This window comes from Haliotis rubra, unplaced genomic scaffold (genome assembly GCF_003918875.1).
Source record: "Haliotis rubra isolate DU_JTF1 unplaced genomic scaffold, ASM391887v1 Scf1677, whole genome shotgun sequence".
Classification (NCBI taxonomy): Eukaryota; Metazoa; Mollusca; class Gastropoda; order Lepetellida; family Haliotidae; genus Haliotis; species Haliotis rubra.
Window position 1 is genome coordinate 12,816 of NW_025765644.1, and position 72,089 is coordinate 84,904.

At 42.8% G+C, this 72,089-nt stretch overlaps 2 protein-coding genes across 3 annotated transcripts in view; both read left to right on the forward strand.

The window, feature by feature from the left end:
• Window positions 1-14,800: 14,800 nt before the first annotated feature.
• LOC124272236 lies at window positions 14,801-26,854 on the forward strand. The gene is made up of 5 exons (XM_046707390.1): window positions 14,801-14,939; window positions 19,471-19,647; window positions 24,585-24,791; window positions 25,310-25,462; window positions 26,209-26,854. Exons 1-5 carry the CDS (start codon window positions 14,801-14,803, stop codon window positions 26,307-26,309), a joined length of 777 nt encoding a protein of 258 aa, XP_046563346.1. The 3' UTR covers window positions 26,310-26,854.
• Window positions 26,855-51,369: 24,515 nt separating this feature from the next.
• The window catches only part of LOC124272237, a 26,830-nt gene continuing 6,110 nt past the window's right edge, over window positions 51,370-72,089 (forward strand). For both annotated transcript variants that reach the window (XM_046707391.1, XM_046707392.1), the window contains exons 1-5: window positions 51,370-51,524; window positions 63,926-64,116; window positions 69,890-69,998; window positions 71,189-71,305; window positions 71,868-72,043. In XM_046707391.1, the coding sequence (XP_046563347.1) occupies window positions 51,488-51,524; window positions 63,926-64,116; window positions 69,890-69,998; window positions 71,189-71,305; window positions 71,868-72,043 (630 nt within the window). In that variant the 5' untranslated portion in view covers window positions 51,370-51,487. The remainder of the gene's footprint in view (window positions 51,525-63,925; window positions 64,117-69,889; window positions 69,999-71,188; window positions 71,306-71,867; window positions 72,044-72,089) is intronic.

Genomic DNA, 72,089 nt, shown 5'->3' on the forward strand with positions numbered 1-72,089 from the left:
TTTGGTGGTGTTTGTGAGGGATTGTTTATCTGGAAAAGTAATTTTGAACCCCCGGCCACAATTGTTAATGTATTTGTATTGAATATGTTGTTGTTGGAGGCATAGAGCGAATTTGTTGATGGAGTAAGTGTGGTTGAGGGGTGTGTGCGAGTTGATGGCGAAAGCTAAGAGAATGTGTTTGGTAGGTTGGGGTTGGGGGTGTTTCTTAAGCGCATTGTTTTTTATTAGATTGGGTGTTTTCGTTTGGTGAGACATGAGGTCTTTTGGCTGTTTTGGAGGGTTTAGTTTGAGTGATTGGAGATTGAGGGGGTTGGGGGGGTTAGGAGGGATTGGTTGTGGTTTGGAGGTCAGGTAGGATAGTTTCTAGGTCGATTCGAAATTTATTGGTATTGGGTAAACTGGGTGGGGGATGTAAGTGGCGGGAAGTCTTTGGTAGTGGTTGAGAAAAGGGATGAGTTGGGGTAGGGGAGGCATGATGCGTGGGGACGGGGCGGGGAGGGATGGGTAGAGTTGGTTTGTGGGCTGGGGTAGGTGGTTTGGGTATGTAAACAATATATAAGGGCAATGATAGAAACAAATTGCAAATGAACATATATACAAGTGAAAGGTGAACAAAATGAACTGGGGAAAATTGTCTTTTGATTATTTGAATGTCTATATACAGCTAGTCTATTTACACAAGCCACAATGGGAAAATGGCGCACACTTGCGATTTGATTGTCCCAGCTTGGGTGGCCGCGGCCAGCGGCCGGTGGGGTAGGGAATCCCGGTCGCTGTGCTGATAAGGGTGTCTGGAGTTGAGAGGAGGAGGGTAGATTTGTTGTAGGCTTGATAGTGATGCTCGTATCTGACTGCTGGGTATATATAGCCCGGGCGATTGAAAAGTGTTTGTATTAAGCTCTGCATTGAGGTCACAGAGTCAATCATTCATGGATGAAGGCCGGTTGGTAGCTTAAACCTGACACGACTCACTCATCTCATTCACTTATGCGATTAAACAACCGATCAACGATTGGCGCTTTCAGTCGTAATTCCCGCCACTTGGTTGGCTTCCATGTCACACTCAGAACCTCTCGGCTTAGGCATTACAATCAAAACATCAGAGAAAAGCTTGTGTGCCCCACCCAAACAAGTGCCTCTGCAAACATGACACCAATCAAGGCTCATTTGAAGACAATGTTGTGAGTAAGAACTCACCATGAAGCTACTCTAGGAATGTAATTGTGTTTATCTTGTGTGAAGGTAACCTTTAGTAAACAAACAATAAGAATTAAATACCACAAAACCGTGTTCTCGTTTCTCTCCACATGGAAATAAAGACAATACCAAGGCTAAACGCACAATGAAAACGTTTTATTCATCCTTCCAGACAACATCAAACTACATGTAAGTGCAAACATAGCAAAATTGAGTTCGCCATCACACCAGGTGGAATTAAAGACAATACCACGGCTAAGCCGCAGCAATGATAACGCTTTTATTCATCCTTCCAGACAACATCAAACTAAGTGCAAACATAGCAAAATTGAGTTCGCCATCACACCAGGTGGAATTAAAGACAAATATCCGGCTAGTTCAGACATTGAAAGCATGTGCCCCTCACCTCAAACAATACTATCAATGCTTCCGGCCGACCAACTCAATTCATAGAACTTGATCCAAATGTAGAAAATCACTTGAGCCAAGGATTATATTTCAGTTTCACATGCCCGACTTTACCTCGAGGTTTTTCCCCCTTTATTTTACTGGTATTATTAGTTCTTTGTTTCGTCGTTGATATTGTTTATTTTACGTTTTAACCTTCTTTGTATTAATACTTTTAAGTTTATGTTATTGCGGTTTGGGTTAGTGATTTAGCTTAAAGAGAAGGTCAGAGGGCTTTAGTTTGAATTTATGTTTTTCGGTTTGGGGTGAGCGCTTTAGATTAGAGAGAGAAGGACTTTTCACCTTTGGCCTTTCTTTCATGCTATTTTTATGTTATATCGGTTTGTGGTTAGTGTTAGTTTAGAGAGAGACGGTGTTAACTTGTACTTTTATTTTTGCATTCCCCATTTGTATGATCTAACATGATCATGCATGAAGCATTTGTGCATCACAGTCATATACCCACATGGATAACCATAGCTCACGATTCAATAACCAAACAATTGCATAATGGACAGATAATTCAAACATGTCAGCACAAATAAATAATATGTAAACATAAAACCTGGAAGGATACAACTTTGATTTCAAAGTCCGATTGCTAATGAAGGCGGTTGAGTCTACATAGGAAGGTCAGTCGTGGTAGATCAGATCTCTGTGATTTCTTCAGGTACTGTTGCTAATGGCAGTGGAGCTGCTACACGTGATGAACAACACATACTACACTTTACATCAACATACATAACAAACGCCAGAAAACGCCAACGTCCGCCTGGCATGTCATGCCCTCGCTTACTCCATCTCTGAGCCACTGTCGGGACTCGAACTGGTTGGCCTTTGCCCGCTTCAGCTACCGCTTCGCCACCATCTCTCTCTCTCTAAGGGTCAGCCCCTCAACTCCTATGCAACACCAGTATTTTGTCCTGCTTCGAAAGCAGAAAATAACCACCGCTTGGCGCTTTGCTTACTGCCTGTCGCCTCTGAGCCACTGCCGAAGTCTCAAACTGGTTTGGGTGCGCCAGCTACCGTTTTCCACCCTCGCCCTCTCCTCTAAGGGTCGCCCTTTTCGCCTTGCTTCCAGCAGAAAATCAACACCGCTTATGCTTTGCTTACTGCCAAGTCGCTTCTGATCCACTGCCGGGAGACTCGAACTGGTTTGCCTGTGCCAGCCACCGTTTCACCATCATCTCTCCTCTAAAGGTCGCCCTTCGCACTCCTATGCCACAACAGCATTTTCGTCCTGCTTCAAGCAGAAAATCAACACTGTTTGGCGCTTTTACTATTGCTAAGTCGCCTCTGGGCCACTGCCGAGACTCGAACTGGTTTGCCTGCGCCAGCCACCGTTTTACGCCACCATCTTCTCTTTTTCACCCTATGCAACACCAACATTTGAGCTTGCTTCCAGCAAATTCGCCTCTGAGCCACCTGACAAGACTCAATGTGTTTCAGTTCTGCTACACCATGGCCGCATCGAGCATCTTCGGGAGAACTAATGATGAATAGCATGAGCAACGTCGCCGTTACACAAGCTCAGCACCAAGGCAACCCAAAGCTTGATCATGGTGGAGGTCGGAATTATCCCGCTATGCACTACCTCGCTCTCCCATCCTTCCGACCTCCGTGGGCAGACGTGGAGGGCAGCGCCGCATTTTTTTCACATCGCCGTGGCCGTCGATCGTTCTTGCCCGGGGAACAAAGGACCGTATCACTGTGATAACCCATATTCTTGTACGTTGTTGATCAGTTGAATTTTCAAGGGACCGTCTAATTATGCTACAAATATTCTTTTACCATTTTGTTGCCCTGAATATACGTCTTTGAGTACGTTTGCAATGAAAATACAAACGCAAACGTGTGTGATATTCAGGCATCCAGTACAAGACTTCAGAATTAACGAAAACAACATAACACGTCCTGAAATAAACCATCAGCTGACCCCACCGCTTTGCTTCGAATGGTCCTAATTCATTATTGCAATATACATAATCATGGTCATCCCTTCTGCATCATTTTATCACAGAACAAATATTTCTGGAGATAATACTACAACATGTGTCTATAGCATCGTTTAAATGAAAAGATATAGTGTGTATGCACCAGCGTTAACGTTACCGGTGAAGGTGAAGGTTATACTGGTTAACTGTCTCTAAGTGTAACAGTAACACGTACAGCTTGCTCTGCGCATACTACATGCGCTGTCGGTTTAAGGGTTGGACCGTCCGGATCAGCGCACCTGGCGTATTAGTGAAGAGAAGATAATTTGAAAAGATCGCCCAATGCGTAGACCCATGCTCATGTTGTTGATTTGATCACTGGGTTGTCTGGTCCAGACACGATTATTTACAGACCGCCATCATGTAGCTGGGCTATTGCTGAGTGACGCGTGAAACAACAAACAAAACTGGTACATGGGATGGGCTTCTTTCCTGTGGTACCACCTACTCTTTGTAGTTTGTTGATGTACTAGTACAGGTGCTAAGCCAGGAAAAATAATTTTCTGCATTAAAGGTCTGACTACACAGTTTGATCCAGGAGAGCTTACTGAACATTTCTAGGTACTATGTAATCCTAAATTATAGGGCAGGTAAAAAGTTAGAGGCATTTTAATGGAAGGTACCCATTGTAAAGATTATGTTCGTTTTATAGATACATCTGCACAGTGAGATAGATACAACATCTGTAATAAATGTTACATGTGTCACAGCATTATGAAACAAAGCACAGAATTACTCTCGTGACCAAGAAAGATTTCTAGTTGTAGAATATTACTATATAAGACAAAGGCAGTCATGACGGCCATTTTTCAAATTGGCCGACATTTGGCAAATTAACCATTCCGAAAAGGGCTTGGTACATACTAATTATGACCTATGATTGCTTTATATATGTGTAATTCACACACACCAGAGCAGACTTAGTGTATTTGAGTGTTTAAATAATTCCTTGATGTAAATCCAGTCAAGACGTAATATCTGTTTTCATAAGAGACATTTTACATAACGGTCGCCAACCGTAACATCGCCATAGGCCGCCTTGGAAGCTAGGGCGTCGTAGTCTGCACCAGTTGCCTGACATTTCAACGTTCATCAGAGCCCCATATATCGCCTTTGGGATTGTTTCCTGCAGACAAATTCCGCCCAAGATCGCCTGAGAAGCGGCCGTCCAAGAATTCACCACCCTAGCTGTGTGCTAAAACTGTATGTACCTATTTACCTAAGTAAATTTTCAGATTCTTCTTGCAATGCCAAAGTGGGGTTGTTTAGTTTACACATTCAAACAAATCAAATTTCAACGTTGGAGATCATACATAATAGACGTCATATTTGTACATGACATGATTAAATATCAAGGCAAAAAACACAGAAATGGGATCAATTTGGATCATTCATAATACCATCCAGGCTTCAGAAAACCTGAAAAAGCCCACACTGATTTGATACTTTATTACTATCAGACAAGAACTGCCGGGGATATTTCCAAATAACGGCATCTGATGGGCATCCACCCTTCCTAATGTCGCACTGTTTAGGTTGTGAACAAATCAACGAATGACATTAACCTCAAAGAATAATAACAATGCTTATAACCCACGAGGCAAACATATCGGGGGTAATTTGTATTCATACGACATGCACCGGGTAAAATATCGTTTTGTCATGGCGACATGACATCATGAACAATGTTATGACATCACGCTGCTTCTAAGAAACCTCCTTCTACATACAGCGATGACGGGGAGCCTGTCTTTGTTGGAAAGTAGATTATGTCATATTTTCCTCAATTAAAGACTTCAGTAATAAATGGAAAAATATATTCGTGCCCATATCATACTATGTTAACGGCCTAAATATCGGTATATCCCTTGGTCTGGTTCAGAAAATACTAAAATGTAGGCGGTTGTGTCGTAAATATAAAAGTCGGCTATATTCAAACCATGAGAAATGTCGTCAAATAATGTCTTATAAAAGTTACCAACGTCCCAATAGTTTCCATGGAAACGAACATCACATTTAATTTAGAAATTTATGATAAAAATGCACAACTTCACTGCTTGTCTGATAAATGACAAAGTCCATTTAATCATATTAAAAGGTTTGCAGGCTTGAACGACGAAGCTCGTTTAAAATCCATCGCCAGCTTCTTTTTTAGTGCCTGATAAAAGGTTTGAAAATGTGGGTCATAAATACATGATAGTTTTATTGTTCTATGTTAGATAAACCCGTTAGAAACAAACACATAACACACACACGCACGCGCGCACACACACACCGCCACCACACCACACCACACTTACTAAAGCCCGCTCCCTACAATTACATGGGAAAATACATGTAATGGACAATGAACAGAGGCAAGACATATTACACATTAAATACTTATTAAGTTACTACGTACAATGAATTTATGGACTTGACTAAAATATTTTCATTTATAGTTTGTGACAGACTAAGGCTGCCGTACAGATTGGTGTTAATATCTAAGATAACTTTCAGGATTTCAAAGCTTTGTATCAAATCAAACTGTAGCTGACATACTTTGGACATTTTGAAAAGGAATGATTGGTATCTTCCACCAGAGCATCCTCGATAATCTCCAGGGTATACGTTACGATCACTCTCCGCTATACCCTGGATGTATCCACGGCTTGGCCCGATTATTTTATTACCTCCCTTTGCTAACTTTTATCCAATCAGGTGTCTACGCTGGGAAGTTGAGCAAACAACCACAACTCACTTTCGCTTCTTAAATTATCTAACCGTTTAAAGTTGGCAACACAAATTGATACAGAGAGGGTACTCTGAAAGATGTGGAAGGAGTTCTTTTATATATTTTTGAAAGTTTCCTGATCTGTCAATTTGTCTGTTTTATTTCTCAAAATCTGAGTGGTACTGCGAACAAACCTTCGCAGCTGCGACCGCTATCTTTGTTGACACTGGCAAGCTCGGATGTAACGGCGGCTTAGCTGATTGGCTACTGTGAAAATGCGGAGCCAGCAAGGGAGGTAATATAATTATCGGGCCAAGCCGTGGATGCATCCAGGGTATAGTGGAGTGTGATCGTAACGTATTCCCTGGAGATTATCGAGGATGCCACCAGAGCACCACAAAGGGAAAGCTTTACTTTCGGATAAATTGACACGAAACAGATCAGCATTTAAAGAACTACATGAGTGTCTTAACTTAATGTGTAAGATGTTAACCACCCTTTCACACGGAAATAGGAAATATTTCGGATTTTTTTCCATATAATATAAATATTTGAATGATTGAAATGAATTGGTACATTTTATTGTGTTAGGAGAGATTATTCCATAAAAATAAAGCTCAATCATAGAAAACTGATTCTTGAAGAACTGTGGTTCGAAACTTAACTTCAATATGCTTCTGAGCTTATGATGAATCTTGGGGACTTTAGTCAACCAGCAGAGGCATCGACCTAGTTCAGTTACATATAAAACGTCGGTGAAAAAGAAAAACCTAGTCGTACCTATCCCAAGAAATCGATTCAGTTTGGTGTTAAGGTAAAAACATTGTATGTACAAAATCAAAATATTCCATTGAAATAATTCTTAGTTATACATACCGATGATGAAAATCGCGGTGAAGATTGAGAAAGCGCTCATCCTGCAGCTCTTCTTCAACAGCTTGAGTGGCCTGTTGCTGAGTCGCTAACACAAGCCGACTTTATACTAACGCGTTGTCGTTCCAACTAAACAGTTTATTTCTGAGAATTGTTACGTTTCTACAAATAAAGGTTTCCGAGAAAATGAATAAAGTAAAACCGATATATATCAACAGTTTGAGTTATGTGTTGCTTTGTTGCAAAACACAAAGAAACTTTATATTATTGCGATGTCGTCCCAACTAATCAGGTAATTTTCAGAGAAAATGAGTGCTTTAAATGTCCCGAGACAGGTAGATATTATGTTTGAGCAGGCTACATTAATACTGTGCACAGGTGATCACAGAGGTTCAGGGTGTTGTATTCAGGGCGAATCGACCCGTGAAGATCCGAGTTGAAATCAAGTATTCATCGTGACCCCAAGAAGCAGTCTTTATATCTATTGCATAGTGTTAAATCTGTCATCGTTTTGTGGTTTCCGAGAAAAGACGATCAATATATTTCTCAGTTTAAGTCTCTCATCGTTTTGTGGTTTCGAGAAAAAGACGATCAATATATTTCTCAGTTTAAGTCTGTCATCGTTTTGTGGTTTCAGTATATTTCTCCGTTTCACTCAAAAATTGATGTCTAAAACAAACATCGAATCGACTGATTCATCTCAGGTAAATGGGTAACAATGTTAAGGTATTGATGGAGGGAGGTCTTCAGTAACCTTTGCTTGTCGTAGGAGGCGACTAACGGGATCGGGTGGTCAGACTCGCTGACTTGTTTGACACATGTCATCGTACCTCAATTGCGTAGATTGATGCTCATGCTGTTGATCACTGGATTGTCTGGTCCAGATTCGATTATTTACAGACCGCAGCCATATATCTGGAATATTGCCGAGTGCGGCGTTAAACAAAAACCAGAACAACATAAATATCCTACTGAGCTTATGGTGAATCTTGGGGACTTTAGTCAACCAGCACAAACATCGACCCAGCTCAGTTAGATATAAAATGTCAGTGAAAAAGAATGCCTAGTCTTGACTTTCCCATGAAATAGATTCCATCTGGTGTTAAGGTCAAAACAGTTGTGAAAATCAAAATATCCCATAAAATTGTAATTCATGGTTATACATACCGATCATGTACACTACAGTGAAGAATGAAAGAGCGCTCAATAGCTTTAACACCAGACACCAGAAATGGGCTTCACACATTGTACCCATGTTCTTATGTTTTCGGCGTGAAGAGCGAAGGCTTTAACCACTAGCCTACTCCATCATCCATGATGTGAGTTTAGACATTCCGTGCGATAACAAATGTATATACAAGAGTACTGCTTAACCTTACGCTGCACGTCAACTGATATCGACATTGCATGTGAACACATATCTGACTGTATCCCACAATCGCATATTGCATCTATAAAGCAATAGCTTCAAAGATGTAGAACTACACATTGCTGAAATCATTGCTTACCAACATGAAAGCGCAGAGAGGTTTTTGCTATGGTGTGCGTGTTTAGGCTCTGTTGAATCTGATGAACTGCAACAGGGTATAATAAATGAAGACTAAGGCTACAACTGGTATAGCACCTTATCATGAATAGTTACAATCCATGCGGTTTTGTATCGCTTTGAAGCTGCGAGTATATTAAGTTCTTAACACACCGGCTCCAAATATTGATATTTCATCCTTGCTACGGGACAATCATGAAGGTGACAGCAGTTGTCCTTGTGGTACTCCAGTTGAGCGCAACTTCAGGTAACGTATTTCTCCAACTTAAAGCGTTCGTTCGTCTCGCTGAAGACCCGGGTTGATTCCCCACATGGGCACATTATGTGTGAAGCCCATTTCTGGTGTCCCCCGCCGTGATGTTGCTGGAATATTGCTTACAGTGACGTAAAACCATACATTGGTCACCTTTGATCAAGTACGATGTATACCTGTACTTTTATCTACACAATAGTGAGTGAGTCTATTTTTACGTCGCTTTTAGCAATATTCCAGCAATATCACGGCGGGGGACGCCAGAAATTGACTTAATAAAAGTGGGGAAACGAACTCGGGTCTTTGGCATGATGATCGAACGTTTTAACCACTAGGCTACCCCACCGCCCCCTATCAAGAATCGTTGTAGCCTCGTTTTAAATTAAATGGATTAAAGGTGAAGTCGACGAACTTACAATCAACTAAATCACAAACACCACTGTTTTTATCAAGTATTTCATGAATACTTCGATTACACAGAGACCATCCTCCATTTCACATAGGCACATATATTCTCTACAAATATATCTTTATCAGAAACAGGTACAGCGAGTCTTTAAGATGACTTTCGTGTATCCTCCCGAATCATTTTGTCACTTCGATTTAAAATTGTACCATTTTCGATTGTCCTTTGACTCGGAGGAAAGAGGCTTCCTATGTAAAGAAAGATCATTTTTGTAACCAAACATATTTTTCCAACACGATATGAAGGAATCGTCGAATGATATTCCAGCTATATGGCGATGGTCTGTAAATAATCGAGTCTGGACCAGACAATCCAGTGATAAACAGCATGAGCATCGATCTGCGCAATTAGGAGCCGATGACATGTGCCAAACAAGCCAGCGAGACTGACCACCTGATCCCGTTAGTCGCCTCTTACGACAAACATGGGTTACTGAAGGTTCATTCTAACCCGGACCTTCACGGGTAAAATTCTAGGAGTGCAAGACAGTAGTATCACGAAGTTTGCTTATATGTGTATCGCACTGATCCTGAGACGTCCATTAAACGTAAGCATTTCGCAGGAATACTGTCATGATTGTGGGGTGGTGCATATTCCTCGTCAGCCATGTTCGATCGATTCTCATAATATCGTCTCGTGTATATTGTCAACAGTACAAGTTTTTGCAATACACCTTTTCATCACCTACAACACCGTGAAATTCCATTTACGTCGAGCCTCGTGAATGTTTTGGTAAACAAACGAGTTGCTAAGAGATAGAATGGCTTGGGATACCAATGCACTGAATATGTAGGAACCGTCTCACTGTGATAATCCATATTCTTGTCCCTTGGTTATGCACTGAAAATGTATGAACCGTCTCACTGTCATAACCCATATTCTTGTACCGTGTTGATGCTGTGAATGTGTAGGGACCGTCTCACTGTGATAACCCATATTCTTGTACCGTGTTGATGTAGGGACCGTCTGAATGTGTAGAGACCGTCTCACTGTGATAACCCATATTCTTGTACCGTGTTGATGCTGTGAATGTGTAGGGACCGTCTCACTGTGATAACCCATATTCTTGTACCGTGTTGATGCTGTGAATGTGTAGGGACCGTCTCACTGTCATCACCCATATTCTTGTACCGTGTTGATGCTGTGAATGTGTAGGGACCGTCTCACTGTGATAACCCATATTCTTGTACCGTGTTGATGCTGTGAATGTGTAGGGACCGTCTCACTGTCATCACCCATATTCTTGTACCGTGTTGATGCTGTGAATGTGTAGGGACCGTCTCACTGTGATAACCCATATTCTTGTACCGTGTTGATGCTGTGAATGTGTAGGGACCGTCTCACTGTACCGTGTTGATCACCCATATTCTTGTACCGTGTTGATGCTGTGAATGTGTAGGGACCGTCTCACTGTGATAACCCATATTCTTGTATCTTGTCGATGCTGTGAATGTGTAGGGACCGTCTCACTGTGTCACCCATATTCTTGTATCTTGTCGATGCTGTGAATGTGTAGGGACCGTCTCACTGTGATAACCCATATTCTTGTACCGTGTTGATGCTGTGAATGTGTAGGGACCGTCTCACTGTGTCACCCATATTCTTGTACCGTGTTGATGCTGTGAATGTGTAGGGACCGTCTCACTGTGTCACCCATATTCTTGTACCGTGTTGATGCTGTGAATGTGTAGGGACCGTCTCACTGTGATCACCCATATTCTTGTACCGTGTTGATGCTGTGAATGTGTAGGGACCGTCTCACTGTGATAACCCATATTCTTGTACCGTGTTGATGCTGTGAATGTGTAGGGACCGTCTCACTGTGATAACCCATATTCTTGTATCTTGTTGATGCTGTGAATGTGTAGGGACCGTCTCACTGTGATAACCCATATTCTTGTACCGTGTTGATGCTGTGAATGTGTAGGGACCGTCTCACTGTGATCACCCATATTCTTGTACCGTGTTGATGCTGTGAATGTGTAGGGACCGTCTCACTGTGATAACCCATATCTTGTACCTTGTTGATACAAGGAATAAGTGGGCCCTCTTTTAAGGGGCCAGCAACGGTGGAGTGCTGTTTATTAAACATGTTGCACATCGGCGTGAAGCTGGTTCCCAGGGCTAACTTGTGATATCATCAGAAATGACCTGTCTTTAACAGGTTCGATGCCGGGGTGCTTTTAAGCCCGATTTGACCCGATTTACGGCAGTATTTCACGCTGCGGGTGTTTGTTATGTTTCGTACATCGACCACAGGGTTTGGTTGTTGCTATGGATCGAAAGCCCCCTGTCTTGGTTTTCACGTCATGTGCAACACGTGCTGGTGTCGTCACGTTTTCCAGCCCTTAAAGCCCCCCGAAGCTAAGCCGCATGCATGTGACGGGAGCCAAAACAGCTCAGATTTCATATCACAAGGGGTTTGATCTCTGCATTCCGCTTGCCCTAATTGTCTCACACCCGGAGAAAGAAACATATGCACGCATATCATATATGAAAATGTTGCCACGGGCATGAAGCACCTGAGATTGTCACGGGGTCGACGTGGGGCACCTGGTTCGACATCCACGTCCATTTTTGGCCATCTGTTATAGACATGTCTTTTTACCAAGAAAAGAGCCTTGTTCGGCGAGCATCATTTAAATGTCGCGTGGACGTTGAATATACACAACCCATTGACATGTTGGACATCCACGTGAAGCTGGTTCCCAGGGCTGGTTCCCAGGGGGCTAACTGGTGGTACCATCAGAAATCCTCATGTGCTGGTTGTGGTCCCAAAAGGTGGCATCCAGACGGCGTCACAACATCCTCTTCAAGCGACGGTTCGCCTCCTCCATCTTCGCTTGTAGGCAGAGACCGTCATGTTCCTTGGTTTTACACTCGGGAACAGACTTCCTATCACTGCTCTGGAGCCCGGCCGTTTCCACCGAAGGTAGTCCAGAAGATCCAGCAAGTCCTCAACCAGGTTCTGAGGATCAGTTGACGCCGACACGTCGTTCTCTCCCACTTGAAAGAAAACAATGCCCTGAAAACCTGCATCAAGGGCATCCACATCTGCTTTCATCCGAGCGACAGTCGCCCCTCCGATCCCACGCACGGAAGTGATGATGCCACGTGGTGGGGGACAGACTTGATCAAGTCGCCACACGAACCTATGTCCCAGGATGGCACAGTGGACTGGCTTTGAAACAGGACCTTTAAAAGGTGTGTAGGCCATGGCTTGAATGAAGTTTTCAACAATGATGTCTGACAATGAGTTGTGTCAAACAATGTTAGCACAAGTGCAGTGACGCTCGTATCTGACTGCTGGGTATATATAGCCCGGGTGATTGAAAAGTGTTTGTATTAAGCTCTGCATTGAGGTCACAGAGTCAATCATTCAAACCTTAAGCTTAAACCTGTCACGACTCACTCATCTCATTCACTTATGCGATTAAACAACCGATCAACGATTGGCGCTTTCAGTCGTAATTCCCGCCACTTGGTCGGCTTCCATGTCTCGCTCAGAACCTCTCGGCTTAAGCATTATAATCAAAACATCAGAGCAAAGTTTGTGTGCCCCACCCAAACAAGTGCCTCTGCAAACATGACACCAATCAAGGCTCATTTGAAGACAATGTTGTGAGTAAGAACTCACCATGAAGCTACTTTAGGAATGTAACTGTGTTTATCTTGTGTGAAGGTAACCTTTAGTAACAAACAATAAGAATTAAATATCACAAAAACCGACCGACTCAATTCATAGAACTTGATCCAAGTGTAGAAAATCACTTGAGCCAAGGATTATATTTCAGTTTCACATGCCCGACTTTACCTCGAGGTTTTTCCCCCTTTATTTTACTGGTATTATTAGTTCTTTGTTTCGTGTTGATATTGTTTATTTTACGTTTTAACCTTCTTTGTATTAATCCTTTTTAAGTTTATGTTATTGCGGTTTGGGTTAGTGATTTAGCTTAAAGAGAAGGCCGTAGGCTTTTAGTTTGAATTTATGTTTTTTCGGTTTTGGGTGAGCGTTTTAGATTAGAGAGAGAAGGACTTATTGCCTTTTCACGCTAATTTTATGTTATATCGGTTTGTGGTTAGTGTTAGTTTAGAGAGAGACGGTGTTAACTTGTACTTTTATTTTTGCATTCTCCATTTGTATGACGAACATGATCATGACGAAGCATTTGTGCATCACAGTCATATACCCACATGGATAACCATAGCTCACGAATTCAATACCCAAACAATTGCATAATGGACAGATAATTCAAACATGTCAGCAATAATAAATAATACGAAACATAAAACCTGGAAGGATACAACTTTGATTTCAAAGTCCGATTGCTGTGAAGGCGCAGTTGAGTCTACGTAGGAAGGTCGTCGTGGTGGATCAGATCTCTGTGATTTCTTCAGGTACTGTTGCTAATGGCAGTGGAGCTGCTACACGTGATGAACAACACATACTACACTTTACATCAACATGCATAACAAACGTCAGAAAACGTCATTGTCCGTCTGGCATGTCATGCCCTCGCGTTTACCCATCTCTGAGCCTCTGCCGAGACTCGAACTGGTTTTTACTGCGCCAGCTACCGTTTCGCCGCCATCCTCTCTCTCTCTCTAAGGGTCGCCCCTCAACTCCTATGCAACACCAGTATTTTGTCCTGCTTCGAGCAGAAAATAACCACCGTTTGCGCTTGCTTACTGCCAAGTCGCCTCTGAGCCACTGCCAAGACTCAAACTGGTTTGGGTGCGCCAGCTACCGTTTCCCCACCCTCGCCTCTCCTCTAAGGGTCGCCCCTTTTCGTCCTGCTTCCAGCAGAAAATCAAGACCGTTTGTGCTTGCTTACTGCCAAGTCGCCTCTGATCCACTGCCGAGACTCGAACTGGTTTGCCTGTGCCAGCTACCGTTTCGCCGCCATCGCCTCTCCTCTAAGGGTCGCCCCTTCACTCCTATGCCACAACAGCATTTCGTCCTGCTTCAAGCAGAAAATCAACACTGTTTGCGCTTGCTACTGCCAGAGTCGCCTCTGAGCCACTGCCGAGACTCGAACTGGTTTGCCTGCGCCAGCCACCGAACTTTTGCCGCCACCATCGTCTCTTTCACCCCTATGCAACACCAACATTTGAGCTTGCTTCCAGAAAATTCGCCTCTGAGCCACCTGTCAAGACTCAATGTGTTTCAGTTCTGCTACACCATGGCCGCATCGAGCATCTTCGGGAGAACCAATGATGAATAGCATGAGCAACGTCGCGCGCCGTTACACAAGCTCAGCACCAAGGCAACCCAAAGCTTGATCATGGTGGAGGTCGGAATTATCCCGCTATGCACTACCTCGGCTCTCCCATCTTTCCGACCTCCGTGGGCAGACGTGGAGGGCAGCGTCGCAATTTTCACATCGCCGTGCCCGTCGCATCGTCTTGCCCGGGGAACAAAGGAACAAAGGACCGTATCACTGTGCTCAGTGGGCTAGCACTATAACCCATATTCTTGTACGTTGTTGATCATTTTCAAGGGACCGTCTAATTATGCTACAAATATTCTTTTACCATTTTGTTGCCCTGAATATACGTCTTTGAGTACGTTTGCAATGAAAATACACGTCAGACGCAAACGTGTGATATTCAGACATCCGGTACAAGACTTCAGAATTAACGAAAACAACATAACACGTCCTGAAATAAACCATCAGCTGAAGCCACCGCTTTGCTTCGAATGGTCCTAATTCATTATTGCAATATACATAATCATGGTCACCGCCTCCGTGGTATAGTGGTTAGAGCGTCCGCCCGGAGAGCGGAAGATCGCGGGTTCGATCCCCGACGCGTCATACCAAAAGACGTTAAAATATGGTACTTGTTGGTCCCTGCCTGGTGCTCGGCATTAATGGGTACAACAAGGACTGGTCGGCACGGAGTCAGTATAGTGTGTCTGAGTGGGGTCTTCATGCTTCACTGCTATTTTATCCCAAATCATAGGGTAGGTAAAAAGTTAGAGGCATTTTAATGGAAGGTACCCATTGTAAAGATGATGTTCGTTTTATAGATACATCTGCACAGTGAGATAGATACAACATCTGTAATAAATGTTACATGTGTCACAGCATTATGAAACAAAGCACAGAATTACTCTCGTGACCAAGAAAGATTTCTAGTTGTAGAATATTACTATATAAGACAAAAGGCAGCCATGATGGCCATTTTTCAAATTGGCCGACATTTGGCAAATTAACCATTCCGAAAAGGGCTTGGTACATACTAATTATGACCTATGATTGCTTTTATATGTGTAATTCACACACACACCAGAGCAGACTTAGTGTATTTGAGTGTTTAAATAATTCCTTGATGTAAATCCAGTCAAGACGTAATATCTGTTTTTCATAAGAGACATTTTACATAATGGTCGCCAACCGTAACATCGCCATAGGCCGCCTTGAAGCTAGGGCGTCGCAGTCTGCAGTTGCCTGACATTTCAACGTTCATCAGAGCCCCATATATCGCCTTTGGGATTGTTTCCTGCAGACAAATTCCGCCCAAGATCGCCCGAGAAGCGGCCGTCCAAGAATTACCACCCTAGCCCAGCACCTCTATATCCGGGTAGCTCACTTGCGTCATTATCCCGCCACAGCCATTGAGACTGCACAACGCATCCTTGGTTTGAGAAGAATTTTCGGACCAAATTGTCAGAAATCGATTGCGTGAAGTGGAGATTCGACCAAGAAGGCCTGTCGTTCCTGTTTTGAGCGACTTGAATCGCCTACGGTGGTGTCGTAGAGTCCTGAACTGTAACCTTAGAAACTGGAGGCGATTCTGGTTCACTGATGAACTACGATTTCTTGTTCACCGGCGAGACAGCGCATTTACAGTCGGAGAATGAACGTTTCGACCTTAATTGCATCCGACAGATCGACAAATTCGGTGGAGAAAGTGTCATGGTGTGGGGTCGGATATCCAGCACACAAAGATCTGATTTATTGGTGGTTCAGGGGAATTTGACCGGGACAGATCGGGACATCAACGAAGTCCTCACACGTCACATGCTTTCGATTATGGACCGACAGAGGGAGCTGTTCCAGCATGACAACGCCCCTTCATATACAGCACGCGTCACGGTCCGCTACCTTGCCAATTCTAACGTCAGTGTCTTGCCATGGTCTTCCCGATCATCAGATCTAAACCCGATAGTACACCAATGGGATGAACTCGATCAACGCTTACGTCAACGTCAAAAACGCCTCAGGCACTTCCACAACTGGCCATTGCATTGACGGAAGAGTGTGGAAGTGTGGAGTTGTCCAATCTGTGCCGAGACGGTGCACCTTATTAAACACCTTATTATATACTGAACATCATTGAAAACGCACCACTTATAAAATTTCAGATTATCAAAAGCACGTGTAAGGAATTGATATTTTTGAGTGGATAATAACAGATGGACGACTGACAAAAACAAGAACACAGAAAAGACGCTCAATCATTTAAATGTTCCAGTCAGAAAGGATCAAACACACGTGGGGTCAAATCGAAAAGTCAATATCGCGTGTGACCGCCTTTTGCATTGAGACATGCAGTTCAACGTCTCCTCATTGTGTCAATAAGCGTCCGAATAGAGTTCTTGAGGATGGCATTCCAACTTCTGCAGTAGTGCAGCCTCAAGTTCCCGGATGTTTCGCATCTGTTGTCGCCGCGAAAGAAATGACCAATTTCGTCCCACAAGTGCTCCATGGGGGATACATCTGGCGACTGTGCTGGCCAATGAATAACCTGGATGTGTTGCTGGGCCAGATACTGCATGGAAAGTCTTGTTGAAAAGTATGGACATCTTGGTGGTGATTGAACACAGATACGATGTGATTCTGAAGAATCTGCTCACGGTAATAAAGGGCATTAACTCTTCCTTGACAGACATGAAGGCAGTCCTGTGATTGTAATTTATTCCGCCCCAGACCATGACACTCCCACCACCCGAAGGTCTGTCTGAACCAAACACTCATCAGCATAACGTTCACCACGTCTACGCCAAACACGTAATCGGCTGTCAGCATTACGTAGATGAAGACGTGACTCGCCAGTGACTACCACACCATGCCATTGTTGTAACCTTTACTGAAAATGCCTACTAGCCCACTGTATACGCTCATTACGGTGTCTGTCAGTCAGAGTTGGTCCAACGTAAGGACGTCGAGCATGGAGCCCTGTAGCGTGTAGACGGCGTCGCATGGAGTCAGCGCTGATGACCCCCACGTCAACCTTGAACTAGTGCAGCAGTCCGGACAGGTGGCAGTGTTCATTCGCTGATATGGACAAGGTCAATATGGCAATCCTGATGGAGCGTCGTAACACGATGTTGCCAAGGTCATTGAAGGTCGCGGGTGCTTCGTGTCTACTGATGTCGTCTGTGAAGCCTAACGATGGTGGAGTGGCCAAGTCCAAGTTGTGGTGACAACCTGAATCATTCCTAGTACACGTTCTCTTTCGCGAGGTGTCAACCTCGGCATCTCTGTCCTCGTTCCACAATCGTTAGTGAAGCAATGACAATCGGTTCTCATACACCTGCTTTTAATGTCACAGTCAGTAAGATTTCAGAATGGCTTTTTCATGGCGTGGCTGCATATTGATACATTTTGGAATTAAGAGTCATACTGTGGACAGGAATTTGTTTCTAAAGCATTTTTTCAACTGGACATGCCCTTCGACTTCATGTTAGTTATATTCATTGATCATTGTCATGCTGAAATCCATCTTGATGAAAATATGGACAATTTTAGACTGGTGCGTTTTCAATGATGTTCAGTATAGATACACATGCATGTATCATTTACGAAGACGAAACTATCATTTACGAAGACGAAACTATCATTTAGGAAGACGAACTTAGCATCTACGAAGACGAAACTATCATTTACGAAGACGAAACTATCATTTACGAAGACGAAACTATCATTTAGGAAGACGAACTTAGCATCTACGAAGACGAAACTATCATTTACGAAGACGAAACTATCATTTACGAAGACGAACTTAGCATCTACGAAGACGAAACTATGATATAAGAAGACGAAACTATCATTTACGAAGACGAAACTATCATTTACGAAGACGTAACTATCATTTAGGAATACGAACTTAACATCTACGCAGACGAAACTATGATATACGAAGACGAAACTATCATTTACGAAGACGAAACTATCATTTACGAAGACGAACTTAGCATCTACGAAGACGAAACTATCATTTACGAAGACGAAACTATCATTTGAAGACGAAACTATCATTTACGAAGACGAACTTAGCATCTACGAAGACGAAACTATCATTAAGGAATACGAACTTAGCATCTACGAAGACGAAACTATGATATACGAAGACGAAACTATCATTTACGAAGACGAAACTATCATTTACGAAGACGAAACTATCATTTAGGAAGACGAACTTAGCATCTACGAAGACGAAACTATCATTTACGAAGACGAAACTATCATTTACGAAGACGAACTTAGCATCTACGAAGACGAAACTATGATATACGAAGACGAAACTATCATTTACGAAGACGAAACTATCATTTACGAAGAGGAAACTATCATTTAGGAAGACGAACTTAGCATCTACGAAGACGAAACTATCATTTAGGAATACGAACTTAGCATCTACGAAGACGAAACTATGATATACGAAGACAAAACTATCATTTACGAAAACGAAACTATCATTTACGAAGACGAACCTATCATTTACGAAGACGATGCCATCATCTAAGGAGACGAACCTATCATTTACGAAGACAATGCTATCATCTAAGGAGACGAAAGTACCATCTACGCAAACGAAGGCATCATCGATGTCAGACTTCCATAGAGATCGACACTGGATATTTTTATTGTCCAGTGATATGGATTTGATAAAATTTTATTGATAATATTTGCTGGACCTGATTCGACTGAGAATAGTATACTGTATATCTATTGCTTATGTTTTGTCTTTCAGTCCCAGCGGCCTGTCAGGTTGTGGAGCTGGAAGGCAAAGACTACTACGTCAGCACCAGTAAACTCAACTGGAAAGATGCAAGTGATTCCTGTCGAGCAATGGGGGCCAAGTTAGCAGAACCGAAAACCGAGAAAGAGAATAACCTGATCCAAGGATATTTGGTAGTACATGCAGACTGTAAGTTTTATATATATAAATAGTTCATAATTTGGTCATCGAGCGAGGGAATGAGAAAAATTTTACATCCCTTTTGGCCCTGCCATAGTAATATCAAGTCAGAGGACCCCCAAATCCTTTTAACGCATTTTAACGACGAGTGGAATGGAATTCGGATTTTCAGCATGACGAGCGAACGCTTTCCCCACCAGGCTACCAACCAGGCTACCCACATCCCCGAAAGACATCGGACAATACTCAATGGCTGGAAGGATATGATTTATGTGTTTAAAAGAAAACGAAAGCTTAAAATAGTACAAAATTCTTAGCCTCGTTTTGTTACCAACGGGGCATGGAATGAGCGCTTTGGTTACTTTTAAATCGAGGATACTAGACTACTTTCCGTGTAATACCATCATTTATTAAACGAGTTAATGATCTGGTATAAACGAACGAAAGTTAAATAAAAATTGTATTTCATGGAAGCGAGTTTAATATTCTGTTTTAATGATAACTCTCCAACATAAATTGATAGAAACTGCATGCAGTGTGATGACTCTCAGCTTTCCGCGAGCAGTGGGTGCAATTTACGCTGGTCCTGTTGTCCCTGGCTAGTAAAAATTCATCATGACTACTAAATGATAAGTTTCCACTGGTCCTGGTAGCCAGTGAATTTTGTATTGATAGTTAAGTGAATATACGATTGTTATTTTGGACCAGGGAAGTACAGACAGGACCACTAATTATTGTCCACTCACAGGTCATGTGGTCTAGTGCGAAATTTTGAAAGGTTCCTTTCCCTGCCGCGAGTAAAGCCATGTCTAATACCGTTAGAAATATATTGCCGTACAAATATTACACAGCAGTATCTTCCACGGGCAAGTAATAAAATATATTACACAAACGTTCAGATCACAGGACTGACTGGGAGAATGACTAGGAGTCAATATCAGTGGTCACAGGAAAAGGTCTCAAATGCTTGTTGAAAGGAACCTCCTTAAATCTGAAGTATAAAGACCAGGGTCCCGAACCACAAAGCGTTCGTAGCGTCCTATCGTAACTATATAGTTTATCAATTAATTACGAATAACGCGATGATACGAACGCTTTGTGGATCGGGCCCTGGCCGACTTTTGTATCATTTTGTTGGGCAATAGATTTGCTTACTACATACCTGTACTGCAAAACAAAAACCACACAGCCACCCAGCACTCCCTCCTTCCATCAATCCCTCCATCCAATAGTTCTGCCTTTATCCACCTCATCAAATAATCCCTCCTCCCTCCACTCATCCATCCATTAATCCCTCCCTTTACCTCTCCCTGTCCATCCATCCATTCAATAATCCCTCCCTTTACCTCTCCCTCCATCCATTCATCCATTAATTCTCCCTTTACCTCTCCCTCCCTCCATTCATCCATTAATCCCCCCTTTACCTCACCTCCATCCATCCATTAATCCCTCCCTTTACCTCACCTCCATCCATCCATTCATTAATCCCTACCTTCACCTCACCTCCATCCATCCATCCATCCATTAATTCCTCCCTTTTTACCTCCATTAATTCCTCCCTCCATCCATCCATTCATTAATCCTCCCCTTTCCCTCCCCTCCCTCCCTCCATCCATTAATCACTCCCCCTTCCTCCACCTCCATCTATCCATTCATTAATCCTCCCCTTTACCTCTCCCTCCCTCCATTCATCCATTAATCCCTCCCTTTACCTCACCTCCCTCCATCCATCCATTAATCCCCCCTTTACCTCACCTCCATCCATCCATCCATTAATCCCCCTTTACCTCCACCACCACCCTCCATCCATCCATTAATCCCTCCCTTTACCTCTACCTCCCTCCATTCATCCATTAGTTCCTCCCTTAACCTCACCTCCCTCCATGCATCCATTAATTCCCCCTTTACCTCACCTCCCTCCATCCATTCATTAATCCCTCCCTTTACCTCACCTCCCTCCATCCATCCATCCATTAATCCCTCCCTTTACCTCACCTCCATCCATCCATCCATCCATTAATCCCTCCCTTTACCTCTACCTCCCTCCATTCATCCATTAATCCCTTCCCTTTACCTCACCTCCATCCATCCATCCATCCATTAATCCCTCCCTTTACCCCATCCATCCATCCATCCCTCCTTCCATCCTCCCCTCCATCCATCCATCCATCCACTCCATCCATTCCTCCATCCATCCATCCATCCATTCCATCCATCCATCCCTCCATTCCATCCATTCCATCCATCCATTCCATCCATCCATCCCTTCCATCCATCCCTCCATTCCATCCATCCATCCATTCCATCCATTCCATCCATCCATCCATCCTCCATCCATCCATTCCATCCATCCATCCATCCCATCCATCCATCCTTCCATCCATCCATTCCCATCCATTCCATCCATCCATCCATTCCATCCATCCATCCATCCATCCATCCATCCATCCATCCTCCATCCATCCATCCTCCTCCATCCATCATCATTCCATTCCATCCACCTCCATCCATCCATCCATTCCATTCCTTCTCCATCCATCCATCCATCCATCCATCCCTTCCTCCATTCCATTCCTCCATCCATCCATCCTTCCTTCCATTCCATCCATCCATCCATCCATCCACTCCATCCATTCCATCCATCCATCCATCCATTCCATCCTCCCTCCATCCATCCATCCATCCATCCATTCCATCCATCCATTCCATCCTTCCATCCATCCATCCATCCATTCCATCCATTCCTTCCATCCATCCATCCATCCTCCCACCTCCATCCATCCATCCATCCATCCATCCCTCCATCCATTCCTCCCTCCATCCATCCATTCCATCCATCCATTCCATCCATTCCTCCATCCATTCCATCCATCCATCCATCCATCCATTCCTCCTTCCATCCGTCCATCCATCCTTCCATCCATCCATCTCCATCCCTCATTCCATCCATCCATCCATCCCTCCATCCATTCCATCATTCCATCCATCCATCCATCCATCCATCCTTCCCTCCTCCATCCATCCATCCATCCATCCATCCATCCATCCATCCATCATCCATCCATCCCTCCATTCCATTCCATCCATCCTCCATTCACTCCTCCTCCATCCATCCATCCATCCATCCATTCCATTCCATCCATCCATCCATCCTCCTTCCATCCATCCATTCCATCCATCCATCCATCCATCCATCCATCATCCATCCATCCATCCATCCATCCATCCATCCATCCATCCATCCGTCCATCCATCCATCCATCCATCCATCCATCCATCTCCTCCTTCCATCCCTCCATCCATCCATCCATCCATCCATCCATTCCTGTCCATCCATCCATCCATCCATCCATTCCTTCCATCCATCCATCCATTTCTTCCTTCCATCCATCCATTCCATCCATCCATCCTCCATCCATCCATTCCATCCATCCATCCATTCCTCCATCCTCTCCATTCCATCCATCCATCCATCCATCCATCCATTCCATTCCTCCATCCATCCATCCATCCATCCATCCTTCCTCCATTCCTCCTCCATCCATTTCCATTCCATTCCATCCATCCTTCCTCCGTCCATCCATCCATTCCATCCATTCCTCCATTCCATCCATCCATTCTCCTCCATCCATTCTTCCTCCATCCATCCATCCATCCATCCATCCATCCATTCCTCCATCCTCCATCCATCCATCCATCCATCCATCCATCCATCCTCCATTCCTCCATCCATCCATCCCTCCTCCATCCATCCCTCCATTCCATCCATCCTCCATTCCTCCATCCATCCATCCTCCATTCCATTCCTCCATCCATCCATCCATCCCTCCATCCATCCATTTCCCTCCTCATCCTCCATCCATCCATTCCATCCATCCCTCCATCCATCCTCCATCCATCCATCCATCCCTCCTCCTTCCCCTCCATCTCCATCCATTCCTTCCATCCATCCATCCATCCATCCATTCCACCTCCATCCATCCATCCATCCATTCCATCCATCCATCCCTCCATCCTCCATCCCTCCATCCATCCATCCATTCCATCCATCCATCCTCCTCCTCCATCCATCCATCCTCCCTCCTTCCCCTCCCTCCATCCATCCATCCATCCATCCATTCCTTCCTCCATCCATCCATCCATCCATTCCATTACCTCCTCCCTCCATCCATCCATTTCATCCATCCATCCACCTCCTCCATCCTCCATCCTCCATCCACTCCCTCCCTCCCTCCATCCATCCATCATCCTCCTCCCTCCATCCATCCATCCATCCATTTCCATCCTCCATCCATTCCATCCTCCATCCATTCATCCTTCCCTCCATCCCTCCATCCATTCCTTCCATCCATCCTCCATCCATTCCCTCCTTTCCCTCCATCCTCCATCCATTCCATCCCTCCTCCTACCTCACCTCCCTCCTCCATCCATCCATCCATCCCTCCTCCTTTTCCCTCCTTTCCCCTCCATCCATCCATTAATCCCTCCTCCACCGCACCTCCATCCATCCATCCATTAATCCCTCCCTTTACCTCACCTCCCTCCATCCATCCATTAATCCCTCCCTTTACCTCACCTCCATCCATCCATCCATTAATCCCTCCTTTACCTCCACCTCCCTCCATTCTATCCATTACCTCCCTCCTCCATCCATTAATCCCTCCCTTTACCTCACCTCCATCCATCCATCCATTAATCCCTCCCTTTACCTCACCTCCTTCCATCCATCCATTAATCCCTCCCATTACCCTCCCTGTGTCCATCTATTAATTCCCCCTTTACCCGTCCCTCCGTCCATCCATGCATCCATTAATCCCTCCCTTCCATCTCCCTCCATTTATCCATTCATTCAACCCTCCCTTTACAACGTTTAATGGATGCCTTCCTCCATCCACCCTTCCAACCATCCATCCTAAGATCCAATCATTCATTCATCTGCTTTACAGGTGAGTCTTACTACTTCGGTCTCTCGAGTTCGGATGGACAGACGTTCCTATTCCAGGACGATCCATTAACGTACTATGGAGGTTGGGGGTCGGGGCAGCCGAGACAACTCAATTCCGCTGTAGCGTATGCCAAGTACCAGTGCAGCACGTACACGTGGAGCGTCAATGACGGAACCGCAAGAATTCGTTATATCTGTGAAATGCTGGGTAAGTGAGTGAGCGAGTGAGTGAGTATGGTTTTACGCCGCTTATAGCACTATTCCAGCAATATTACGGCGGAGGCGCCAGAAATGGGCTTCACACATTGTACCCATGTGGGGAGTCGAACCCGGGTCTTCGGCGTGACGAACGGACGCTTTAACCAATGTGCTACCCACCGGCCAGTCTCTGTATGAATATAGCCCACCGCCCGGAAATGCTGTGCAAGATTAACATTGACTGACTACGTTGAGTACGTTGCGTTAGCGTGGAGTGAGTGGAAATTAAAGATTTCGGTCTCTCGGGGTGAGGTGAGGTGAAATTGGGTTTAACGTCGTGCTTGATAATATTTCGCTCATTCGGTCTCTCTCGAGTTCGGATGGAGTGACAAGTTCTGTAGTGGCACAAGCATCGTCAAAGGACCATTGCCTACTAGAATATGTGGTTATACATTTACCCTTTTATCATAACAGTTGGTCGAACACTGTACTGGCATATCAATGAACTCATAGCATCTCCACAAATAGATCCGACAACGACGACATCTACAACAACAACACCAACACCGACTTCAGCTCCGACAGCAACACGGTCCACCATGGACGACACAACACCGTTGGTGAATGCAAGCAACAACGGGACGCTCCAAAACGTCTCCACAACATCGCAGTCGGCCATAAGTGAGTGTTCAACGACCAACCAATCGATCATGTTTTCTCATAATCGAACACAAACAATTCTGGAACACTTGTTGCATTAACAATGTCTTTCACACGGTTGGTTTTGTCTGTTACATTTCATGAGCACTATAAGGTCGTCCAAGTCATGATTTAATTTTTTTAAAGACCCCCAAGAAATTTATGTTCCTAACATACTAGTCATCCTTTAAAGGTGAGCAATTTGCTAAAAACACCAAAAAAAACCCAAAGACCTACGTGTTTTTTTCTTTATGTTTTTGTGCAAACAAACATAACCAGGAAAATCTGATAAATGATGCTAACCAATTATTTTCGATGATTGATCGGTTGTAATGAACCAATCATCAATTAAGAGATTTTAACCAATTCCCAACACTACTGTCTACAGTTGGGCGTTGATTTCGTACGCATTATCGTTTGTTTGTTTAACACCTCAATACTCCAGCTATATGGCTGCGGTCTATAAATAATCAAGTATGGACCAGATAATCCAGTGATCAACATCATGGGCATCCATCTACACAATTAGCATTCGATGACATGTGTCAACCAAGTCAGCGAGCCTGACCACCCGATCCCGTTAGTCGCCTGTTACGACAAAAAAACGGGTTGCTGAAGACAAGTTCGTATTGATCTTTAGTGGATAAACACACAATAGGATTTGTGAATATTTATTCAGTAATGTACTATATGTCTTGTATCAAACGAACCGAAAATTTCTTTTTCAGATTGGAAATCAGGTGCATGTCCCCTGGTCTTTAAGGCAGTGTCATTAACGACCCTGACAACGCTCTTATGCATCGTATTTGGTCTCGAGGCACATTTCTGAACGTGTAGCGCTTTCTCGAGACCAATACTACCACTTTACATTTTACATCGTCGATTAACTTGAGTATTATATGTCCATTCTAACATGATAAATATCATTCACTGAACGCAACCATTACGTACTTTTAAGTCTGGTTTGAATTAACTGACTGACTGACTGAGTTTGGTTTTACGCCGCTTTTAGCAATATTCCAGCAACATCACGGCGGGGAACACCAGAAATGGGCTTCACACATTGTACCCATGAGGGGATTCGAACGAGCCAACGCTTTAACCACTAGGCTACCCCACCGCCCCGGTTTGAATTAATACATCGACAGTTGCCAAATATGGTTTCGCTGTAATGGCGATAAAACATGCAATCTGATGTGTGCACTTTGCATAGACACTTACATAGTACACAGGGTTTAAAGGCACGATATCACACAACACTTCTCTAAAAATAAACTCAACAAGACTAAGTAACAGCCATCAGGGAAGCAACCATATAATTTATTCAAAAAAGAATTACGTATTTAGATTACAATATTAAATTAAAAAGTTCGAATGAATTAATGCAACGTTGCATTAAATCAGCTCTTGCTGTCGAACATTATTTCAAGCGAGCCCCATTGACTTATGTCCCTTGGAGCGCCCTTTTCGAATAAAACTATAGTTAATACCTAATGTTATCTTTTTTATCTGGGCACATACCATTATTGTCAAGGGTAAAGGTTAATTAAGCCTTATGCAACCAACCTCTTTTGGGAAGTCTGTCTTATGGGAGGTCTGTCTTATGGGAGGTCTGTCTTATGGGAGGTCTGTTTTATGGGAGGTCTGTCTTATGGGTCTTATGTCTGTCTTATGGGAGGTCTGTCTGTCTTATGGGAGGTCTGTCTTATGGGAGGTCTGTTTTATGGGAGGTCTGTTTTATGGGAGGTCTGTTTTATGGGAGGTCTGTTTCTTATGGGAGGTCTGTCTTATGGGAGGTCTGTCTTATGGGAGGTCTGTCTTATGGGAGGTCTGTCTTTATGGGAGGTCTGTCTTATGGGAGGTCTGTCTTATGGGAGGTCTGTCTTATGGGAGGTCTGTCTTATGGGAGGTCTGTCTTATGGGAGGTCTGTCTTATGGGAGGTCTGTCTTATGGGAGGGGAGGTCTGTCTTATGGGAGGGATGGGAGGTCTGTCTTATGGGAGGTCTGTTTATTCTGTCTTATGGGAGGTCTGTTTTATGGGAGGTCTGTCTTATGGGAGGGAGGTCTGTTTATAGGGGAGGTCTGTCTGTCTTATGGGAGGTCTGTTTTATGGGAGGTCTGTCTATGGGAGGTCTGTCTGTCTTATGGGAGGTCTGTCTTATGGGAGGTCTGTGTGTCTGTTTATGGGAGGTCTGTCTTATGGGAGGTCTGTCTTATGGAGGAGGTCTGTCTTATGGGAGGTCTGTCTTATGGGAGGAGGTCTGTCTTATGGGAGGGAGGTCTGTTTTATGGGAGGGTCTTATGGGAGGTCTGTCTTTATGGGAGGTCTGTCTTATGGGTCTGTCTTATGGGAGGTCTGTCTTATGGGAGGTCTGATGGGAGGTCTGTCTTATGGGAAACTACTCTGTAATTTAACAACCAAGGCAGTTCTACGTTGCGTTTGTTTTGCGAGTCCTCCTCTTGTAAAAACAAGTCGACTTGTTGACAATACATGGTATTGCTTCGCGTGAACAAACATACAAGAAAAGACCAAAGACGTCAAATTTGCAATTAAACATCGCTAGAAAAGATTATTTACCTATTCAGTTCTAATTTGTTTTTGCTATGCATTGTCTTATATGCAGGGATTAAGATTACCGTGTGTAATTGTCTCGTTTACAACGCCGGAAATAGCAATCAGTTGTGCAGTGCACACGTTCCCCTACCGGTGATTTAGTTAAAACGTACCGGATAATACACCGAGATGAATTGTGATGCAGTGATCTTAAAAAGATAGTATCTGAAACTATTGTTTTATACACAGAAATATATTCTGGTATTGTGTCATTTTCATCGCAGGTTGTGCTCTATAAATGTAAAATATTTATGATCATAACTAAGGTTATGCGACAGCTTTTTGGAGTATTGACGGATAAATTTTATGCATGGAACAATTTAACTTGTCACCGATGAGGTTTCGCGCGATGCGCGATGTCGCTACACTAATTTCCACTGTATGTATCCAAAGCACTTTGTTAGACGAAATGTGATCGTCCAGCTACACTAATTATGACTTTTGGCGAAACAAAATATGTATGCGTATCCATTTACTGTCATCTACACTTCATGTCGAGACGTGAGTAGACGCAATATGTTAGTGATTGCTGTGAAGTAGGAACATTGTGTTAAGGAACCTAGCCAGGAGGCTAGAAATCTTGGTGTCATGTTTGACTCCACACTCAGTGCTGAATGCCATGTAAGCCGGATCTGCACAAAAGCTTTCGTTCTCGAGGGTTCTCATTCAATTGTGCTTCATTCAATTGTGCTTACCTTGTAATACAAACCAATAATAGCGATTTGAAACTTTTATCCTAAGTTGAATAAAATTCTGAGATTTAAGTGTCCAATTGGCAAGGAAAATTATGAGGATTCGCAATCTTAATTTCACTTTATTTGATTTATTTTTTTTGTTTAAAGTGAAATTCATCGGTACGTTTTCACTGCAAACAGACTATACGCACAAATCATGACTGAAACCAGTTCTGCAAACACCGACAACACCGCGTGCGACAATTTTCGATGTACGGAGCAACTGTTTACATTCTATAAGTGGCAAGTGTTCTCTGTATTGAAGCTGTTCTGTTACGACGTAAATTGTAATAAAACGTAAATTGTAATACTTGCAGCAAATTGTAATAACCCTTGGCGTAAATTGTAATAAAAATTGACATGAATTGTAATACGCAAATTGTAATAAAAATCGACGTAAATTGTAATAATTTTTGTTGCGGTAAAATGTAATAAATATTTACGTAAATTGTAATAACAGTTTTAATCATTCGTAAATACGCGTGTGTTCGTTTTTCATTGCATTTCATATATCATATAAGCTTGTTAGGACGATAACTCAAGAAAGAATTGACTAATTTTGCTTAAAAGTAGTACCCAGGTGCGTTGGAGGACGTGCGGACACCAATTGAATTCGGCGACCTTCAGATTGATAAATATACTTATGGAAAATATAATAATAATATTCGTCCTGATAAATAATCGATATAAAATCTCCAACTGTCCTCTCGATCATGTTTTGGGGGCAAAAATCTGTTGAGGTTTTGATATGTAAACATATAGAGAGGGGGTATTCTAACGGGTATATCTAACACACTTAAATGCATGTGGAGTTGGTGGGTGGGTGGGGTGTGTGTGTGTGTGTGTTCTGATGGGTATAATACGTGGGGCGTTCAAACTGTAGTCAGCCTCACCTAGAATATGATACAAATGCAGCTGTTATGTTTTTATTTTTCTACATATTATCTGTCAACCTCAAGCATATTTGTTTTGCTATGTTCCAGCTTCACGATCCCTATTTGGTTGACTTTTTATCTTGGTACTCCCCCAAAACGCAAAATCTGCAATACATGCATCACAAACTTCAGGAAACAAAATGTGCAAGTGAGCGAGTGAGTTATAATTTTAAGTCACGTCGGCAATATTTCAGCCATATCGTGACGACAAAAATGGTATATACTAAGTAGAAGTACATAGACTATTGTATACATTTTTTATTAACACTATTAAAGCAAAGGGCAGTATAACGACTAGATTGCCACACATTAATAAAAACTACTTTGAGTTCAGTGTAAAATGCTAAATCTTTTCAAAATAACAATCTAAAATTGGGCTATAGATCGCCACCAACTGAAGGTAGATCACCATCCTGGGGACCATGGGGACTTATGTTACCTTTGCTACCTGCATGGTCCCCAGCTGGATTTATATCATCTCCTCAGCTGTTGGCGACTTTTGAGCAATTTACCCATGAAATTAAAACTACAAACATTCTACGATTAACATTCTGGCAGTGATCAACAAACATTGAACGATGTGTTCTTAAGTACCCTCTTCGGAGGACAGGGCGGTGGGGCAGCCTAGTGGTTAAAGCGTTGGCTCGTCACGCCGAAGACCCAGGTTCGATTTCCCACATGGGTACAAAGTGTTAAGCCCATTTCTGGTGTCCCCCGCCGTGATATTACTGGAATGTTGCTAAAAGCGGCGTTAAACTAAACTCAGAGTTGAGAGAGAATGGTTGTTGCATGAAGTCACTCGCCATTGTCGCACTTTGCTGTTTCCTCTGAAGACTTAACCACACTTATTGTTATATCAGCTACATATTTAAAAAACTGTTGATCTAAATGAAATACATATCTGCTCTCTTTAATATTTCAGTTACACTATGCATATAAAAAGTGTATAACTTTCCATGGTTCATGTTCAAGCTCGTGCTTTGAACCCTGCCCCTTTGTTTGTTTATGTACAGTAAATTTACAGTTTGCAACATTCTCATGCAGTTTATACGGTTAATCTCAATCGGATACTTGTCACCCACGCCCACGGGGTAGAATATGTCTTCAGCAACCCATGCTTGCCACAAAAGGCGACTATGCTTGTACTAAGATGCGACCAAAGGGATCGGGTGGTCAGGCTCGCTGACTTGGTTGACACATGTCATCGGTTCACAATTGCGCAGATCGATGCTCATGCTGTTGATTACTGTTGAGTTACATAACCTAGCTCACATGATAAATAACAAAGTGTTGAGAGGTAGGCCAAGGCCGTTGAATATAAGACGACTTGAATATAAGACACTTATAATATAAGTGATTGTGTAGGTATGTTTACGATACGTGTCATGTTAACCTAGCCGTGTTAACTTAGCCGTCTTCGGACGTCATAATTCACGAAGTAAAATAGACTGCATTTCTAACCGGAACTATTGTGGCGATACATTACGGTTCAGCCTCATGAGCAACAAGAAAAGCGACACAAGCATTACACAAATTTTCGATGTACATCCCCACCCGGGACCTCTTATTCATACTGACCTGAAAATAATTCATGTGAATGTTAGAAGTTTGAGAGAAAAAGTAGATATATTAGAAATTGAGTTGGGCCCCCTATGATGTAATATGTCTGACCGAAACATGGTTACATTCGGCGATAGATAACAAAGAAATTAATATTCCGTGTTTTTATGCGCCATTTCGTAAAGATAGAGAAAGCCGAGGCGGCGGGGTTGCGGTGTATGTTAAAGATAATATGTGTGCAATGCAAATAGATGAATTGGATATAACTGGGCTCGAGGCAATATGGATAAAACTTAAATGTAAGAAACAAACATATCTAATAGGTACATTCTATAGAGCAGACAGAAGTGAGTGAAGTATAGTGGGATCTTATTAACAACAGCATTGCAAATGCCGTGGATTTAAATATGTATACTATCATTGTAGGAGATTTTAAGTGAGATCTATTGAGCGAAAATAAACAAAAAACTTATAGCTTAAGAGCTGCATATTGACTCAAGCAACTAATATCTGAACCCACGTGGATCTCTTCTCATTCTCGTACATTGATTGATTTGATATTTGTCACATGTTTGGATAAAGTACGGAATTCGGGAGTGCTAGATCCGATATGTAGTGACCATTGTCCGGTGTATGTTAACATCGAATCAGATATACAGAAAGAAGTGTGCTACAAGCGGAAAATCTATGATTACTCTCGAGCGAATATGGAACGCACGAAACAAGACATAACTGCTACTGGTAATAAGCTAACGGAAACTGAAAAAAATCGATCTGATAGCATCCCAACTAACCGACGATTTACTCAACGTTTGCGACGCGAACATACCAAACAAAACCGTGCCGATTAGGCCAAGAGACCCGTTATGGATGAATAATGAAATAAGCTCACTTATTAGAAAACGTAATAGGCAACACAAAATCGATAGGAAAATTAACCGTCCGCTAGAATGGCAAAAATTCAGACCCGTTAGAAATAAGGTAATATCGTCTGTACGTAAAGCTAACACAAGCAAAATTGATATCGCAATAAGTGAATCAACTGGAACGAATATATTGCTATCTGTAGATACTACTAAAGCAACAGGCCCTGATAAAATCGGAAACAAAGTATTAAAAACGTGTTCCAACCCACTAGCCCCGATCCTAACTAAATTGTTTATATAATTAATTTGTCATTAGAACTGTCTAAGTTCCCCACCTCCTGGAATGAAGCGTACGTAATCCCTATCCATAAAACAGGTAATATATACGATTGTTCTTATTATAGAGCGGTAGCATTAACAAGTTGTATTGCTAAAGTATTTGAAAAGTGTATCTTTAGATATGTATATAATGTTCTGAGAGATAATTACCTTCTGTCAAATCTCCAATCTGGTTTTTACTCCCCGGCGACTCGACAACTAATCAGCTAACCTATCTATATGATTCCAAAGCTAAAGCACTAGACGATGGAAAAGAAGTAAGAGCGGTATTTTGCGATGTTAGGAGAGCGTTTGATAAAGTTTGGCAAAAAGGAATCCTGCATAAATTGAAATCCTATGGAATTCAAGGTAACCTACTTATTAAAGTAGTTTGAAAGTTATTTGAATGGTAGAATCCAGCGAGTTGTAATTAATGGACACACATCAAATCCTTGACCAGTACGAGGGCGCGGTGGGCGAGCTGGCTAAGGCGCCAGGCTAGTGATCCAGCGAGCTTCGAGGTGCCGGGATAACATGTCCACGGGTGTAGAAACCTTGGAGTCAACTTTGTGTGCAGACTCTTTCAATGTTGTCACAACCCCTAGTGTACAGTACACAATGAATACACCTAGTTGCGGGTACAGCAACGTGCAGTGAACTTGGACAAAGTACTGTGACTATGTGTCCCAGTCGATATGTGCGCTATATAAATATCCTAATAATAATAATTAGCATGCGTCCCTCAAGGATCAGTCTTAGGACCCCTAATGTTCATAATATATATTAATGATATTGTAGATGATATATATATTGCTAGTAATATTTGACTTTTTGCAGAGACGACACGTCTCTATACGTTATAATTGATGATCCTGACATAGCTGCAGACTGTTTAAATAATTACTTATTAAGAATTTCAAATTGGGCCAAAGAATGGAAGGTTTCATTCAATCCTAACAAAAACAAAATCAATACAGTTCAGTAGAAAACTAATTTAACAGCGCGATCAGTTAAATGTAGAACGAAGACATATGCCAGATCATTTCTACCTGATACAATAAAACTATGGAATTCCCTAAGTTCTGAAATTCAAAATATTGATACTTTATCACGATTCAAAAACTCGATATTAAGACCAAATAACAAAACTATTATCTTTGACCTAAACTATGGACCAAGAAGATGCCAAATTATCCATTCTCGTCTCAGGCTCCGTTGTAGTGATTTGAATGCTGTTTGGTTTGATAGACACATCATTGACAGCCCCTCGTGTTCATGTGGTCATCCAGTCGAAAATGCTGTGCATTATTTCTTCACATGCAATAAATACACGGAATTGAGACAAAAATCATATTTCTATTTAAAGGGGTTTAGTATCAACACTGTACTATGGGGATGTACATCCCTCACTAGCAATGATCTACACAAATTATCAAAATCTATTCATGATTACATAATAAGATCTGATCGATTTGATGTTTCATAAATACTTTGATTTTGACTGCTAAACAAACAAATCGATATTCATGCATTATCCTTATCTTGATTGCTGGTAAGACTTGTAACAATGTGTCATCTGTTTCTGCATTTACTTATACATGTATTTGTTTATGGTAACGGCTTTCAAATAAGCTCCTCGGAGCTTGTTGGCCAATCCATTCATAATTTCATGAATAAAAATGTTTAAACCAAGAATAAACGTATTTTTCAAAGCGTAAACAAACAATATCCTGTTATTTTTGGATATGCCATGAAGAACTTCAAAATGTAATTAACATTAATATATTGAAAGCTGTTGCTCGTAAAATATTTCCTTGCGTCAACAGTGAAAATAACTCCATAATGAAAAACAATTAACTTTAATATTCAAAACAAACACAAATAATCTCTGGTAGTTTTAAGACGTGTCACAAATAATTTCACAGCTGTTAGAATTACCATGAAATTATAGAAACCAATAGCTAACAAAATTTGAAAATCCGTAATGTAAAGGTCTTTGTCACAAACACAGCTATTACTTCCGCCACATGTCAATATCTGAATATCGCAATAATCCTCTGTCTGACCCTGCAAATTATCTAAACGTTACCGAAACTGTAATCGGATGCCTTGATACAAAAAGCGAACAAATTCCATCCATTAGTTTGGGGGATATCGCAAGAATACTAGCTGTGACCTTGAAAATTATCCGAAGATTACTGAATTCGACTGGCGTTAGGCGATACTCCCAACACATTTTCCTAACATACTTTTAAGCAGAATTTATTAATTCTTTCTTGTGTTTTTGCACTAAAAAGTTAGTAATTCTTTCTGCAGAACAATACAATTTTCGCTGTAAACTCAAAATGAGCACAAGTTCCCCAATCAGCTGGTGTAGGGGGAATCCGGCCAATATACCTTGATATAAAATTGGATCAAAATCTATTAATTCTTTCTTGAGTTATCGCGCTAACAATATTGGAAAAAAACCTAAGATTTTTGCTGTGGCCTTGCAAATTATCTCAAGGTCACTCAATTCAACTGGTGTCTGTGAATCTCGCCACGACACCTTGGTACCAAATTTAAACAAAATCCATCATTTCTTTCTTGAGTTATCGCCCTCACAAGCTTATATGATGTTTGAAATGCAATGAAAAACGAACACACACGTATTTACGAACGATTGAAACTGTGATTACAATTTACCTTAAATATTTATTACATTTTCCCGCAACTAAAATTATTACAATTTACGTTAATTTTTATTACAATTAACGTTTTTATTACAATTTACGTCAAGGGTTATAACAATTTGCTGCAAGTATTACAATTTACGTTTTTACTACAATTTACGTCGTAACATGTTCGCCTCGAAGTGTCAATTATCGATTTTAGGCAAGTCGTAAGGGATAATAAGTATTTTATTGCGCCAAAAGGAAGATAAAGTGACTTCATATGCCCCAATATATATATTAAAAATATGGTCGATAATGTGTGACAATGTGCCTTTAAGTTCAGTAACAGATCCCCATCATTGCAAAGCAATACGTTGAAGTCAAATCGTAAATCCCTGTTTCACAGACTTAACGCTTGTAAAATTTTAATAAACTTGGTACTGGCTGTTGAGGTTCTGGGTTTTTGACATGGAGGTTGATTCACGTACTTTCAACAACAGTCCAGTAGTTCTAGGAGTTCTAAACCCGTGAAGATCTCAACCTGCGCAAACACTTGCATCGAACGAAATATGACTGAGTGAGTGAGTTTAGTTTTACGCCGCACTCAGCAATATTTTTCTACTATATGGCGGCGGTCTTGACAAGACAACCCAGTGATCAACAGCATGAGCATCGATCTACGCAACTGGGATACGATGACAAACGAAGTATGAACGACGTTGAAGAACACCCTATTGTGTGTGGGAAATGGGGGTTTTTGGGGGGTTGGGGGATTTAGTCCCAAATGACGTCATCAAACACATGGCTGACCTCATTTCACGGGATGTCAATGACCTTGTACTGGGCTGACCTAAGAAATCAGGGTCATGGGTGTCCGTCGTTGGTCTCGGGGGTTAATGAAACAGATGACACATCATAGCATCACACCATGACATCACGCCATTATTTTGGACCAATCAGCGTAGAACAACTATCGAACTCACTTGACCACTGACCACAAACTAGTTTTATCCGGTTTCATTTTAAACTATAAAACCCCCTCTCACAAAGAGTTAATGTTATACATGTATAAATTTGTATATTTTTGTATATCTGTAACTTTATATATAACATGAATCGTATATATTTTTGTAAATTTTGTAAAATGAAATAAATTGGCAAAGTGTTGAATCCCCTACTAATCCCCCTTTGTTGCACCATTAACTTTAATTAATTGCTTGACAATGAAACTGGCAAAGTGGGAGAACACCACATTCTTAAAGTACGACTTTACAAATGCCAATTTCTTGTTGATGCATAGAGGGGAGTTTCCATATTTATTCCCACACCGGTATCCAGATAAAAGTTACTATAACCAGGTGAAAAGAAGTATATATGCATAATGACAACCAGCATATTAACAGATAATTAGCGTAAAAATATTGTCCTCCTGAGAGGGTACGTAAGTCCCAAAACTTTCAGAGTAAGATGTAAATTTACCACATTTTAATCGTAGTATTTTTGTTCTTTTAACTTCCGGCTAAATTTTCCTACAATCGCCAGCGGCTGAAGGGATGTTGTAAATCCAGCTAGGGTCCATGCAGGTAGCAAAGGTACTGTAAGTCCCCATGGTCCCTAGTATGGTGATCTACCTTCTGTTGTTGGCGATCTCTACCCTGTTTTTATATTGTATTGTCCCAATAGTGCTTTTTGTTTTAAACTTTCCACGCTAGTTTTAATTCTAATTGTGATATTCTAGTTGTTTTACTGTCCTTCGTTGACAGGTTTTTATAGTATACATTTACATTTTAAATAGAATTTTTCCAAGAAAAGTTAAAACGATCAAATAATTTACGTGTCACTTCCGAAACGACAAAGGGAATATGATAGTTAACGTGTATGTTATTAAAACGTTGGAGACCAAGATCAGAAAATTTAAAGTGCACTCTAAAATTCCAATTCCGTTTCCTTAAAACAGCAGAAACATTACTCCAAACAAAAAGTTTACTTGTTATACGGAATGGATCTAAATTACATAATTGTCTAAATAATCTAGACACACCTCGCCACTGATTAACAAAGGGTTGGCACCAACCCATGGCACCACTAACAGCATTGTTTGGGGCATATTTACGTAAACCCATAAAAAACCTCATTGCACGGTTTTGTACAGCATCTATACATGAAAATTTTATACATGAAAATTTATAGGTGCCCCATATGGATACGCCGTAATTGATGGTGGACCAAACCATAGAAAAAACAACTTGGAATATGTTTGATATGGCATACCGCCTAACACTTTATACTTAGTAATTAATATGCCAAGTGCCCGACTAGCGGAATTAGCTACAGATTTTGCCATGCGTAAATAATATAAATGCTCTGTTAAAAGCAAACCTAAATAATTATAACAATCTGTTGTCTCCAATTCCGTATCACCACATACAAATAAAACATTACTTCTTGAAACTGACGGGCGTCTAAAATGAACAACTTTGGATTTAACATTATTGACGTCATCTTATTGGATATACACCAATTATGTAAACAGTCCAACATAACATTTAAATCATTCTCATTTTCAGCAATTAAAACAATATCATCTGCATAGGCCAAAACTCCGATGCTGGTCCCGTCAACTTTAACACCCAGACATAAATTCTCAATTGAAACAATGAGATCATTAACATACAGATTAAAAATAAGTGGTGACAGTAAACAACCTTGCTTTAAACCACACTGAACATCGAACCATGATGTATATTGCCCATTAATACGCACAGCACATTTGACATTTTTATAAAGTGATAAAATAGCTTTATACATGTTACCATTCACACCACGAGATCTTAGTTTCTCCCAAAGTAGAGACCTATCAATGCAATCATAGGCTTTTTTACAATCAATAAATGCTGTAAAAGTAGACTTCTTCTGTGATTTTCTTGTTTCTATGATAGACGTCAGACTTGAGATGTGTTCCACGGTTGACCGACTCTTTCTAAAACCATTCATGTATAAGTTCGTGTTCTTCAGCATATTCACTGAGTCTGTTGTTAAGAACACCACAATACAGTTTATACGAGGCACTAGCCAAAGTGATACCTCGGTAGGAGAGGGGGTCACGGGGGTCTTGAGAACCCGACTTCGGAATGGGTGTAATCACTCCCTTAGCCCAGCTTGTCGGCACACACCCACTTTCAAAGCAGGTGGCAAACAGTGTATGTAGATATAAAATGCTTGTCTCATTCTTCAGCACATCAACTGGGATACAATCGAATCCAACGGACTTTCCCGCTTTTGCTTGTTGAATAATTCTCCTTACTTCGTCGACAGATATACTAGTGTTGAAAATATTTCCTGTTGTGTCCTCGTTGTCAGTCTGTATATCACTAATCGCAGAGTTACAGTTCAAAAGGTCACTGTAGGCCTTACGCCAAGTCTCTAGTACCACAGTGACGTCATAACTAACGCTGCCGTCTTCACGCGTCACTTCCATCGGAATCTTCTTTCTTCTTTCATTCCCGACTCCTACTCGCCCTATTTTCCTCCAAAATTCCCCGCTATTAGAGCTACACAATTCTTCTAACTCCTGTAGGGTTCGACGAGTGTGGTCACGTTTCGCCTTTTGTACTTGTTGAAAGAAATATTTTCGTTTAGAAACATATATACATTTAAAACCACTTTTACGAGGTCCTTTACACCTACACCACTGCTTTTCAGCACTGTAAATGTCATTCCACAGGAGAGCTAGCCTGTCACACCACCAGCCCTTCTTAGTCCGCTTGCGTTTATTACTTCTGCAAGACATGTTAATAATTACTTGTTTTGTAGGTAAGACCTTCTCCATTTCAGTCCTCACTGTGTCCGTAAATACGCCGTAAGCTTGATCAATATCAAACTGATCCTTCCGCGACGAGTCTAACTTATTAACAGCATCCTGTAACGTCGCACAACATTGTTCAGATGATAAAAACCCACTGGGTACGTTAGAAGTATCACATCTAGTCACATTAGTATTTTCAACACTGTTATCACACGGAGCCATGTACTCGCACGCCTCTGAAGGTAAGTCTATTCTCCAGGAAAGAATAGAGTGGTCAAGCTTCAACACAGCCCTGGAGCCCGTCATGCCTACACAGTCAGCTGAGTCTACCAGGGAACTAGGACGCGTCACTCGGAAATCCTTGAAGTTTTGCAGCTGTTCGTAGGGGCAAATACAAAAATCCACCACGGATAAACCTCTAGAGAAACATAAGTATAATCATTCACTTCACCATATCTACCATTAAGTATACAGAAATTTGCATTAATAAGCATATCAATAAAACTATGACCATGGGCATTTATTATATTGTCTAAAACATGCCTCCGTGGCAACACATCAACCCCTTCCACAAAGTCTAGAAGATCCCCGCACCTACTATTGAAGTCCCCGCATATAGAGGTAACACCAGGCTGGTAGTACTGGTGTATCTGCGATAGAAGGGTATCACAGAAGTCTGAAGCATCAGGCTGTCGTGACGAGTTCTCGGGGGGTAGGTAGCACACACATGATATAATAGAACAATTGGTAACCGTCTTGTGAGTAAGGCGTACCCGTAGTATGCCTTCAAATGAATTATCTAACACTTCTAAGTTAAAATCATTAAGCAACGCTTTTTTAATAAGAAATCCTACACCACCGGATCCACATTTGGCCTTTGCATGCAGTTATTTTCTATTGTGGCCTATCCAAGAGTAGTTTTCAAGATGTAAAGTAGAGTTAGCCTTAAGATGTGTCTCAGCCAATCCAATAATATCAAGGTCAGCTGAATGTAAACAAGAAGCACGAATCACGTGGTTTTCAGAAAGTGTGTCAGTAGACCATCCAGCAATGTTCCAAAACCCGCATGATACCTAGTAGTACCGACGCGTATTACCTCGGTTATCACGCCTATCTGACGCTGCACGTGGGCTGACCGTGTTGTCGATGGATCCTCGTCTGTGATTGGACGCCCTCTCTCTGTCATGTGACGATTGTTGGTAAACATCTCCACGTGGTTGGAACGCATCATCGCTGTTGTTGTTGCGATGTTTACCGTCGTTGTATCGTCGATCGCTGCTTCCTACTCTAACTATTCTGCCCCCAGATAGTTTCAGCTTACCATCGCCCATCGTGTCCACTAATGTCTTCATGTTGGCCTCCAGCTGCCGTTGTTGTAGTGGCTTGTCACTTGACAGGTAGACATTGCTGTAGTTCCTACTGTCCTTCAGTACATGTTTTGCAGACAGAATAGCTTGTTTATTATCAGAGCTTTTACACTTACCGATGATAACTCCTGCAAATCTCTGGTTTCTTGATTCCTTCCTTTCTGCTGAGTCTATCGTAATGTCTCTTAACTTGAGACCCTCCCTTATCAGACCGTTCACTTTAGTCCATACATCCTCAGCTCTTGACTCTGGAATATTCTTGATGACGATGTTTAGATGTTTCGTGTCCGGCGCAGAACTTGCAACTTGCGAATACACACGCGATTTCAGCTTCAAATCAGAAACCTCCTTCTGAACGTCCTGAATCATACGTACACGATCGTCACGGAGCTCACGCATTTCAGCATTCACACTGTTCAAACCAGAGTGCAATTCACTTCTCACATTACCAATGTCAACTTCTAACATCGCTTGCATTTTTTTCAAGCAATTGAGATTCCATAGCATCGAATCTCTTTTCAAAATAATGTGTTTGCTTCTCGATCGCCGTCAAAACATCGGACGCCGTTCTCGTGCAAATGGCGGGCGAGTCATTGTTTATGTTCGAATCACTTGCAATCGGTAACGTTTTTTTACAAACCTCATTTTTCTGCTTCTTAAACGGTGTATCAGACGAGTGTTCAGCCTGTGTATGATATCTCTTTCGTGCATCTGATGGACGATGTTCGGTGACTAAGCCCGGCCCCGGCATGACATTTTCAACAAATTCCTGTGACGAAGCTAAATCCAACTCCATCGAATCGGCGATCAAACTGGAGGAACGTTTGAAGATACTAACGTTTATCTTACTGTCGATGTTGATCGCTCGATTTCTTCTTTGTATAAGGTAATTTGACAAAAAAAATTCACAGCTTCTTCACAGCTTCAAAAGCATGTCCGCCACTCGCCAAGGGCGTGATATGTTGGTGTTCTCCCATTTGTGAGAACTCCCAGTTGTGAGACACATTAATTAATGGTTCAGTGCACATAGGTGGTGTTTCCACATCCCTACAATGAAAGTGGGATCAGCCCAGTTGTTGAAGAGTACCCACAGGAGTCATTGATGAGTAGATTAATGAAATAGATTATCAAAGATTCTATTTACACAGAAGAAATAGACTATTATGAAGTTTGAAAGTCATTTTGGTTTAAACATATTTTATTATTATTTATGAAAATGAATTGGGATTTCTGACCAAGCATTACTGCTTATGTTAACACGGCTCCCATGCAACATAAAATACAAAATGAAATGGAGGATGTGACATCATCGATATTGACTATTGCAAAAATATATTTCTAAGTATACATCAAATACAACTATTCTCTAAGTAGTCATAATTAGAGAGTTACAGTTGTGTGTGTCTAACAAGCTATTGTAGGAATATAAATCAATCATGAGAAGGTTAATTTAAGTATTTTCCTGAGAAAATTTGAAGCGTTGTGTCTTGATATAATCGTGGACAGATTCAACTATTTTCTGGTTTACACAAGGAGTAAATTATTTGTTTCCATTCAAAACGGTATCCAGGTTATAATGGGGAGTGCCATTCTATCAGACAGGGGAGTATGGTGTGTTTTCTTTGTTAATTACCTACTCCACTGTCTCATAACTGGGAGTCTCACAATAGGGAGTTCTCACAAATGGGAGTAGACCGATATGTTTCGTTATGTATCCCCATACTGTTTACTGCAGTATAAGTGAGATCTGATTCAGTTTGCGAATGACCAAACTTTTCAAGACTATTTAAGTTCTAGTTTAGTAAACTGCATCCTAATAATGTGATCTCAGATGAAAACATCTCATTACGAATTCGTGTAATTTCAGGTACTAAGAAATACTGAATTTTCCCATATTAGATATAAATTTATCAGTACCAGTTTGATGCGTCTGGTCATGAGTTAACTAACATAATGATTATATATTTATTGTCATTACATGTGTCATTTAGCGTCATTTATGCCATTATAATGTTTTCTGATCCATTTCATCGTACAGCATTTATTTCATTCAATGTTTTGAATCTCACATGATGACATGAGAAATGTTACTGTTCCAGTTCAGTTCGTTCATCAAGTGTTCCAACCAATATCGTCATTATGGTTACAAACGGCCTGATTTTAATACCTATCAAGTTAGATGTTATATATGAGTGTATGCACACACATTCACACAAAACATACGTAATTTGTGAATTCTGTTCAGACGAAAAAGAAGTATCTAATTTGATAAGAGAGAAGCATGGCATTATTCGTTAATTTTTAAATAATTTTATCTGCATAAAAGAAGGGATTATAAAAAAATCTGAAACAAACTTCCGTATACTACCATTTCACCAACATTGCGACATTGACCATGGAATTCTGTCTGATTTTAATGTCATAATTATGCGAGGTTCCTCATTCACACATTCATACAAATTGACAGCGCAACACAAAACAATATGCAACAAACCAAATTCAATACAATACAACTTTCACCGCCTGTGCATACCACACTGTTGAGAAATCTCTCAGGTGTGTTAGAGCGATAATCACATAGCGACATGTTTAACAAATCTACAGCTCAGCAGATTTAAATAACTTACCTTTTTAATAAGAAAAGCAAGATTTATTGATGTCAACTTCTTTATTGTGAACAACACGACGTTTCGGAGCGTATGCTTGCTCCTTCATCAGGTAAAAATCAGGTCACAGTAGAGAAGTTGACATCTATAAATCTTGCTTTTGTTATGCATTCCTCTTCTAATGCCCTTCAAAGATGAAACTTACTTCCTGAGGCTTCTTTGAGAGGCATAGAAACTTAGGTGTATTCCCTTTTGCCTGCACTCAATCTCATCTTTCCAAAATTGGAAATGTCTTGGAAACATCATCTTTCCAAAATTGGAAATGTCTTGGAAACATCATCTTTCCAAAACATTGCCAAGCTTGTAAACGTAGACTTTGTTTCCAGTGTCAGTTACTCAGTTTCGGTGAATGGAAACCAACTGGATTCCCAAATTATCCAGTGTACGGATGGTTTCCAGGTTTCAGGAAACCAAGTCATTTTTGTAGTGAAAACTAGCCATCTGATTGGCTGAAACACTCCAGGTATGCGCTATTGAAATTATTGAATTATTCAACGTTCTTGTTACTGCGAAATCGTTTTTATTGGTCACCTAGCCATGTTGGATTTTCCCCATGGTTCATGGTTAGTGATCTACCTTCAGTTGTTGACGATTTAGAGCTCATCTTATATTTTGTATTATCTATGGGTTTAGATTTACATGCAGGATTTACACCAGTACCTGTGGTTTCCTGGTTGTTATTTTATATAGTTCTTTAACAGGTTTCTACATTCTCGATTCATGTGTCATGAATGCATAACCTTTTTTGGTCATTGTATGGCTGAAATACTGCCGATGTGACTAGAAATCTTAACTAACTCATTCACTCACTAATGTTTACTTTGACTTTCACCTCCAAAGTGGTCACTTTTTATGAAACGATGGCGACAACGCCATCATGGAAACACTGATGCTTTTTTAACTATATGCTATATCAGTCGTAGTATTACGATCACTACATCGGGGCCAGCTGAGCTGCAGAACCAGTTCTAATTGTTTATGAGATTGTGAAATTACATTTTTACTTTACAGAAACTATGCAAAACTAGGAACTAAACGTTTGTTCGTCTGCAACAGGATCTTTGGCAAAGCAGTATATACTAAGAAGTCTGGCAAAATGTGGAAGTACCGAATTGAGGAAAGCCCAGATGGATTGACGTTGAAAGAGTCACCAAAGAGTGATCTTACCTGTCTGTTTGATCATATAAAATGGAATAAAGACGGGTCATTGGCCTTTGCCGGCAATAGTTTGACTTTTTTCTAATCAAGTATGTTAATAATCATGAACGTGTACTCATAAAAATTTCCAAGGTTTGGTTTGGAAGCCATACAAGTGTCTGGTCTGACCCCTCACTATTTGCAGTGACAAAAGCACTAGTTCCAGAATGGCACGTATATAATATCACTTCCAAAAAATACATAGGTATAATTATAGAGTACGCATTTTTTGTCTCAGTGTAATAACGATTCAAGAACTTTCAAACGAGTCTTCTTTAAAAGCGTGACCCGAGAACATACAGGTTAGATTTATAGCTCAGCGCAATCACTGATCCGTCTCCCTTTCACTGCCAGTGATCGTTTAGGTTTAGGGTTGGGGTTTGACTTACCTTCAGTGTGAGTAATCTGATTACATCCAGTTGAATTTGAAATCATCCCATCCAGGACTTGTCAGTGCAGCTTGGTTTCACAAAGGGAAACTGCAGACGTGTTTCGGTTGTTGTTTTGATTTGGAGCCCCAGACAAGTACTTGCGGCAGAAGATGATTTCCATGAAGCAGGAGTCGTATAAAGCCTTCTGTGTTCCTGACCTAGGTAGTCCGGTATTCTTCACCACCTTCTACGTAACTTCGATGGTGTTCGTGTGAGCACCAGTGACAGGATCCTTGAAGTGATCACTATTGTTCACCATCAGGTGTGTGTAACCAAGTTGTCCCAGTTTGCTGTATGCCTTCCAGCAGTTGGTGATGATGGTAGTGCCCTTCACCACCTGCTCCTCGATTGCCGGGTTTAGAATTTAGACTTTGCGGTTTTTTGGTTCGATACCGCCAAGTACCAACACGCCCTCAACCCTTTTACCATGGTGGTACATTCTGTTCCCGAACTTTGATTCATCTATCTCCAGCGTGGTGCCAGGGCCGCCGACAATCTCACTGTCAGACTCGATGACATTCATGCAGACCTTGTGACAAAACATGTTCCAATCGACGAGGGTGTGCTTGGAACCAGTTCTCAGCTCTCGTTGTATGACGTGAGACGGTGTCTTGTAGACCCAGTAATAGAGATGTTTCGTCAGCTGCTGCTCCAGCTGGCTGCTACCTCAACGGGGTCAGGGTCCTGCAAAGCCTGTCTGGAATATGGCTAATGCCCTTCAAAGATGAAACTGACTTCCTGAGGCTTCTTTGAGAGGCATAGAAACTTGGGTGTATTCTCTTCTTGCCTGCACTTTACTTGGCTATAAGCGGATTAGGGTTAACAGTCCAGTGCCTGCACAATTATAGTCTGTTCAAGTAAGTGGAGTTCAGTACCCACTCACCACCAAGGTCACTAGCCGACCACACTGAACACAGTTCATAATGATTAGTCAACTTAGTCATTGAAAGTAATCAAGTATGACATGATCGAGGCATGGGGTTATATAACTGCACAATCTGGTGAGTTGTGAATGTGATTATTGTGTCATATGAAACAAACAATACACTTGTATGTATTTATGTATAATGCACAGTGTACAAAAGTATATATTTCCTGGTGTAACATTTAACGCTTATTTAAGTATTTGCTGATTTAAGATTTCATCATATTTGTCAGACAATTCATTTTTGTATATTTGTATACATGCAATCTTGTGTATGCATATGATGTTACATGCAATATTAGTAAAATTAAAAATGTCACCATTTTTCAAATAACTCATATTCGTAAATTTGCTATTGCTATATGCAATAAACAACATGTGATAAACTTTACTGTTTACCAACAAGCGGTGGCATACTTGCTTTTCTACAACAGACTATAGCTTTAATCCCCATTGTTGTAAGGATTAGTACGGTCCAGTAATTTTGATCTCAAAACAGTACGTGCAGGCAAAAAGAGAACACCCCGAAACTTGGAAATATGACAGTACGCCTTGTTATTGGTGAATCTTATCTGCCTTGAATCACTCATCAATTAACAGGAAATTAGGTCTTGGGGCGTGCAAACTACAATCATTTACCAAAACCCACCAGATATCTCCCCTTGTGGACATTTCCAAAATTGGAAATCTCCTATTTCCAAAATTGGAAATGTCTTGGAAACATCATCTTTCCAAAATTGGAAATGTCTTGGAAACATCATCTTTCCAAAATTGGAAATGTCTTGGAAACATCATCTTTCCAAGACATTGCCAAGCTTGTAAACGTAGACTTTGTTTCCAGTGTCAGTTACTCAGTTTCGGTGAATGGAAACCAACTGGATTCCCAAATTATCCAGTATACGGATGGTTTCCAGGTTTCAGGAAACCAAGACATTTTTGTAGTGAAAACTAGCCATCTGATTGGCTGAAACACTCCAGGTATGCGCTATTGAAATTATTGAATTATTCAACGTTCTTGTTACTGCGACATCGTTTTTATTGGTCACCTAGCCATGTTGGATTTTCCCCATGGTTCATGGTTAGTGATCTACCTTCAGTTGTTGACGATTTAGAGCTCATCTTATAGTTTGTATTATCTATGGGTTTAGATTAACATGCAGGATTTACACCAGTATCTGTGATTTCCTGGTTGTTATTTTATATAGTTCTTTAACAGGTTTCTACATTCTCGATTCATGTGTCATGAATGCATAACCTTTTTTGGTCATTGTATGGCTGAAATACTGCCGATGTGACTAGAAATCTTAACTAACTCATTCACTCACTAATGTTTACTTTGACTTTCACCTCCAAAGTGGTCACTTTTTATGAAACGATGGCGACAACGCCATCATGGAAACACTGATGCTTTTTTAACTATATGCTATATCAGTCGTAGTATTACGATCACTACATCGGGGCCAGCTGAGCTGCAGAACCAGTTCTAATTGTTTATGAGATTGTGAAATTACATTTTTACTTTACAGAAACTATGCAAAACTAGGAACTAAACGTTTGTTCGTCTGCAACAGGATCTTTGGCAAAGCAGTATATACTAAGAAGTCTGGCAAAATGTGGAAGTACCGAATTGAGGAAAGCCCAGATGGATTGACGTTGAAAGAGTCACCAAAGAGTGATCTTACCTGTCTGTTTGATCATATAAAATGGAATAAAGACGGGTCATTGGCCTTTGCCGGCAATAATTTGACTTTTTTCTGATCGAGTATGTTAATAATCATGAACGTGTACTCATAAAAATTTCCAAGGTTTGGTTTGGAAGCCATACAAGTGTCTGGTCTGACACGACACTTTTTGCAGTGACAAAAGCATTAGTTCCAGAATGGCACGTATATAATATCACTTCTTAAAAATACATAGGTATAATTATAGAGTACGCTTTTTTGTCTCAGTGTAATAACTATTCAAGAACTTTCAAACGAGTCTTCTTTAAAAGCGTGACCCGAGAACATACAGGTTAGATTTATAGCTTAGCGCGATCACTGATCCGTCGCCCTTTCACTGCCAGTGATCGTTAAGGTTTAGGGTTGGGGTTTGACTTACCTTCAGTGGGTCCGGTTCAATTTGATATCATCCCATCCAGGACTTGTCAGTGCAGCTTGGTTTCACAAAGGGAAACTGCAGACGTGTTTCGGTTGTTGTTTTGATTTGGAGCCCCAGACAAGTACTTGCGGCAGAAGATGATTTCCATGAAGCAGGAGTCGTATAAAGCCTTCTGTGTTCCTGACCTAGGTAGTCCGGTATTCTTCACCGCCTTCTACGTTACTTCGATGGTGTTCGTGTGAGCACCAGTGACAGGATCCTTGAAGTGATCACTATTGTTCACCATCAGGTGTGTGTAACCAAGTTGTCCCAGTTTGCTGTATGCCTTCCAGCAGTTGGTGGTGATGGTAGTGCCCTTCATCACCTGCTCCTCAATTACCGGGTTTAGAGTTTAGACGTTGCAGTTTTCCAGTTCGATACCGCCAAGTACCAACACGCCCTCAACCCTTTTACCATGGTGGTACATTCTGTTCCCGAACTTTGATTCATCTATCTCCAGCGTGGTGCCAGGGCTGCCGACAATCTCACTGTCAGACTCGATGACATTCATGCAGACCTTGCAACAAAACATGTTCCAATCGACGAGGGTGTGCTTGGAACCAATTCTCATCTGTCATTGTATGACATGAGACGGTGTCTTGTAGACCCAGTAATAGAGATGTTTCATCAGCTGCTGCTCCAGCTGGCTGCTACCTCAACGGGGACAGGGTCCTGCAAAGCCTGTCTGGAATATGGCTAATCCGTTTGAACGCATTCGAGGCCCCCAAAAAGTGCACCTGATAAAGTGCACGACTACTCTCTTGAGTCTTGAGTCCACTTTAGCGGGTGCAGCCCGGGCGTCTGCATCATGCTCGCTGTGAAGCAGTTATCAGGGCTACTGCGCTGTCTCACTGTATTCATGGTGTTGCTAATGTTACGTACTTCGTCCACTTAAAAATCAACTGATCCTCACTGTAAATGAGACAGATGATGCCTTCCAGAAGCGCTGACTTAAAATGTAACTCCAAATGAAAGTTGTCTTGTTTTAAGGTATTCAAACAGTCCCCTTCTATGCGTTTGGGTTCCAGTGTAAATTGATAAATACCATATCCCTTATTGAAATCTTTCCTTTTACTGGGAAAGTTTCCTTAACATTACTAACATTGTTTTTTCCCACGGTCAGCTCAGTACAAGGTCATTGATCCCTGTGAAATGAGGTCAGCCAGGTGTTCAATTAGGTCACCAAAAATGTTTTATACACCACCACCACACCACACACACACGCATGCACGCACACACACACGCACACACACACACACACACGCACACACCCTCTACAGATATCAGTAACAAGATAATTTTATAATCACGGAAATAATCATGAAAATCGATAATCGCACAGAAACTATTTCACATCATTTTACATATTACTACATGCTATTTGATTGGTTTAACATGATTCTTGGCAATAATGGCGTATTATACAGGTACAAGTTTTCTTGTAGGTCACGGAATGGGGCAAGTAGTTACAAATGCCCGAATGCCCGGTACATTTGTGACCAACTTGTGTTATTCAGGGACAAGTCGAATAGCCACTCGAAGCCCTCTGGAAGGATCCCTTATTGGCATATGATTATCAGAACTACTTAAAACAAGAATGATAACACTATTCCTGTTTAATTCAAGTGATACTTAATATCACTGAAGCCCTCCTATAAATATTGCTTTGTTTTCGTTTTTATTTATATAACCTCTAAAACACCTACAACTGAATGGAGGGTGAAAATATTTTTTATTGTTTTGTTAAAAATGGGTTGTGTGTCATTGTATACATTTCGCCCATGTAACGACGCCATTGGTGTCTCGAAACAGCTTCAATAATGATTTCGTGCTCCAACAATAACAAGATGGGCATTGTTCTGGTGACGTATACTTTAATATAGTATCGATGGAATGCTATGAAAAAATTCTAACCACCACTTCTCGGATTTTTCTTCACTAAATATATGGCGTGTTGCCCTGTAACCTCTATTGGACAGACCTTACCGAGGTCAGTGTCGAAGCATACCACAGCAGACCCTGGGAACCAGGCTGCAGCCAGCTGTCATCCTTCCTAAGTCTGGCTGCCCTGCATGAAATGTGTGTAGTTATTCCCACTGACATGGCCTCAAATAACATAACCATTACATGTCAACATTATTACATAAATTGTTTAATCAAAGAGCTTGTTATACGTGACATATCAAATAATGCCACATAGGAAATCAACCCAAACCATCTAACGGTGGTGTCAACGTTTGGTTTGACCTGAAGACAAGTCCATTCTTTGATCCATTTGTAATCAAATATCAAACGTGAAGAACACACATATACCAGCATTATCTATCTTCAAAGGCTCTGGACAATTTGTCAAAGATGAATGCAAATGTCATTTGAAGTTTACCGAGAAAACAATATGTGAAATGTGGGACTTTCTCATTGATAAAATCTTTGCACAATTCGGGGGGTAAAACATTTCGATAAGAAATAGGTATCTCCTTGCGGATCTGTTTCTTTGTGCTTATGAATCAGAATTTCTGCGTGGGTTGGCAAAATCAAAACAAAGTAATTCGGCCAAGAAGGTGAACTTGAGCTTCGGGTATATCAATGATTTAATATCGTTCAATAACCATCAAATAGCCAAATGCCTTCCACTGATTTACCCACCTGAACTTTGTGAGTGTGGCATAAGACTAAATTCACTCACTCCATTGATTTAGCCTCCTGAACTTGAAATTAAGGAGACAAGTGAGACCGCCTCAACTGTTTCATATTTAGATCTATGCTTAAAGATTCAGAGAGACAACATACTCTCCGCAAGGCTGTATGACAAAAGATGATTTCAACTTTCCAATAGTCAACTTCCCTTTCATGTCGAACAATATTGCAAGAGCTCCAGTTTTTATATTTCACAACTTTTTAATAGCAGTATTTGTCTCCCAACTTAATGCCAGACTTCGGCCCTTGACAAGAAATTAGAGACATGCATTATTAAGAGGTCAACATCACCAGGTTGGTCCATGAGCCACCTCCTTGACATACATTATCAAGAGGTCAAACATCACCAGATTGGTCTATGAGCCACCTATTTGACATGCATTATCAAGATGTCAACATCACCAGATTGGTCCATGAGCCACCCCCTTCTAGCACGGGAATGTAGGCAATCACATATATTATTCATTTGTAATTGCTGGAATATTGATAAAAGCGGCGTAAAACCATACTCACTCACTCATACAGAATACCATTTCGTTTGTTGAACTTTAGGTAAAAAATATCACACACCAACATACCCCAATACCCACTCTCCTTCAGCGGTTCCTGTCGATTTGCAGAAAAATAAACAACTTTCTTTATGCATCTACCATGAATAAACAACACTAACAGCCTGATCTTCGTGAGGTGATAAGCTAAGGTGACCATACCAGTGGTCAAGCTGTTGACACGTCACAACGAAGGTCCGGGTTCGACTCTCCCCGATCATGGATTTAGGTAATCCAACAAGTGTTGAACCTAAAGTCCCTCCCTAACTTTACATGTTACAACTGAACAGAAGTTTTCTGAGGTGACGAGGAAGTTCCTGAAGGTACGGTAATCAACCATACCTCGGCTACCAAGGAGCAGTCTGACCTTCGTTTGCTCTTTCCTTGGTACTCCTGGAATGTTGCAGTCATATACTGTCAGTGGTCCACCAGGTGACCTACTCCCTTATCAGCTGCTTTCAAACACAGATATAAAGCGGAAAGCTTTTATCATTTACTGCGTAATTTCAGGGACGACATTTGTCTAAGTAGCTATCGGAATCTTATAACGATGGTATATGCGTCGTGCCTCATCCTTGTGGTTATGGGTAAGTTTGCCTTTCTTTTGTAACTATCTGCATCTTTCATGGACCTTTCAGGGGCGGTGGGGTAGCCTAGTGGTTGAAGCGTTGGCTCGTCACGCCGAAGGCCCGGGTTAGATTCCCCACATGGGCACAATGTGTTAAGCCCATTTCTGGTGTCCCCCGCAGTGATATTGCTGGAAAATTGCTAAAAGCGGCGTAAAACTAAACTCAGTCAGTCAGTCAGTCAGTCATGGACCTTTCACAAACACGTCCCCGTGAAGATGAGGCCACTGACCGGATCTTGTAGTAAAAGGCAATTAACGGGATCGGGTGGTCAGGCTCGCTGACTTGGTTGACACATGTCATTGTATCCCATTTGCGTAGATCGATGCCCATGCTGTTGACGGGTTAATGTACGTACCCAACATGTATCTTCAGTGGCGAGCAAACGGATCATGTGACTTGGTCCATGGCGTATCATTGTAACCCGACAGTGTTGCTCGTGACTCTTGGTTGCAATATCCCTGGCAAAGGATCACACAGATCCATCAAATTACAGACCCATATCTCTAACCAACTGACCCGAGAAGATCCGGGTTAAGAATTGGTCTTCAGCAACCCATGCTTGTAGTAAGAGGCGACTAACGGGATCGGGTGGTCAGACTTACTGACTTGGTTGACACATGTCATCGTATCCCAGTTGCGTAGATCGATGCTCATGCTGTTGATCACTGGTATGTCTGGTTCATTTATGAAATAAAGCTTTTGTCAGGCCCTTATCTCTCTCCGCTATTGTATATACCACTGTTTGAACCCCCAGTTAACTTCCTGGTCACTATGACCGCGAACCAACACTTTCCTGATCACGTCATACTATTGTGATCACCCTATATCATGTTGACCTCAGCGAAACAGTTTAATGTGAATTGCCTATGAGCTCTTTGGTCTTCGTGATGAAGGCTTGCCGGGCTTGTTGAATGCCTTGTTCTATGTACTTTTTTTTCTCGGCTTCGCTGACGGCAGTCTTACGAGACTTGGACCGAATTTCTTGTTTCATTCTGTGAAATTTTGCGAGTTCAGAGAGGACCAAATGAAACTCCTCCGTGGAGACTTTACTCTCTGTGAGTGCCGTGGAGATATGGTCGCTTACCGTGTTCAGCTTTGCTTCAGCTAATACCCTGATCTCGTCATGCTTCAAAGCTTTACGATGCAGTCTGCGGGAGGCAAACTTAAACACCAACCCTATCAACGCTGACACCCCAGCTGTTATCTTGATGCCCAGCACCGTGGGTGCGGCTACGATGGTGGTCAACAAACTGACACCTACTGCCCCTAGTCCCATGCAGGTTGTCATAAGGGCGATATCGGCCCCGTCCACGACATTGAAAGCTCTATGGTACTTCTTGCATAACGCTGCCCGTCTGTTGCGGTCTTGCTCTATAGTTTGGCATGAAATGCATGTGGACCCGGTTTTTTGTCAATATCTCTTCATCCAATGACCCAATCGATCTCAAACTGTGCAAGTGATGTTTTGTCAGACAACCTAATCACATTGTAAATCACCGATTTTATGCATTTGTATTAAAGAATCTGTCTATGTAACTGTCAACAAAATACACAGCAGAACGCAAACTGCTTGCAGAGGGAGGGAGCCAATGACCTGTAACAGCGGCAGTGTTGGGTCATAAAGGTCAACGTTCGTCAATGTAGGTCAGCTATGCACGTGACAGGTATGAAGAGGTGTTCATTTCTAGTAAATAGACGGCGAATGACATCTCTGATGACCCTGATGTCAAAAGAATCTAACTTTGGATGCCTACCTTTTTGTACAAGGTTTTGTTTATTGGTTGTTGGTTTATTTTTCACAATTTTTAGCACGATGTTCTTTTTCATGCCAAGAGCAAAAGTTGTATGTTTCATGTAATCCGACACCTTATTAATCGGTTTGCTACGTTTGCTCTTTTTAAAAAAATTCAACACATTTCTAATTTAACGTTTAGCATCATCTGAATCAGCTTTCATGATGACAGCTAGAAGTAGTCAATGTGAATGATCCAAACGGTCTATCACTGTGCAGTGCACTGGTAACTATCATGAACTGCACGTGCATTTACCTTTATGACCCAACACTGCTGCTGATACTGGTCATTTGCTCCCTCCCTCTGACAGGAGTTTGCGTTCTGCTGTTTATTTTGTTGACAGTTACATAGACGAATTCTTTAAAATGCATAAAATCGGTGATTTACAATGTGATTAGGTTGTCTGACAAAACATCCACTTGCACAGTTTGAGATCGATTGGGTCATTGGATGAAAAGATATTAAAAAAAAACCAGGTCCACATGCATTTCATGCCAAACTATAGTTGGTGTTTTATGTCGCATAACTGCCTCAAGCGAATCCGTCTACGGTTTTCAGTGTCTTCGCTACTTCCACTACAACTGGGTACAGGCCCATCCTGTGCGTATAATATATGCTACAAGATATTTTTTAATTGGTCTTCATTTAATAATCGATCAATGTACTTGAGGCTTGTAAGGCCTAGTTCCTTGTGTAGGTGAATAAGGGTAAGGCAATAGGTAACATATCATGACGAACGAGTGGGATGACCGTTACATGGCTTTCAACAACAGCAAGGATTATCGAGTCTGGAGGTTCGAGCAGCCAGCTGCGGATGATTGGAAAAAGTTCATGCTGGACACGTAGAGAGGGTTCACTTGTGCCGGTGTAACCAGATTGAACGACACGATTCGAACGTAGGTGTGGGCGCTGTTTGGTGCGCAGTGGCAAATGCTTTCCAACATCCTCGGTAAGGGACTGCTTAAGACACTCGAGGATGCTATCAATGCTCCAGTTGATCTTCCGAGTGCTATCCGATGCTACCAAGACGTGTTGGAATACGCCCGGTCGAAAGTCGACTACGTCTTCGACGCGGGATTGTACATGGCTCCGAGCGATATGCAACTGAGAGTAAAAAAAGTGGTGGGCTACAACAATGAAATAGTCATAGCCACGACCGACCAGAAGTCACGTCCCACCTCCCACGGGTGAAACGGATATAGTGGTGTCACCCCCGAAGCCCAGGGTTCAACCAGCACCACAGCCCCTGCCACCACACCGGGTGGCTGAAAATCAACAGCAGATCAGCCGTAAAACAGCGCTGGTGGTTGGGGGGATCGCGGTCGGCTTAGGTCTCATCTGGTTAAAAAATTCCTTAGCGGCTACGTACACCAGCAACAATGGCTGCCCACAGGTTTTGTCCAAGCCACATGACAGTTTTAGCCAGCGTGCTCAGCAGCCACGAGACAATACTACCCAGGATGCCGGGCAGGGCTTCGGCGGCCTTACCAGCAAGTTTAGCCAGGGCTTGGCCGAGTGATTTCAGATGTTTTTTTACCCAGTCTCTGACGTCGCCTGATGGGCTTGGTGTTGGAGGCATACCTCCACCTCCACCACCCATCAGCGATATGACCAGGGTTGATATGATGAAGCCCAGTGCTGTAAGAACGCTGGCGATGGTGATCCCTTGCTCTCGGAAGAGGATTCAGATCCTGTCAGCCAATGTTGTGTCCTCATTTAGGACTCGATCGATGGTTTCCCGCAAGCGGTTGATCTGAGATCGAAGCTGTTCCCGGTTTGAGGAAGCGGATTCCAAACGAGTCCGCCTCTCGTCTTGTAAGTCACGCAACCATTTTTCGATGATGGTTTTCAGAGACTCGTCATCTTGGACCTGACTGAGTTTTATTTTCTCGCGAGTGATGTGCTCATCAATTTCGTTCAGTTTCCCCATATTGTTCACGAGTTCTCCACGAACGGTTCGCAATGCCCTGTCTAGCCCTCGCAGTTCTCGAACAGGAAATTCGAAACACAGCAAGGGTTTGTTATGATACGTGCCCAACAGCTTTTTTATACTGTCCGTCGTTTCTTTGGCATCTCGATCATCGTTGAGTTCGGCCCTGACGTCTTGCAGATCTTGGGCGACCTTTGGGGGAAGCTTAGGCCATGCGCCGGCTTAATCTCGCATGTTTAATTCATCATGGATCAGTTGCCCACCATAATGACTGACTGGCGTAGACAACGCAAGCGGTTTTCTCGTGTGTTTGTTCATGAGATCGATCCCCAGATGAGCTTTCAATCACAGCGTGCCCTTCTTGTCGAAAGTCTCGTCCGCACGGATTGATGTCGTTTCTATCTGAGTTCAACGCGTTGTATTAGTCGTTGACGGTCGATGTTAAAAGTTCGTTGCTAACGGCGTCCCCCATGAATGAGGTGTCATCGCAATCCACATCAGCGGACGCACCAGCACCCAAATCATCAATCGGAATGTCATCCATTATATTAATTATGTTAAACTTATATATTTAATGTGTATAACAATGTCATATGGTAGGAAGCTAGACCCTTTCCGGAGATCAAGGGAGCCTCTAGGCGTTAGAGCCATGCGCCAGTCTGTGACCATCACCAATAATCCTAGCAAGATAGACCAGAACCAAACGCTGCTGGTTCGATTGCCCAACCTGGTCGAGAATGACCTCATCGTGCCCGACACAGTTAGACTGGCGTTCAATATTACATTGACCTCCAACAACGACAAACGCGAGCTCATGCGGAACGTAGGTCAGGCCATCACCAAGAAAACCACCATCAAGATCAGCGACAACGAGGTGTTGAGCAGCGACGTGTTTTACTGCTACGGTGACCTCTGGAAAAGTGACGGAAAACGCGTCAACGACGTCTACCATGGCATCAACAAGTCGACTAGGCTGCGTGTGGGCTACTGCTTCACGGCAGACCAGCTCGACAAGGCCATCGCCGAAGCGTACGGGAACAGGTTCTGCGTGCCGCTCGACTTCGAGTTGCTCACTGGGCACGTGCCTTTTTACCAGGCCACGCTGGGTGATAGGCTTGAATACGAGCTCACGTTCAACGACAACAGCAAAGTCGTGCGTACGCCGAATGGTGATGATGCCAGTTATGCCATCTCTGGAGTTCGACATGGTCACTAGCCCAGAGCTGGCCAGGCAGGTTCGAAACCAGTACTAGGGGAAGGTCACCATCCTGTATGACCGCATACTGTGGCATAGAGAAATCATACAGGATAAGAGCGACACGCTGTGGAATATCAACCTAAATGTGCCGGCGCGATCGATGAAAGGCATCCTGATCGTCCCCGTAGAGGATTACAAGCCCTTCCGAAGGGACAGGAAAACGTTTTTCAACCCCGAGATCACGAAAGTGGAAGTGACCATCGAGGGCGTGCCCAACCAGCTGTTCAGCGCCGGTATGAGGGCACACCAGCAGTGGGACGAGATAACGAAGCTACCGACCCGACACCAACACGTTATCAAGGACCTGGATCTAAGCTCTGTGCAGATCGGTGAATACCTGACCACGAAGTACGCGCTATGGTTGGACATGCGATCCACGGACGACGATCAATTGCACGGCAGCGGACGCCGCGTCGACAACGGCACTGAGGGGATATCCGTCCAGATTACCAAGAAGGCTCAACCCGCGGGCAAGTTGAAATTATATCTGTACGTGATTATGGACGCGCAGCTTAATATAGACAATGGGAGATTCGTGCAAGCCATCTATTGATCTACCTCGAGATGCACACTGTGCCATAGTGTGCGGGCAGACAGGCTGTGGGAAGACCGTTTTCGTGCTGGATATGCTGGAGAATTACTACCGGGATGTGTTCGACAATATCATTATCATGTGCCCTACTCTGCACATCAACAAAACGTACACGGAAAGATCTTGGGTGATGACGGACCCGGACGTGCACAAAGTCGACCAGGGAACATGCCTGCAGGATTGGTTGAAAGTTTATCACGGGAAATTTAAAGGGGAGTCGACGCTGTTTATCCTGGACGACTGCAGCGCTAATAAAGAGATAACAAAAAAGAGAGACATGCTATCGTATTTAGCCTTCCCCGGCCGACACGCAAAGCACAGCGTCTGGGTGTTGATGCAGAAGTTCAACTCGGTACTGAAAGACCTCAGGGAACAGACGCGATGGGTAGCCTTATTCCACTGCAAGGACAGGCATTCATTCGAGGAATGTTTGATAGAAAACGACGTGATGAGCAAACTTGAACGGGAACAAGTGAAAAGGCAGCTAGCCGAAACTAAGCACGCTAAGCTCGTGCTCAAGACCGACCAACCGTGGCTTATGAAGTGCTAAGCAATGCCAAGCATTAACTCATTAGAGTTAAGAATTGCTTGTTACATTATAGGATGGAGTGCAAAGAACTGTTGAACAACTGTTGGTGGAGGGTGATAAGCGAGTGATGCCTGATGACGACAAGCGAGAGAAACTTATGGCGCTGGTGGTTGGCGGCAAGGCCAAACAATACTTTGGGGACTATGCTCCAGATGAAATCCAGAAACTGGCTGCCGATGAGGTTGATAAGCTGTACGCGAGATATGAGTCCCGGCTCGGGGCTGAGATGACGCAGATCTACACAGGCATAGCGTTGTATGTCCTCCCCATTCCCCCGGAACGCCGGCTTTACCTGTGGGAGGACATCGAGAAGGACCCCTTTATCCAACACGCTTTGGGCGCCGTCAGCTGCCTGTTGTACCATAAATACAAACCCAAAACACAGGAGGCCCCACTACAAGTCACCAAGCAGAAGAACCCTAAAAGGGTCGCCGCCGGTAGAAAAGGCGGTCTAGCCAAGCAACATAAGAGTAACTATATATGGATTGTAGGCGTAACTGCTGCGGTTGCCGCGGTTTTCATGCTTTATAATAGACCACAAGCACCAACCCCACCCACAGCCTTAGCCCCACAGCCGGTAGACGTGAAGCTCCATATTATGTTGTAATTAAAGATATGTTTCTATATCATATACATGATGTCTGAGGGAAAAACGTTCGTTAACGAAGCATACCACGCCACCATGGTCGCCGGCCTAGCCGTAGGATACGCTCGGTTGACCAAGATGGTCCTCAAACAACCGACTATCAAGCTCGACTTCGACCTGCAGGATATGGGCATGCTCATCATGAACCTGGGTATCGCGATGGCCAACAAGGATATCCTTGTGAAGCAAGGGATCATACCGGGGAATATTTTGAAGTAAATACAGGCATATATAGGATGGCTACGATCGGTATGATGGTCGGCAGGGCTTTAGTCAATGCCCTGGCATTATCCGGGAGTAATTACCTGTTCTCGAAATTACGGGAGTCGAACGCAGACGAGGTTGAAGCGAAACGAAAACGACACAATATAGTCGTTGAACGATTACAAGCCGTGCAAGCCGAGTACACGAAGAAACGTATGCAGAGACTCGATCACATTAACGAACGACTCGAGCGTGAAAACCATGCCGTTCGAACGTTCAAGAATGTCGACATGACGTGAAAGAATACTACCTGTTAACTGGCAAATAGCTGGCCCCAATTGAGGAACCCACACTCTCCCAGTATTACGCACCCAGCCCGGGACAAAAGGATCGAGAATTGGCCTTTGTTGTGATAGGCCGAGCAGCGACTGCATTGATCGCAAAGCAATTAAACTAGATACACATATGAGCATACAATGAGACCTGCTCCTTATCGATGTCAGTACGTGCTTATGGGAAAAACCGAGACCTGCCGTAGGAAATGTAGGATGGAGGGGTACTGTTGTTTCCACAGGAGGTGTTTCGCAAAGTATACGTGCTCCGTGTGCGGTATCGGGGTTAAATGTGATTACTGTTTATGCAAAGCCCACGGGGCAAACGTCAACCGACACCAGCTTATCTACAAGAGGAAAAAGGACTACATAAACGACCGTAGGCGCCTCCTCAGGATAGGAGGAGTTACCTCCCTTCCCTAGCCAGTGACCCAATTAGAGACTGTGTACACCTAGGTATAATAATGCCTGCTATTCAATTCATTCGAATTCCACCCCCGAGTTTTGGCCTTAGAAGCTGGTCGATGTTTCTAGGTAAATGCAGTATTGATGACATCAGACCTCTGATCATTAGTGATATGTGCGCTTCATTTTTTACTCGGTACCGAACACACAGTAAGAGATTGTATACACCTTGGTATAACAATGACTACTGTCCTAGAGCTCAAGCATATTGCGAGAGATTGAGATGTAGTGGGGTAGTCTCGATTGAGGAAACCCCAGCTGTTTAGCTGACTAGACATACAACCCCCTCCAACGGTGAAACAACTCAAACAAGAAGCCAGAGAGCTGGGGTTGTCTGGTTATTCACGTATGAGGAAGCCCGAGCTCGTCGAACTGTTGCATCAGCACAGAGTCGTTGATCTACAGTTCGTACGCACTGAACACGCTGTAGGTAAGAGAGGCTGGCGCATGTATGTAGATAAGAACATAGACATCGCTGACGTCAAGCCGCTGATCGCTGAAAAAGTTAATGAGGAACTGAACGATTTGGGAAGTCTAAAGTTTCAAATAACGGCAAAGATGTTGCTCGATAAACAACAAACGGCGGTGCCGTTGAAAACGTTCAGCCTTACTTCCGGGGTAAACAAGAAGTCGCCACTCATGCCAAGACTATAGACGAGTCCATCAATGTCAGTCTTCAGCAAATACGGGAATATTTGGAACGCTTCACACACAGGGGTTCCGGGTGGGCCATGGATAAAATCGATAAACTCTATCTAGACATAGCTAACTACATACCTCGACTTGCCAGCCTACTTCAAGAAAACACAAGCCATGGTCAACATAAAAAACAGAGGGGTGGATTGCATGAGGTTAGCGATCAGGTCAGCCTTGTTTTCGACCGACGTTAATTCGAACAGACCTACGAGCTATCACCAAGACGAAGGGCTCAACTGGGACGGTATAGACGAACCCACACCCATATTTCAGATCGGTAAAATCGAGAAGCAGAATGCCATAGCCATCAACGTCTTTGGGCACGAAGGCAACAAAACGATCGTGCACAGGATCAGCCCAATGGGGGATCGCCGCGTGATCAATATATTCATGATCCAGCGAGGTGGTAAGTACCACTACGCATGGATAAAACACTTCAGCAGGCTGTTGCACGACCAATCAAAATATGACGGGAAAAAACACTTTTGTGAATGATGCCTTCACGGCTTCACGCGAGCTGATTTATTAGAATCCCACCGGGAGGACTGCCTAGTCGTGGGGCAGACGGCCATACGAATCGACATGCCCAATGAAGGCGACAATATCTTAAAATTCACCAACCATAAGAACCAGATGCCAGTGACTTATGTCATCTACGCCGACTTCGAAGCCTTGATCAAAAGCGTTGACACCAGGCCGACTCCCAAAACGCACAAAACGCAGGAGCATGAGGCCTGTGGGTTTGTATACGTGGTCGTCCAATGTAATGGGGAAACGAAAGCTCCCGTAGTGTACAGGGGTCCCGACGCGGCTGAAAAGTGTCTAAAGTGCTTGCAATGGAAGGAAAAAAACCAACAGGAAGAAATTGTACAATGTCGTTCCCATGCGTATGACCCAAGCCGACCGGCGAGCTCACGGCCGCAGCACTCATTGCCACGTGTGCGACGGCCCGCTGAATGGCCATTCGGTGAGAGATCACTGTCATGTCAAACTCAAAATCAACCCCAAGACAATCAACATCCCCGTGGTCTTCCACAACTGGAGAGGGTACGACTCTCACTTGATCATGCAGGCCATCGCGAAGGTCGACGTGCATCCCCAAAAACATGGAGAGATACATCTCCTTCTCCCTGAACGGCCTGAGGTTTATAGACTCACTTCAGTTCCTGCTGTCGTCTCACGACAGTTTGGTCAAGGCCAGCGATACCTTCCCCATCACTGATCGATACACCGACGCCGAGACTCGGGCCCCTGCTGATGAGGAAGGGTGTTTACCCCTACCAGTACATGGACAGCTGGGCCAGGTTCGCCGAGACCCGACTACCAGCCATGAGTGAATTTTACAGCAACTTGACCGACTCCGCCATCACGGAGGGAGATTACAGCCACGCCCAGAATGTGTGGGAGAAACTGGGCTGCAAGTCCCTGGGTTATTACCACGACCTGTACTTGAGAACGGACGTACTCCTGCTGGCTGACGTGTTCGAGACGTTCAGAAAGACGTGTTCCAAGCAGTATCAACTCGACCATGCGTGGTACTACACCAGTCCCGGTCTCTCTTGGGATGCCTTGCTGAAGAAAACTGGAGTTAAGCTGGAACTCCTCACCGATTACAACATGCACCTGTTCATCGAGAAAGGATTGCGAGGTGGGATCTCCATTGCTGCCAAACGGTACGCAAGAGCCAACAATAAGTATGTGAAGGGCTATGATGCTAGCAAACCCATTAATCATCTCCACTATCTCGACGCCAACAACCTGTACAGTTGGGCTATGAGCCAGTATCTACCCACATGGGGGTTCGAGTGGGTGCCTGAGATAGCGTCATGAGCATACCGCCGGGTTCGGGGGTAGGTTACATCCCCAAAGTTGACTTGGAGTAGCCAGCAGCATTACACAAGTCACACAACGGCTACCCCCTGGGCCCAGAACGTTTGATGGTGAACCCGGAGAAGATGTCCGACTACCAACAGAGGGTGGGGGGTAATAAGCTAGCCAACGTGAAAAAACTCGTACCCAACTTGATGAAAAAGACAAAGTACATCGTTCACTATCGCAACCTGCAGCTGTACCTGTCGCTGGCTATGAGGCTGACTAAAACACATAGGGTGCTTGAGTTCAACCAAAGCCCCTGGATGGAGCCCTACATCAGAATGAACACGGACCTGCGAAAGCTGGCCACCAGTGACTTGAGAAGAACCTCTACAAGCTCATGAACAACTCGGTGTTCAGTAAGACAATGGAGAATTTGCAAAAACGCGTGACCGTGAAGCTGGTCCGGGCGAAAGAGGAAGACAAGCTCAGGAGACTGATAGCTAGCCCGGTATTCAACCAAAGCAAGATATTCACCGACGAACAGGTGGCCCTACATATGAGGAAGAGCCACATCAAGTTCAACAGGCCCGTCTACGTTGGGATGAGCATCAGTATGCCGACAGGTGCTGTACACTGTACACGGACACGGACTCCCTGCTGATTGAGATTCGAACCGAAGACGTGTACAAGGACATGGCAAAACACATCCATTTATACGACACAAGTGACTACCCCAAGGACCATGCCATACACAGCACGGTTAACCAAAAGGTCCTCAGTAAGATGAAGGACGAGTGTGCTGGCATGCCCATAGCGGAGTACATAGGCTTGAGGCCCAAGATGTACTCCATCCTGAAAGCCGACAATAGCGAGATCCGGAAGACGAAGGGTGTCAAGAAGTACGTGGTGAAACAACACATCAAACACGCCAGGTTCAAGGAGGCCCTGTTCAGGGCCCACACCTTCAAGCATCAGATGAACACGCTGAGAAGCGAAGGACACAGGATATACGGACTGACGATAAAAAAGACATCCGTGTCGCCGATGGACACGAAGCGTTGGATAGCCGCTGATGGAATCAACACAGCGCGTACGGGCATGAGAAAATTAAACCAAAGACATAGCCATATGTAAACGATGTCACGAAAAGAGAGAAAGTTGGAGGCTATTTACTATAGCCCGCGTGGGTACTGGAAAGGAGTGAGCGCCATACATAAGCTTGCCAAAATGGTGAGAGTACCCCCTGAACGAGGCCAAAGCGTAGCCCCCCAAGCAAAATATTTAACACTTATCTTGTCGAGTAATCCCAATAGTATCCTGTAATTCATAGGCGATTCACATTAAACTGTTTCCTTGAGGTCAACACAACATAGGGCGACAATAGCATCACGTGATCAGGAAAGTGTTGCAGTTAACTGGGGGTTCAAACAGTGGTATATACAATAGCGGAGAGAGATAAGGGCCTGACAAAAGCTTTATTTCATAAATGAAGCTTTACAGAGGCTTTTGTTGTACTTGATCTCGTACCCCTATTGTATATACTACTCCCCCATATAGCTGAAATATAGCTGAGTGTGGCGTAACTTCACTCACTCACTCTTGGTCTCAATATCCCTCGCCAGGATCATACAGATCCATATCTCGAACCAGCTGACCCGTGAAGATCTGGGTTAGAATTGGTCCTCGGCACTTGCGTTGATCGATGCTCATTCTGTTGATCACTGGATTGGCTGGTCCAGACTCGATCTACAGGGCGCTGTAATACAGCTAGAAGAATGCAGAGTCGGCGTTTAATAACACAAAACAAATGAAAACTGAATGTTGATTTCAAAAGAATTTTCATGATCGTGACATTGGTTAATATTACATAATTACATAATTATGGACATTATAGCATCCGATTTAAACGCCAACAGTGCCCACATCAGAGTAATATAAATATTTACATTACAGTAATAAACCTGCCTTGACCTTCCTTTATTGTATAAAATAGATAGGTAAATAGCAGCACTCACTCACTCATGTTCGTTATACAACAGGGCTGGTGACCTCGAATGCCGATGTAGATACGGCCTGGATGAATTCTACCCTTCAAAACCACTTCTCTAAGCCCCGGCACCATGTCACCAACCCGACATACAAAGCTGCTGCCAGAGACTTCATCATGAACGAGTTCAGAAGTTACGGATTGGATGTGTACAATCAGACTTTCAACACAAATCTTGTGACGGTAATTTCGCTTTTCGTGCAACTCTTTCCCTTTTTCTGTCAAGGTGAAAAAATCACTGGAGCAGCATATATCGCCTTATCCCAAACACCTGGTGTCACTATTTTGGGAGTGTTTCAAAAAACACATGTGCACGATTCAAAAACACGTTTGAGTTGTACAACACTCTGCTTTTAGTAGATAATTTGCTTCCATGTAATTGATATAAGGTTTGCATGATACCATTTTCACAGGAGCAGTATACAATTACCTTATAGTGAATGTTCGGTGTCACAATTGTTAACAGAGTGTTTAAAAAACGCATGATTCACATATCGTCGGAGTCATACACCACTCTGCTCTCCAACTGCTCAACTGAAATATGTCAAACCCCCTACCGTGCGAGACCTCAAACTCCGAGCTAAAGAACGTGGGCTTGAAGGGTTATTCTCACATGAGGAAAGCCCAACTGCTCACCTTGTTGGAAGACACCGAGGCGGTCGAGTTAAGATTCGTGCCGACAGACCATGCCATGGATAAGTATCTGAGAAGCTGGAAAATGATCGTCGAGTCTAACATCGACGTCAACAGCGTCAAATCCCTGATAGCCGACAAAGTCAAAGAAGAGTTGGATGATTTAAAACGTATCAAATGCCATCCACCATCCACATGTCACTTAACAAACAGCAGACGGATGGCAGTACCGATCCATCGAGCCTTATTTCAGAGGCAAGCAGGAAGTCGTACTTCAATCCGACTCGATCCCTTCGACCCTCGATACCCTGCTACAAAAAATACAATGATCGTTGGAACGATGGACGCACAGGGGCTACGGGTGGGTGGCGGGAAGTATCAACACGATCTATTTGGATATAGCGAACTACGTACCATTCAAAGGCGGATCGTACCTAGACTTGCCACCTTACTACAGTAATAAAAAAGCCATTAATAACATTAAAAACAGGACGATGCTTGTGCAGTATATTCGGTGAGAGCTGGCTTATTTCCAGTAGCTATTAATAAGAATAGACCTTCAAGCTACCCCGAAGACGACTGGGATGGCTTAGTTAAACCCACACCCATTTCCTACTGGACCGGATTTGAAAAACTGAACCATTTAGCAATCGTCTTCGGACACGAAGGCAATAACACCATCGTACACCGAATCAGCTCCATGCCCAATGATAAGAGCAGAATCAATTTATTTATGACCGAAAAAGATGGTAAGTATCACTACACACATGTTGAAAATCTGAGCAGACTGTTGTACGATCAATCAACGCATAAACAAACGATGTCTGCACGGCTTGACGCGAGCCAACCTGCTGGAAGCGCACCGTGAGGATTGCCAAGGCGTGGGAGAGACGGCGATCTGAATCGACATTCCTCGAGAACATGAAAACATCTTAAAATTCATCAACCACAAACATCAAATGCCCGTGCCTTACATCATTTACGCTGACTTCGAAGCACTCAGCAAACAGGTCGACCACATCGCACCATCCCCGGAAAAAAGTTTTACTTACAAAACGCAAGAACAACAAGTCTGCGGGTTTGGGTACGTGGTCGGTGAAACGGAGATTCTGTAATCTACCGAGGTCCCGACGCAGCCGAAACGTTTCTCACGTTCTTACAACGCGAAGACAAAAACATCAGGGAAGCTTTGTCAGACCCTGCCCCCATGGATATGACGCTGGAGGATAAACTCGCTCATGAAAAGGCTCAGCGTTGCCACGTGTGCGACCAACCCCTGAACGGGGATGTCATGAGAGATCATTGTCACATCACTGGCCGGTACCGAGGTGCAGCTCACAACACGTGTAACTTAGAATCGATCCCACTAAAATCAACATCCCAGTGGTCTTCCACAATTTGAGAGGGTAAGATTCTCACTTGATCATGCAGGCCATCTCGAACATCTATGGCAATATCAAGTGCATCCCCAACAACATGGAGAAATAAATCTCGTTCTTGCTCAACGGTCTGAGATTTATCGACAGCGCTCAGTTCCTCCTGTCATCGCTCGACAGTTTGGTTAAGGACAACGATACCTTCACCATCCCCCATCGATACACCGATGAGGCAACTCGACCTCTGCTGTTCAAAAAGGGCGTGTACCCGTATGAGTACATGGATGATTGGCCCAAGTTCGACGAGGCTCAACTACCTCCCATCGACCGATTTTACAGCAACTTGACAGAATCCGAAATCTCCCAGGACGTTTACGACCACGCTCAGAGCGTGTGGAACAAACTGGGTTGCGAGAATCTGGGCAACTACCACGACCTGTACTTGAAAACGGACGTCCTGCTGCTGGCCGACATGTTCGAGACGTTCAGAATGACGTGTTTGAACAGGGATACTCTACAACAGGGATAGGTCACTCGCTTGCTTTCTTTACCATTTGTACTAATTAGCGTGTGCCTCGTCATGCTCCAACGCACATAGTGACTTGGTTCGTTCCCAGCGCAACTTCGGCTGCGTTTAACAGTACTTCAGCCAGTGTATAGTATCAGTCGGAATTTTACAAAGAATGAATGAATGAAAGAATGAATGAATTAAGAGCTAGAATTATATGTGAATGAATGAAAGAAATAAAGAACAAGAATAAAAGAAAGAAATACATATGTGAATGAATGAAAGAATAAATGATACACCACGGCCATCCCTCCCCAAACATGTTAAAGAACGCAAAACTATCGGTAGAACACATGTGTTAACATCAGCTGTCCTTTTTTTTAAAAATCTACTTTGAGACACTTTTTTTTACATTAGTAACTAATTCAGATATCTTATTGCATGTGTGGAATGGCATGGGCTATAAAACTCAAGCATCACAAGCATCAATGGCGTATCAGAACAGATCGGCGATATGTCATATTTTTCACACACCTCAAATACACCCTAACAAAAATAAATAAATTATAAAACTATCACTATTACTTGCAAATACCTTTCACCTGATGGTATATTCCCCTCATAAAAGTTAAAAGGTGAATGTGAAAGATGTTTTAGAACAATAACTAGAAACACCCTGTAGTATTTCAATGGCAGATCGGCAACATTTCATAATTTTCACACATCTCAAATACACCCTAACAAAAAATGTTTAGTTATAAAACTATCACTATTACTTGCAAACACCTTTCAACTAAAGGTATATTTCCCTTCTAAAAATTAAACGAATATGTGAAAGAAGTTTTTAGCGATGGAATTTAGTCTTTCTTCGCTGTGTACCGAGAATTGAAGCCAGTGAGCTACAACATGCCGACTTGAAACTTTACTACAAATCTACTGTACAAATACTGATACTAATAACAATAATTTGACTTAAAATGAAGTGACAGAATAGGTAACTTATCTTCTTCATGTAGGTTTTAAGTTGTCACAACGCTCAGCGTATGTAATCAGCTGTTTGAAATAAACCGGGCTCAATCTTAAAAACTACGCTTCCGCCATATTGGCTACACTGGTAACGTGACGAGCCGAGGCATACGCTAAGGGGCTCTCCGGGGAGTGACCATTCCCTGTTATATATACTAGCCACATAAACAAACTGTGCATTGTCAAAATATTATCCCAGTTGATAAGTACGATAACAATGTCAAAGGTACATATAAACTTTATTGGAGGGATCATAGAGCCTATCAAACGTGCAAGGAAGGCTTCTGGGATGTCACGCCAGATTCTCTCGAGGTCTGCTGCAAGGTCAAGGACGTTATCTGGCGGATGAGGAAGACGGTGTAGACGTCGATCCATCTCGTCCCAAACATGATCTATTGGGGAGAGATCTGGTGAATTTGCAGGCCAAGGCAGCAAGTCAACGTTGTGGTGTTGCAAGAAATCCATAGCAACCCTTGCCGTATGAGGGCGGGCATTGTCCTGTTGGAATGTTAACCCGGGGCCATGACGTTGCAGTAAAGGAATTGCCACAGGTCGAAGAATCTGATCCCTGTAGCCCAAACACGTTAAGTTGCCCTGAACAATCACCAAAGGAGTTCTTTGACGTGCTGTCATTCCACCCCAAATCATCACGGAACCACCACCAAAGCGATTCCTCTCCAAGACACAGGCCTGTGCATAACGTTCTCCCACGCGTTTATAGGCATGTTGACGTCCATCACTATGGGAAATGTTAAACCTGGACTCATCTGTAAAAACAACATTTCTCCACCAAAACAAGGGTCTGGGGACAAGATTTCTGCACCACATTCGGCGAGCTGGTCGATGACGTGTCAGGATAGGCCGTATGGCGGGACATCGTGGTCTGATCCCGTGATGACGTAAACGTTGTCGAACTGTGTTGGGGTGGATACGGCGAAGTCCTGGATGGTTTGGGCAGTCATCACTGCAGTCTGAAACCTGTGGCGAAGATGGGTCACCCTTATCCATCTGTCCTGTCTTGGCGCTGTTACACGTGGACGTCCAGAACGTCATTTGTGTTCTGGTAGCGTCTCACCAGTGCAGAAATGGTGTTCCGGTGGCAGTGGAAACGTGCAGCCACTTGTCGTTGAGACATTCCCCCACGGACCATCCAATGGCCTCATGACGTTGTGCAGACGTGAGCCTTGGCATGCTATGCGTTTCAATTGCCGTTTAATTTTTTGAACGATCGCAAGGGCAGGGGTTGAGCTTTCCAAAGTGACAGTATTGTGTAGCATTCATTTGCTCTGTTTTTCTTTCCCAGAATGCACGTGCAACAACGTATTGCACGTCTCAAGGACGAACCCACTGACGTCACGGAACGTGGCACGTGCATGCATGTTGGATACATGTCACTAATCTCTGAGTTTAAATCCTTATGTGTCTACACAGGTTCGATAAATTTAGATTTTAAATTTTTATATGCACAGTTTCTTATGTGCCAAGTATAGTCTCCCTGGTTTGAAACAGTATCAACTCGACCCTTCCTGGTACTACACCAGCCCCGGTCTCGTGGGATGTGCACGACATGCACCTGTTCATCGAGAAAGTCATGCGCCAACAACAAATAAGTGGAAGGCTACGACTCGAGCAAGCCCACCAATCACCTCCTCTATCGCGACACCAACAACCTGTACGGTTGGGGCATGAGCCAGTCTCTACCTACGGGCGGGTTCGAGTGGTTGGATGATGAGATCGATATCAAGAGCATCATGCCGGATTCGAACAAAGGCTACATCCTCGAAGTGGATTTGGAGTTTCACACGGTATTACCCCCCTTCTTATTAAAGATTCATGGCAGACCCACCCCATAAAGTCGGCGCTGAATATTATGGCTACGTTTTAAAAACAAATCGAGAATTCACCCCTCCAATAAACCTTGCAACACAAACTGTTCAAGAAACCACATTCAGTCAGCGCTCATGTATGAGCGCTGGTGTGACATACATAATACATGGAGAGGGGCTAACCATGTCAGGCCAGGGCTCATGTAGGAACGCTGGCGTGACATACATACATAGGGACTAACTATGTCAGTAGAACGCTCATGTAGGAACTCTGGCATAACCTTTACACCTCCACTCACTCGCAGAAAGTTCTGTCGCTACCCCGACTCGAACTGCAAACGCTGGGTTACTAGTCCAAAGCTCTAACCATCACAATGGCGAGCCAGCTGATACTTTAATGCTCGGAACTTTGGGTCTACGCTGGCGGCACATCAAAGGATGGTTCGCGCTACACCCTCACTATTTTCATTCATACAAATAAGCCTCTAAGCTGCATCTGATGCAGAACCCCCACTGTACTACTACTACTACAACCAACCAGTCAAACAATTACATGGTATGGGTGTTCATATTTGGATATTTTTCAGGTGAAAGGTGTAAATCTCATCGGTATTTCGAAGGGAAAAGATTTCAATACAAGTAAAGATCAGATTGTTGGAGTCGCAGCGCATTACGACACCATGAATAACACACCAGGTAAGCATTGTTATGGCAGTTTTTACAGCCAAAAAACTGTAATGTACCGTTTCCGTTCCCTATTAAAAATATATGCCACAACCACTTCCATAACCTTTGCGATGCATCACCAGAGTCATCAGTACCATTCCTTTGTCACAAGAACGTGTCCTTTCAGTATCGCATGATCGTGTGTTCGAGTCCAGAATTACATGTTTCTATATTTGTTAGCACTATAACCCTGCATGTTGGTTACATCTTTAGCACTTATGTGTAAAAACAGCAAACAAAATATATTTTGCTTTTATAAAGCGTGATTAGTCATAAGCATGTCCTTTTTTGTCTCTTTCCTTCACATTATCTTTTCAATTTTGGATCGATTTTCCTATTGAATACATAATTTCATGATACGTCCAATAGGAACTGTGTAATGTCTTCAATCAACGTTTTGATAGCTCTAATTAATGCTTTAGCCATTACATGAAAATCCCGGTTAGCATTGATATTCAGTAACCCATGCTTGCCGTAAAAGGCATCTAACTGGATCGGATGGTCAGGCTCGTTGACTTGGCCGACACATGTCACCGTATCCCAACTGCCTAGACCACTGGTCTGGGCCAGACTCGATTATTTTCAGACTACCGCCACATAGCTTGAACATTGCTGAGTGCGGCGTTAAACAACATTCAAACAAGTTACCGCTAGATCTATAGAAATATGATGACAATATACTTCCTTTCAAAAGTTTAGACTCACATAAAACACTCACTATATGTTATGTATATATATTTGGTTACATCGAAGACTGATTTCTCCACTAACTTGGGGGAACCAACTGCAAACCTTATGCAGAAGAATTGCACGAGGATCATGCATCAGATGTATGTGCAAATATCGTGCATGTAAACAGCTGCGTCGTAGTGTAAAGTTTTGTTAAGAATTTTTCACCGACTTCAATCATTTCTTGAACTCATGACAATAATCTTTTCAACGTTACGAATTTGTTTTACAATACATAAGTTCATGTGTAAACAGTACCTTTAAACAGTATGGAATATTTTGCAAAATTTAGTTTAGAACAGTTGCCTGAAGTAAGTGGCTGTATGTACACTAGTGAGTCTAAACTTTTGAAAGGAAATATTATTACATTACATGACCCATGGCTCTTGGCCACGTGGACGTTACTTTGCTCAGTGATTCACCCCATGCAGGTGTCGACGACAATGGTGCTGCGGTGGTGGCTATGCTCCAAACTGCCAAACATATGGCCAAGTCCAGGCGAGACTTCACTGTGATCTTTGTCGCCTTTGACTTTGAAGAATGGAAAAGTAGGTAGAGCGATGAATGAATGTCTGAATGAAAACTACTTTTCGATTCATTAAACTTATCTGGAAAGCTTCAACGGTATATTTCAATCTTTCTCTAAAGCATAGGTTATTGTGACAAGGCAAACAACACACAGAATCAGTGTTAAACTTTTACTTCTGTGACTGATATGTACATTCGTCACTACTCGACCGTTTCTGTAACTTCAAAGAACCCTCTCGATGTTTGTTATGCGCGAAAATACGACAAACCAATCAGAACACCCTTAATGATTTCGGCGCTTGGATAATAATTATCCCCAGTACTAAACTCGTTTTATGTCATTATGTGATTATTAAAATATCATGAAAATTATATATCGTTATATCCTTTCCAAGAGGCAGAGTCGCTATTCGGCTTGACCCGGAATAACACGAGTTGGTCACGAATGCTGAAATATGTTTAACGATAAAGCCATATTGAATCCAAATGTTGCATGTTTGAAGAAAACAGCACATATTCAGTCCCACCTTAACATACATTTTAAGCAAACCCAAAGCTTCTGTTCTGATATTTTCTTTAAAGACCTTACAGAAGAAGCGTGCACATACCTTAGTTGTGGAAGCAGGAAGTTTGTCAGTGACTGGATACCATCCTTCTGGGCCACAGTTCCTGTTCTCAAGGGGTTTATCGTCATGGACACCATTGCAAATATACAGGAAAAAACAGATACCCAAGAACTCCCAGCGGGACTGGAGAAGGTAGTATTTTAATACTTGAACGATTCTAACCTAAAGAACCATCAGC

Bases quoted from the DNA above. Each gene is read 5' to 3' on its own strand.
- LOC124272236 (XM_046707390.1), top strand. From the start codon at position 14,801: ATGCACTACCTCGGCTCTCCCATCTTTCCGACCTCCGTGGGCAGACGT. The intron at 14,940-19,470 runs GTGGGCTAGCAC...TTTGTCTTTCAG, and splicing joins GGACCGTATCACTGTGCTCA to TCCCAGCGGCCTGTCAGGTT. The intron at 24,792-25,309 runs GTAAGTGAGTGA...CTCCACAAATAG, and splicing joins TTATATCTGTGAAATGCTGG to ATCCGACAACGACGACATCT.